The sequence below is a fragment of the Ischnura elegans genome, chromosome 5, assembly GCF_921293095.1.
Source record: "Ischnura elegans chromosome 5, ioIscEleg1.1, whole genome shotgun sequence".
NCBI lineage: Eukaryota > Metazoa > Arthropoda > Insecta > Odonata > Coenagrionidae > Ischnura > Ischnura elegans.
Genome location: NC_060250.1, coordinates 61,041,622 through 61,113,710, shown reverse-complemented (window position 1 = coordinate 61,113,710; position 72,089 = coordinate 61,041,622). Strand labels below are relative to the sequence as shown.

Here is a 72,089-nt window from a genome sequence, read left to right as displayed (position 1 = left end):
TAGATACCATTCTTCGGACAGAGATCTTCTTTTGTTCCTCCCTATCCCGCAGCGCGGGCGAGAGAATGCCGAAGTGAGTCATTGAGGTATGCACCAAGAATGTTTAAGAAGGGATGTACAATGTGGTAGCACTTTTGGGATGAAAATTCCAATTCTCTTGGAAGGAAAGATAGCGGATGTTCCGAGCCTGCGGACCCTGGAAGAGATCGATAGCAAGAAGAACCGATGAGGAGATAAACGGGTAAGAGATACCCACAGAAAATGGGAAGGAAACGGAGTGAGAAAAATGTAACGTCCAATGCCCAAAGAATTTCAATAATTCGTTCACCCTAACCGCATAATCATTGAAAAATATTTTACCCAAACATGCTCAGAAGGCCATAAACTTCCTGCAAGATTGTAAAATAGAGGCAATAGAAGAGATAAGTTTTGGGGAAAGATAAATGCGATGTTATAGGAAAATTCCGGGCAACAATTTGGACGTATCTAGTTTCTGGGCTCGTCCGAAAGTCGGCAGGGGGATTCCTGAAGGTTTATCACCCAAAAAAGAAATAGTTAATGAACCACATAAAATGCGCGAACATAGCTGCAAGCCTTCGATACAAATTTGACTGAACCGAGAATTTGACAGTTTAAAGAAGTTGGTTTTCACTGAAGAATCGGAGATGATTTATATTAGTGCATAATGCATTCCACGGAAAATTCGGACACTACACGCGCTTCGGAGTGAAAGCTGTATGCTAATAATCCGTGTAATACATGCCTACACTTACATACAACGACACTTGGAGAAGAGACAACACTTTCACTCTTGGTTTAGGCAACTTCTTCCCGGCTCTTCCATGGAATTCATGACTGTAGGAAAATCAACGTTTAATCAAGGAACTTTTCCAACGTTCTAAGCTGAGTTCAATAAAAAAAACCAGTTATGACGTCAAAAGTAAAGAAGAATGATAAAGATCAAATGGATGAAGTAATAAGAGGATTAAAACAGAAGAGAAGCCTCACGAGAACCTTATAAAGAAGACGAAACAACTTAATTGGCTATATCTTGAGGCATGATGGCCTGATAAAGACAATCGTCAAGAAAGACAAGAGGTTAGCAAATATGGGAAAAGAACACCTCGAATAAAATGTATGGTAAAAGGTATGTGAAAGAGTATGGTGAATTACGTAGGCATAAAAATATATTGTTGACCGGAGAATTGAGAGGAGAGCTGCAACAAACCAATCTTAGGATTGTTGACCAGTAATTATGATGATGAAGAAAAACTCTATTCTGCCCATGAACCCTAAGTGACAGCCACAAAAACTTCAGGCATCTTATTAATACTACTGGTACAAAAAGGTTTTCCTCTCGTGTATCTTCTTTTTTAACTTATCCTCAATTATAGTTCACCACCTCAAAATTTGTGACACCCTTGACGCAAATTAGCTCGATAGCTGGTTGTTATCAAAGGAACCAGGCTGCCAAAAATGCGTTGAAATATTTGAACACTTAAGGTAAATTGAGGATAAGCATTGATTATTAGCTCCTAATAGACTTAAAATTTGAACACAATGCTGCTCAAGAGAAAATAGCTTCACCAAAACACTCATTTAAATCCCAAATAAAATAAAATAAACGGCACATAACAGGGAATTTATTTAGCCAGAAGTTGAAATTGTGATGTTTCCAAATTTTACCTGGTTTTAAACTCACAAAACGTATTCCACACACTTTGTCATTACCGCAAGAATTTAAAACCGGAAATAAAACCAACTGTAAGAATAAAGGCGAAAAGATTAATTTCATCGCGGTGAATGAAATTTTTATTTTTTCAAATCAAGGCCCGTAATTGGATTACATAAAGTCTAGCGCACCGGTGGCAATTAAAACTGCACTATTAACGCCCACCTTTTTAATTATAAATAAGTCCCTGCGCCATTGTACATATAGTCCACACAAGCTCTTATTGATCACCAAGTCGTGGACGCGGGTTCAAAATCCAATTAAAGTTTGTGAGTATTCCAAAGCTTGGAAGTAATTGGAGTGACGGTCGAGTTCTTGAATTAATTGCTCCCGTAGCTACGATCCGTCACATCTCAAATACTTTCATTTACAGCCGCCGAATTTTTTTTGCCATTCAACATTCAATGTTCAATCAAGCTTGAATATGAAGTCAGATAGAAGGCAAGAGTCTATCCGACATAAAACTTACTTTTTTAAATTGAAGTTCGTTTTCTGGCGACCTATTTCTTTCCTAATCAATTTCAGTGAAACTATGGAACAGAATTGTAGAATACTTTATTTCCTCAAAAATACCTTGCCCATAAATATTCGTATCTCAACTGACTGTAGTGGTCGTATGTTTTGATTAATATTAAGATCTCTTCTATACAAAATAAAAGACAGCCATTTATGGAAAATTAAAGGTTTGCAGGAGTTTTATTCAGTATTTGACACCCAAAATTTCGTCAGATCTTTCGATTCTAAACTATTATAATTAGATATACATGTAATAATCCTTTCGATCAAATTAAGTTTTCCCCATTCTTTTCAATTTTATCTTCCAAAATATATTTACAATTAGTGTGTAACTAAATAGTAAAACACTAATTCTCCCTCTTGCCTGTGTTTTCATTTTCTATTGCTGGAGTTTAAAGGGAAACCAGTAAATAAGATAGCGTAAACGTAATTAGCACTCAAAATGAGGTCCATGTTCATGTGCAAAAATATAAATGGAAATGATGGGATTATGAGCGTTTTCAGTTATTGCACGAGAAAACCCTTTAAAGTTATCAAGTTACCAACTCATTTCCCTCCTTTGAAATTTTAATAGAAGAAAATAATAAACGCCTCTTCCGAAGGTTTTACCCTCTTCTCGTGAAACTCTGAGTGAAAAACACTCCTGCGTGTCACCCGCCTGCGATATCCACTTAGCGCCACATCTTCACGTAAACAACAACAACGAGGCGTCATTTGCCTCGTCTTCTCTTCCCTAGTGTCGTCTCCGAGTAGTTTGGAGCAAGGTCGTTCGATGTCTCGATTCTTTGCCTTTTTAAGACGGAAATCGGCGGAGCACACAACGCCGATATTAATCGATCCCAATTCTGAGTTACCAATGAGAGCTGAAGTAAACATCAACTTCGAGAATATTATGTTCTATCACATGCGCTTTATCGACTTCTCAAAGCATAATTTCTAGATTACATTTCAAGGAAATTGCTGGCAAAATTTCAAACTTTTCCAAAACTTACATTAGCGTGCTTTACAATTTAAAAAAGACACATAAAAAAGGATTAAGACACAACTGCCGTTTGAACAAAAAAAAACTGTTTGAGCAATCGTCACAACATAAATACTAGACTTAAAGAAAATTCGTGCTGATAATGATATGGATGGTGCCAAGTGGTCGTGGCGCTTCTGGTTTTCCCACCCATACGGTCCGCGTTAAAACCTGGGAGGGGTGGGAGGTTCCTTTATGTAAATGGACACACTTTTGATGGCACTTTATCCAGATGGAATGCTTATCTGTGGTCCTTTGATGCCATCCAATAAGAATAGGGTAAAGCTGGCCATTCCTCTCACGCCTTCTTACCTTCCTATCCTCAATGCGCAGAGATACAGAGCCATTTAGAGATGATTAATTATTTTATAACTGAATGGAGTGGACACCAATGATTTTCCTCGTTTCTAGGCTGCTACGTTGCCAAGGAGATGTCGCCTAGCAACGTAACTAAACTCATCAGAGTGGAGATGTTAATTCCAATGAATGGGTTCTGGGAAAGAGAGAAATATCGGAAGGGGACTCATCAAATTTGTGACGGGTTCATAATGAAAAAATGCTCATAATTTTATCATCTCAAAACATTTCCAATTAATATAGCTTACTATGTATTTTAATTAAATTGATAATTATTGATATTAACAAGCACGCTCGCTACAGCATTCACGTACAATTTCCAAGAAATATCGTTCTTGGAACCCGTCACCCAATCTGCAGCATTCAACTAACACCATTTCTATAGCTCGGAAGAAGATACACACACATTTAATTTTTAAGGCACCGCAACTTAGCAAGATTAGAGGATTCAAAAACTCTCAAATCACTGGTATATAAGTCAGTGGTATAAGTTATGTTATCATTAATTGTTCCATTCACCAAAAAGTATCGTGCATATTGCACTATTCTAATGCTTAAAATAAAAATACGAAAACATTATTCCCATTAACATTTAAAATAATAAATACGGAGATTTCAAGTGTTTATATTAATGCCTTATGATCAATAACGAAGTTTACTTGGAGGAAAACTCCAAAAAAACAACATATTTACTCCAGCCAACATTAGAACATTGGTAACTCTTTGATTATGAATGCTTGCTAAATCTGAGTTCTGGGACTCAATGGTCCCCATGGGTGGGCTAAGAGGAAATTTTTGTTTAGTGGTAGCAGAAGCTTTTGTGAAAAGTGATTCAGTTACTGGTATAAGTTATGTTATCATTAAATGTTTCATTCACCATAAAGTATAGCAAACTGTATTATGGCGTTGCATCCACAAACGAGTCTTACAATGCAAATTTTAACCTGACCTTAGGCTACTTATGTAATTAAATGTCATATTACTGACGGCATATCAAAAAAAGTTCACTCCCATGATCCATTTCTAAAACACATACCCAGCTTTATTTATTTTAGCTGAAAAACACCTCTTTATGATTCTCCTCGTTTATTTTTGCCCGCGAAGCAAGGGTAAAATAAATTTCGTTCACCACTAATAATGAATAACAGTGCTCCAGTTCCTTCTCGCTGCATTTCATCTCTGATGGCTAAAACTTCAACAATCAAATCAAATATACAGTAATGGTGCTGGAAAGAGCCACATATCATTCTCAAATATCGAAAATCAATAAGCCAGCGAATGGATTCTCTAGTGTCTGTTTCGTTTGATAGTCGCGCAAAATTTCCTCCACGTTACATCAACGGTTGATTCGTCAGTCAAAATATCGATACAAAAATTACGCAGTAAGCACCTCTCTGAAACCTTGTCACCATAAAGTTTTCGCCAAAGACACAATCAGTATTTACTGCCAAACAGGAACTATTTCTCTCGACTGGAGCGCATTGGTGAAAAAACCCACTCACAACTTGAAATTCGTCCAATTTCACTCCCTCACATTCCATACTACACACGCATTTTACGCTTTCCTTTCATATTTAGTGCAAAACACCGGTTGTTTCAAATTGAATAGCGGGGTTTTAGGACTATATAGAATTTTTCAAACTGAACTGAGCTGTAAATGATACCTCAAACGAAATAGCAACACATACCGTTTTGCTTGTTGGTATCAGTGCGAATGTAAGCACATATATTTAGCGTAAGAAAATTTAAATTAGCGTAAAAAATCCTTTGCTTACGACTCATTTGAAAACATCCGTTACTTATGAACGAAACTCATGAAACATATGAAGTCGTCAAATGAATGCATCCAGACATCTTTGGGGTATGGTGAACAAACACCAGGAAGATATTCCCATATGTAATATTTACTCGTGCAATTTTAATTGTAATCTTCTCAAATGTTATTTCGTGACGGACATATGTTTTCTAAAAGACATAGCAATCGATAAATACACATGGGGAAATATAACTGGAACTCCTAGTAAATGTAACCGACACTTGATTACCAAAGAAATTAAGACGATTGCGTGATGATCATTGTGTATCAATCGAAACAGCCGTTGTAAACTGTTAAAATAAAATTAGTGGCGAGAGCAACATAATTTTTTAATCATTATTATAAGACTTTTAATCTCAAACTTGTACGTATGATCTTGAATACGAGGTAGCAGACATAATCCCAAACGGATTATCAAGAAGTCAACGGGTTTCTCGTGGCAATCGATATTAATTTGAGCCATTTTCAGTGAATGGCCATTAATATTTAACAGAAAATAGATTAAATTGTATGATAAATTCTGATAAATTTTACACAACGGGGTATTCTCATTAATTTCACCATAAATCGATGAAAATTTGAGCAAGCGCACCAACACAATATTGAAATCAATGTATTTATAAGAGTTAATACAAGTAGATTTTTTATAAATTGCATAAAATCCTTTATTACTGATGTTCCTATGAGCATAGTCATCGTAAAAGCTAATTAAAATTACACTTAACAGCAATATTGTGATACTTCTCATAATAGGTCAGACATGGGTAGATCATAGTGAAACCAGAGTCAGTACTTAATAATTTTACTTTTCACAGTTGTCATCTTCAAACAGTTGCAGTTCCACTATTGTATGTGCACAAATTAGGCCCTTGGAAAAATTACTACTATTGTACTATTTTTTATTTTATCATCTGTTCTTAAAATGGAACAATAAAAACACTTGCAGACATTGCCTTTCAATTTGAAAAATTATTTCATTCTTTTAAAGATTAAACGTAGCTTGTATTCCATTTGCCTTCAAAGGTAAAAAGAAAAATATTACTTATTAAGCTAATGAAAAAATCCGAATACGCTATGTTTATAACCATTGATGGACGGACATTATGTTGAAATATAGTATTCGAAAACTGGATAAGCCTATTGTTTCCGCAAATCTAGACCTATTCGAATTCCCATATTTGAATTAAAATTCATTTTGGGTGAGTCTCTACCATATATTTGTACTATATAGGCAGGGGAAATTCTAATATTTGACACGTCCCAACAAAATCCTTTAGAGCCGTGCATCAAAACGAATAGATTCATCAAACGTTCGCGAAGTAATTAACCAAAAACGAAATGCACGGGCGCCCGCGCGAGGCGGTAGATTGCTTCATTCGTCGAGAAAAACGTCTCCTTCAAAGAGAAAAAAAAGAGATCTTTCATCGCAGAATCCGCCCGTGCACCGAGCAATACTGGCTCCAGGAGATGCAGCAGCTAGCTACAGCAGCTATACATCCCACTCAGTTTTTCTTTTGATACATTTCCCTTTAGCATCATCCCTATTGAGAAGGCCAAAACTGGAATATAATTGAAAGGCCAAACATCTATAATTTGCTACATAGGACAAACATCACAATATTTAAAAGACAGTATTTCACAACCAAATTCATCATTAAAAGGTGGTATAACACTGTGTGCCCTTGTTAGCCACAGCATAAACGATGGCCAAGTTTTCGATTTTGACAACGCCGAGATTTTGGATCATGAATTTGAGAAAAAGACTATTCAAAGAAATGGGTCACATATCTAGATCAATTAACAGTTTTAATTTAAAAAATAGTTTAGTAACCTACTATCAAAAAACAATGCAAAAAATTGTTTTCCAACGTTTCGGTTTATTTTAAAACCTTCATCAGGGCTATGAATGAAAAAATGGGAGTACAATAAAATATAATAATATACAATATAGATGCATAAATAAAGGTTACAAAGCAGCTTTTTACAACAATATATTAAAAAATGAGAAGGGAATATGTGCAAAACTAAGGCACGTCAAAATTATTGTATATTTAGTTTTTGCATTGTATGACCTATACTCCAGGAACTTTTGATCATTAAATAAAAGAGGTCAAGACAAAAAAAAATCCAAAACTGGAATGTCCGTTTTCAACGAAATGCCTCAGCCAGTCTAGTTTCTAGCGATAATATTGATTCACATATTACGCACTAAGTACTTCCCCGAAACCTCATCACCGTTAAAATTCCGCCAAAGATACAATTAGTGTTCACTGGCTAGCGGGAACCATTTCTTTCACCAGGAGAAAATTTGTCAAACGCCCTACTACCAACTTGAAATTCGTCCAATTGCCCTCCCTCACATTCCATACCACACACGCATTTTACGCTTTCCTTTCATATTAAAAACAAAAAAAAGGTAGTTTCAAAATTAATTGCGGAGTTTTAACACTAAATAATGATTATTAAACTAAACTTACAGCTTTAAATGATACCACAAATAAAAGAGAAACTCAAAAATATTTGCTTGTTGGTACTAGTGCACATGTGTGCACATAAGTACCAAATATTCTGAAATTCTAATGTTCCGCTACCTGCCATTCATTTGGAAACATCCTTTAGTTAATCAAAACATATGAAGACGTCAAATACAGGCAGGAAAAACGTCCCATTTAAAGAATGAAAGAGATCTTGCATCGCAGAATCCGCCCTTGCTCCGAGCATTACCAGCTCCGTGGGAGGCTGCTGCAGCTATGCATCCCACTCAGTTTTTCTTTTGATACATTTCCCTTTAGCATCATCTCCATTGAGAACCCCAAAACTGGAATGTCCGTTTCCGAGAAAACGCCTCAACTAGTCTAGTTTGCAATTTTTTTTATTTCAACGTTCCACCCTCGCACTTCTAGTCGTGGCAGGAGTGGGAGGAATAAAACTTGGGGGAGATCATAAGATTTACGAGAGGCCGGAGGAGGGGAGATGAGAATACAGGGAGTGGGTAAGACGGGCACTGGTCCAAAACAAGGCTCGTAAGGGAGGGAGACCTGCACTTCCCCTCTTCCCCCTTCTCCACAACCCTGGACCCCTCCCCTCTCCTCCCTCTCGTGGCAAGGTCAATGGCGAAGCGTCGAGGGCGCGGAGGAGGGGGGGCGATAGGGGGGAAGGAGGAGAGGTAGGGGAGGGGAGGTTCGGTTGAGGGCTTTGAGGATGCGCTCGATATTTCGCCCCGGCGTTCTCCACCGAAAGGGAAGAGGGTGCAGGGGAGGCGAGGGGCTGTTTGAGGAATCCAGGGGGTTATAGGAATGGGGGGACAGGGTACGAGTGGGCGGCCCAGGCAGCCCCTTCAGAGGGAGAACTTTGTTCTAATTCTAATATCGCATTTTACCTCAGTTCGCACGTAATAACTAAGCTGAGGACACTGTCTAAAATGCCTATTTATTCATTTCCTAGCGAAACCGACATCAAATTCAAATATCGCATTTTACCTCAGCTTGCACGATATAACAAACCCTAGGACGCTATCTCAATTGCCTATTTATTTATTTCCCAACGAAACCAATAGTTAATTCTATTATCGCATTTTACCTCAGTTTGCACGTAATAATTAAGCTGGGGTCACTATCTAAATTAAATATTCATTCTTTCACTAAGGGAACTGATATCGAGAACCTAAATTCTATTAATAATCGTTAATGGCGAAATTAGGGCAATTTTTATTGTGTCTCAACTCGTTTCAACTCTTGCTAGGCATTATGATGAGGTAAATACCATCAAAGAATGTTGGATGAATAAAAACATAACGCACAAAATACTACACGTATGTGTTCTACTGCAACTAAAACACTTTTATAACTTGACATATAAAGAGGAAAGAGTCAGCCGAGATTCCACTCAAGTGATTTAAAAAAATAAAATAATTTCCGCAAATCGCAATGTCAACCTGCCAGTCATTATATTCATTCTCTAATGGGAAATTGTACATTTTTCCTCAGAATCACGAAAATACGCTATTTCATTCAGGGTGAAGCAATTTCATAATGTTGTTAGCATCTCATCTCAGCAAAATTCCGATAACAGTTTTAGGCATTGATAAACTCGGACGTGACAATTCGGCACAAACTTTATCGTTTGTTTGGAGATATTCAGCGCTATCTTTCCAATCAAACTGTGTACTGTAGGCTCTCAATAACCTTGATAATAGTGTTTTATCACAAGATATTTACTAACGACACACTCAAGAAAATGGGAAATATCATACTTAGGTTTATTTTGCCATTAAAAAATAAAGCCGAGTATATCAATTTCTCTCGAATAGCTTACATTTTCCAACAATTTTTAAGAATTTAATCAGTTGAATTTATCTACAGAGAATCCTTACGTTTTTTGTAAAATTTAATTTTTATGCTTAGCTTTTCTTTCAGATAAAAATTTAGGTACCTAATTCCAAGATAAGAAACCATTTTGTCATAAATTCCTGAAAATCACTTTGGTATGCGCTATAAAAAATATCAACCGGCCAAAGTTTGGCAATTAACTATAAATATACGGGGTGATATTTATTATCAGTATCACTCATTCACTATTAGCCGTTATATCAAATTTAGATATACTTGGTTGACTTTTTGCATGATCTTGTAGTGGTTTAAAATTTTAATACCGAAAATGATATTTAAGTGATACCACCTTTTACACTTAAGGGATGCAGTCGCGAAACTGTGATTGGTGATATAAAATTGATATGCTTTACACTAAAAAATGGCATATTCTTGGGTTGTTTTGAGTAGCATACTGAGGAGGTTATAAAAATAAATCAAAACCGATGGAGTGGAATTTTTCCATATCGAAATAAATACTTGCCATTTTCCACGGTTATAAAATTTGTTTGGACCTAAATTTCAATGTCACTACATAATCTTCAAGGTGATAGAGTAGCCTTGGTACGGCTAGGTTTTAACGCTACTACATCAGCTTTAAGGTAATGGAGTAGCATTGAAACCCAGGTCATCATAAATTTTATAATCTTGGAAAATTGCAAGTATTTATTTCAAGATTATTATAATGATCAGGAACTGCCAATCAAGCCACTTCGACCAGAAATAAGGGGAAGCGGAGGGATGGAACGGGGTTAACAGAGTTGGAGGGTGGAAAGTTGGGGTAGAGGAATGGGCCATTAGGAGAAATTCCACTTGAAGGGTGAGCACCCAAGCCCTCCCGCTACAAGCGAGGGATGCATTCACGAATCGACCGAATATGGAGTGCAACTTTTTAGCCCCTCGCCCCAGATGGCTTCCAATTGGCCGAGAACAAAGCGACGTTGGCTCCGCAGAAGCGTGGGCAGAGGTTGTTAGGCGAATGGCAGAGGATGTTAGGACACCAGCCATTTACACATAAATATGAAATGCTTAAACAAAATTACGACTAGTATTTATTAAAGCTCTTTATTGATCGGGGTACAAACGAATTCCCATACCTATACGTTCGGCTAAATACATTTCTTAATTTATCTTCCATGTCGCACCTGGATAAATAGTGGGGTTCTTACATGATGCTCTCCTTGTCGCTCTTGTAGATAATTATTCGCAATTGCTCAAGCAATCTAAGCCCAGCGAGCAGCCTCCGAGCGTCAAGCGTCTCCCAGCCTAACTTGTTTTACAACTTCGTAAAGCTTTATGTACGCCCGGTTTGAAGGATGGTATAAAATTTGGCAAGCCGCCGCGGAATACTTCCCAAATAATTAATATAATTCAGAATCCCTCGCTTTGAGCCATACTTAAATATGTGTAGGGTGTAAGATATTTTTTAGCCCATTCACTCATCATTTTTATGCAAACAATCGTTATTTTCTCGCAGTAATGGCTCGCGGCAAAAAAAAAAAACAAATCTCAATAAATTGTGAGGAGGATCTATGCTCCGCGTTAAAATAAAGGGTCTAACTCATGCATGTGGAAAAAGCTTACGATGATAAAGGAAAGAAAAAGAAGAATCCTTGCACAACTTAAAGATGCTTCGATGCAAAATAAATTAATATACATTTCAACAAAGGAATATAAGCAATGTTTATTCCAAGTTCTGTCGTCAGTAAAAATAACATTCAAAGCCATTTCGATATGGAGCATGCATTACTGAGATTCTATTAGAATTGATTATTTTCATTCTAGGAATAATTCAGTTACTTGAAAACTTTAATAGATCAAAAGGACCAATATTAAAACATAACTTTTTACCACCTGACCAATTCGATCTCTCTCGTCTCATATATCGGTTGGTTACTATAATCTTTCATAAACCTAGTATAGAGCAACAAAAATTAGTTGTATAGAGACAACAAAAGGAATCAGAGAGACATAATGGTCCCAAAATATTATTACAGATCATGGAAGTGCCGGCATTCTACAAAAACATTACGCAAAAATTCTACATAAGCATTCAACAAAACATGGAATAATTAGCCACCAAGCTATTTTTCCGAAGCAGAATCATCTGTATAATAGAATTTGTAGATTATTCCAAGTTTTTTTGTCACTACAACTTCAAAGCCATTATTACTACTACTATTGCCATTACCTATTCAAAGCCATTTTAATATGGAGCATGCATTTCTAAGATTATAATACACTAGATGATTTTCATTCTAGGAATAATTCCGTTACTTTAAAACATTGTGGCGAATACGTCAAGAGAAAACTTTCAAAATAAATTTGGAAATAAATTAGAGCTTTTATAAATCCACAAGGACATAATTTCCTAAAGTGTCTATATTCACGGGATTACCGTAAAATTCTGGCCAAATGATATGCATTTGTCGTTACGAATTCTATGCGTCGGGATATGCAGTAATAATTACGTTGTATAATCACTTCACACTTGTTAAAAAGTACGTATGAATGTCATTGAGGTATTTTTGAGCTGCGTAAACAAGCTGATCCCTAAGACACTTCGAGGTGCTTCGTTCGACATCATCACACGAGGTCCCATCTCCGCGGTTAATCGCCGGTTGTTTTCGAATGGAAGGCCTGAATCCATTAAAGGAAACGGATGCACGCATTTTAAGTGGCTCATCACTGCATGTTTGCGACTGGGGAGAAGTTAGGCTCCGCTTCTCGTCAAGTCTGCCGAGGGTCGGAAAATAGACTGTGGTATCAAACTGATGACGCCCTACTCTATACTTGGAAATGCAATTAACCGAGAACTGTTCCAGGCAAATCGTCAGTTACGTCATTAATAATAATAAATATTATTATATTAATGGATATTTCTCCCGAAAATTACACATAAATTACTAGAGCGCCAATCTGAAAACAACGGAATATTTGGCAACATATAAGAATATTTTCAGTAAGGTGACCTTCCAATAAATTTCAAAATAAATTATTATGCAGCACCCACGCATATAGCTTTAATAAATCAATCAGATTCAATATCCTTCAAGGAGTATGCAGAGCACTGAATAGAATTTCACCTTTAACGGGAGATGAATAAAGGAAGGCCAAGATTGGTGCTAAACAGTGAATAATTTTCTGCAAGCTTATTGATACAAATTGACGTTTTTTACTTCAACTACAAAATTTTTCATACGGTATTCTCACTAATTTGTTTCACCAATAGCTCATTTATATTTTTACTAAAAATTAACTGGCGCAAAATATCAAAATCATTATTTCATTCAACCAAATAGACCACATGCTACGTGCCATAACGCTCTATGATTCAATGATAAAATTAATTTCTTTTCCGGGGGTACTTTCATCAGGAAGACGCGGCCTTACCTAACACATGCTGGTCATATCTTTCAAAAATTTAAAAGAGAGCAGTTTCATGTGATTTTCGGGTCGATGGATCGTTCCTGCAGGAGGAAAAACTAAGGGGGAAAGGATTAGATAAAAGTTTATAGAATGTTAAGTACCGTAAAGATCCACAAGGAGGTATTTTCGCAATTCCCCATTTGATTGATGTCTAAATTTTATGGTATCTACATTTACATAATACCCTGCGAGGCCCCTCTAGGGTATTTGGCAGGGGGAAATCAATCACTAAAACGCAGCATGCAAGAGGACCACCACATGCACAGTGTGCTGGATAGCACACCGCACGGTCATAAAATATTGCGCAAAATAAGTTGATGTGGTATTTGTAGGAGGCGACCGACAGCTGAGGCCATTTGCGCCATGAGGGAAGGGTAGGTAAGGAAGGGTGGAGAGAAACCCGGAGTCGGCATTAGTCTGCTCTCTAAGAAAGCCGCCAAGGGTACCACGGCTTGGCGTCCCATCCCACGGACGGAGTGTTGCGCTTGAAGTGCCCTCCACAGAACATTCATGCTGCGATCGGGCAGTCTCTGAAAATTCTGTGCCACCGCCGGGATTTGAACCCGACCCACGGGGTGGGAAGACAACACTCTGGACACCACACCAACCCGATCTATTGCGCACAATAACAAAAATACGTTCACATTCATGAAAAGGCAAAACTTGCCAACGGCTAAGATTCCCTTAGCAAACCCATGCAAGATTATAAAAATGGAAAAAATAACGGCATTCAAAGAGTCAACCTAGGGTGTGACTCCATTAATTCTATTAATCGAGACACCGTTGATATCCGTATTAGTACGAGGAAAGAATGGATTTTTAAATCTCTTTTTTTAAGTGTAGTTCAATAGTGTCATAGTGCCAGAACCCACCGGAAAACCGTTCCGGCACTGGTTACTAAAAAGACATAATAGTCAAATAACACTTTAATCAATTTTTTGCCTCAAAATTTCTAATTTAAGCATTCGTAACCAAAATAAAAAATAGTAAGAAAATGTAAATAATGACTTGATATAAAAAAACACACAAGAGTAATATTTCACTTCTAACGTAAGTTAAGGAAAGTGCTTTCTGGCACTGCTAATTTTCCCATGATGTCATTGGTCTATTTCCTTCATTTTCTTCTCGTAATCACGTCAACCACAGACGACGGTTAACGAATTTCGTCTGGGGAGTACTGACAACACAATATGAAGGGGTCGAGTTAAAAGAGTGCCAACTATTATTTCTAGTGTTTTGAAATATTCACATTTTAAAGTATGGTTGGATCCATAAATCTTTGTGATTATTTAACAACCAATTTCAAAACATAAGTATTAACCCTTCACTGCATATTGTATCATATATGATGCACTGCTCTAATGGCTGTTTTTCTGAAGGGCACAATTCTTCCTCTCTAACGCATGGTGTATCAGATATTATTTCACCCCGTCATTATACTATGTGGTTCTTGAAGCAGTAATTAGGTGCCGAAGGCGATCAGCTTCTAATTATGTTGAAGAAAGTCAGCTCCCCACATGAGAAACGAATAAGAGGATTTACCCGAGTGGTATCTATATATGTGATTAGTACACGGGCGGCAATGAAAAGTTTTCAATGAGTACCTGACATGAAAACCTTTTGTAGATAATTTCCAAATCTGTGAAACAGATCCATTTAATGTGAAAGCTGCCCATAACAATAACGTGTTAAATGTGATCCATATTAAAAATTTCCCTTAAAAATTAAAAACATTCAGAAAAAGTCATTAAAATGTAGTCATTGCAGCGTCTCTAGATATTTTGTTATAAAAAAGAATGTTTTTGCCCGTATTTAGATATTCATACAGTGAAAGGGTCAATGAAAGCTCGAGCAATTCTTCATTCAGTCAGTCAGTCAAGTCATGATCTTCGGGATTGTATTTTAACTATTTTACATCTTTGATCTTGACCATACCTTTTCATCACAGCAGTGTCACTGCCGGCCTAGGATAACTTTATCCGTCCGATGATAAAGGCTTTTTTTTCTCTTAGGGCGGTGAAATTGGAAAGGCATGCCCGCATGAGTCTCATCAAGAAAGCATCTCGATCAGATGATCTCTCTTTAAAAAAATTAGTGAAGCCGAATCAAGCGGTGATCCCAAAACTTTAATGTGCGTTAATTTATAATTTTTTTACTACTAATAGTGAGATTTTATTAATGAGGACCTGAAATGAAAGCATTTTGAGGAAAATTTCCAAATCTGTGGTACATATTCATTGAATGTAAAATTTGTCTATAACCATAATGTATCATATGTGATCCATATTAAAAATTTCCTAAAAATTGCAGAAAAGTTATTAAAATGTAGTAATTGATGCGTTTCTGGATATATTTCATAAAGAAAATTTTTTTTCGTATTTAGAAATTAACGCAGTTAAGGGTTTAGTCTATACATTTAAATGTCAAATCACGTATTGAGTTTAATCCTAAAATGCTGATATGGCTCTTGTACTTTTTTACCAATCCAATTTGGCCAAAATTGATGGTTTAAAACTCTTTAAACTCGACCCCTTCGTGTGATATACCGCGGACACCAAAATTATCGGGGGCATGGACTCTCTGCAGTGAACAAATGTCCAGCCTTTGCTACACGGAAAGATTGAAGCTCTCCAAACAACTCTATCAGTGCACAAAGCGAAGGTAGAGAAGGCAACGGGGGAGGAGAAATGGGGGACGCCTTGGGGGGACCAAAAATGGGTGCGAGACCGCGTCAGCGAATACATAAATAGTCGCGGGAGAATTGGAAGATTGCTCCCACACCTGTGAAAGCAAGAAAGATAATTTTTGCACAAGGCGAAAAATAATCGCGGCGAATAAAAGAGAAGGGCACAAGGGCGGAATGGACACTTGCCAAACGGGTTAAAAAAAAAGTTGCTTCCGACTGCGTATAACTCAAATCTATAAGTTCCGAAACGCTTTAATTAAAGCATCTGCGCGATGTGTATACTTTGCCAGAGGCGTGAAATGGGCAAGCAAGTGTGGGAAAGAGTGGAAGGACTAGTAAGTAGCTGAGAGGATAGATGAATTTATAAGATGAGTCACAGGATATAGATATTACGATATTATAAGGTTACGATCAGTAATACTGTTTCGATTACCGCAAAAAAACTTAATTTGAGTAAAAATCAAAGCAGTTTTTTTTATCGTCAAGAGAATTGCTTTTAAGTGAGTATATATAAGATATAAACATGAAGATAAAAAATTGGCATGTTTTCAAAATAAATACCCCCGTTTCATTCTTAATATTAGTAAACTCATTAATCTTCACCATGTCCGATCAGCTCACCATGAATTACTTTATTGCCCGTCTATCAAATAAATTTAAGTTCAGGCTGAAAAGCACAGGTAATACACTCCTTACAGACATGTGGGATTACGGCCCAAGTATCCCAACTACATACACACACTGCCTTCCAAATTACTCACCTATGAGTATTTTCTACGTCTCAACCTACAAATCACAGGTCTATCAAAAATGCTTTTCCTTATCAAATTTTCGAATTCACTGTTGCGATCTTGTTATTAAATTAATAAAAATAATTTTTTTTAAAGTACGACAACCAAAACATGAAAAAATATTAAAATTATAAAAAAAATCAAGTGTTAATACTGAACAAATGTGCAAAAAAGGACAACAACAATAATTTAATAAAAAGAGAGCGAGGAAGATTTTCTTTGATGTCTCTTCTTTTGTACAAATTTCTCGAATATTATTTGGTTTTTAAGTTTCATCTTTACACAAAGAACATTACGGGCGACAACGGAACAAATGCGCACGACACCTTTTGTGCCTCTGTTTTCTGACTGGTTGAGGTAAGATTGACTCACCGGTACAGTTTGAACATTCGCGCTTTCGGCGCTGCCAGTATGTGACTCATTTTATCACAATTAACTTTTTCGGGTCTTACCACGTAGTACAGGCGAACTCCCGACGTTTCGCGGCCACTGATGTTCGCGTCTTCAACGGTGATTGTTGAATCACATTTGAAGAAGCGACCATTAGGGGTCACGAAACGTCGGGAGATTACCTGTACGACGCGGTAAGACGCGAAAAAGTGCATTTTATATTACATGAACCATGAAATACGAAAGCCTTAATGAAGTATAAATATGTCAAGTTTCATCATACATGATGATTAGCAAGTGGCATCATTTTAGTGCCATCGATTATATTTACTGATTTAAATTTTAATATGGCCACGCTATAAAGATATCCGGGAACTTGCCATATATATTGCAGAGTGGTGCTCAACATAACCCGCTGGACTGTACCATGCACATCTCAACCACTACCCGTCAGCCCTATATTTCCTCGGGACATACTTAGTACTCTGAGTGTCTTAAGAGAATGAGTACCTAGAGTTTGGGAAACGCAACGCGACATTTGGCAAGGAACTAAAATTCCATCTCCCTGATACTGAAACAGCACTGCAGACGCTCTTCGTACCACTCGCATGAATTTGAAATGCCTCCACATGGAAGATTGATGACCCCACGAGGCGTGGGAGGAGAGTCGGAAGTGGGTCGACTTGCACGTGAGGAAAGTGGAAGGGAGATGACTGTCACGATCGTTCTAGGAAAAGTGACATTTGCGAAGCATGCTTTGGAATTGACGAAAAGATAAATTGTTCGTGGACAACAGAGTATTCAAATACCTTGGATACGGACAATACGGATGGAAAAAATCGCCCATGCTTTCCTAAGGAGTACTGTGCAGAGAAAGGGCACGCTGTTTACGAAGTAAATCTGGATAACTAGTAAAAAAAATAAGCCCATGAATATTATCACATATATACTTTCGCCCGTATAATCAAGTACTTTAGAAACACTCAGTAACATTCCTAGACAATATGAAAATTAAATATCACTATTTATTTCCAAGCTAACAGTCAAAATTGGAAGAGGTAATGTCGATAAAATACTGAACACAAGAAATAATTACATGCCACCTTAACTTCCACAAGTTCTTAGCCTAACCAAAACCACAATTATATTATTCATAAAAGTTACACACTCTTTACAACATAAACACTCAATAATGCTAAGGAAATAAGGGATGGAGAGCTCTGCTTGAAGTGCCCTCCACAAAGCAGGGATAGGGCAACCTGAACATTCCTCGCCAGTGCCCACGACGAAGTCCGACCAAAGGAATGGGAAGCAAACACTGAAGCCATGACCATAACCAGATTTCCCTTAGTAAATCAGCAATTGACATAGAAGCTGGGGTTGATTTGATCGCAGAGGATTGAATGTCGTTCAGGAATGACCAATTTTTCAAAAAGGTGAGGAAACAACCTTCGAAACTTAAAAAAAATCGAAGTTCTACAATAAGCTCTTTTGTTATCAATAGTTACTTTGTAAAACAGTGATAACAAGAGAGAATTACTTAGTAATTTACCACGCAATTTTGATTCACATAGACAGCTGTCTGATGAATAAGTTGCCACCATTAGAGCAAACTTTACCTCCTAACAGAGCTGGTGACATGCGTTCTTGGCGTAACAAATTCATAAGGATAATTAGAGAGGAGGAGATGTCTTTAATGAGTTACCAATTGTTCCAGGAGTACGAAAAATTTCATCCTACAACAATCAATCATCTGCTAAAAAAATTCTTAATAAATAGTTACCCTCAACGTAAGAGCTACAATAGACAAATACAAAAGAGCAACAATAACGCATGATGCTAACTTTTATTGAATCACAAGACCCTCATGTAAGTCCATAGGTACTAAGTGTTTTTAGCGTGTTCAATTTGTACATACCCCACTCAACACCTACCAACCGAATCCCCATTACTATTTACCATATCGTGTTATTTAAGGAGAGCGTGGTAGCCCAGTGATTAGAGGCTTAGCCTGCTTTTTGAAGGGCCCTAGGTTCATATCCCGGGTTAATCCTGCGAACACCCCCAAATGTAATTCCCGAAGCGCTAGGTAAACAGGGAAAAAACCCGACCGCCCGTCCCCCTCCATTGTGTAAAATTCATACACCGATTCCATAGTATTTTACATCAATATAATACGCCGCAAGTCGCCTCAATAGGCGTTTGGCGGGGGTTGCTATGACACCAGCCGTTTACACATCAAAAGGTATTGCTCTGAATTCCTCCTAACTTTTATTAAAGTCCAGTATTGTTCGGGGAAAAGCGAATTCCCATAGCTATCCATCCAGAAAAATATCTCTCTTAATTAATTGTTCCTTTAGGACCTGGAAAAAATACTACGGTTCTAATATAATTTTCTCGGTGTCACTCTTAAAGATATCTACTCGCAAAAGCTCAAGTAATCTTAACCCAGTGCTCATCCTTCAAGTTTTAGGCGACACTCTGCCTAACTCCTTTACCACCTTTTAACAGTTTCCTTTAACGCTTTCATTAAAGTTCTTTATTCTCGGGGGTAAAACAAATTTCCATACCTATTTGTTTGACAAAATATCTCTCTTAATTTATCGTTTCTGTCGGACTTGGCCTTGCCTTCATCCCCCACCTATCCACAGTGGCGGATCCAGGATAGGGACGAGGGGGGGCTAAGTGGGGTTAAAAATTCCAGCAGTAGTGGGGGTCGGAAAAAATTACCATTCTATCTAGTTTAAATTAGATACCCAAGGGGGATATAGCCCCCTTACATACCGCCATAGATCCGCCACTGCCCATCCAAACCAACATTCGAGTTGAATTACTGAGTGAGTTGGGTGTTTTTGTGGGTATTCCAGTTCTTTCGGTGGAATTATTGCTTATGGGAGGGAGAAATTCCACTAAATTCGCCCTGTTCCCTTTCTGCCCCAAGTAGATGAATCACAGTACAGGAGGCGCCTCTGTCGTGGAGGTATTTCCCGCGTGGGATTGGAGCGCGTTCTCGCATTCTGTGGCATGATTGATTGGACCATGTGGGCGAGAGTGGAGACACCAGCTCATCCCCTTCCCACATTCCCCAATGATCCTCGCGTCTTATCGCCCAAGAATGTACCCGCGTCACAAAGGATGAAAATTCCTACAAATGAACGGAAACGCCTGCCACAAACGCCGCTAATGATCCCGGGATGTTTCTACGAGATGGGATTCAAAATAACACTTAAAGAGAAAAAAAAATTGCCTCGAAATTTTACTTCTGGATAGCTGATGCCAAAGATCAGGACCCAAGGGGGGTCCTCTGAGGGTTACAACACACCGGAGCCGGAACCCAGTAACTTAACAGATACGCCCGCGCTCCCAGGGAGGGGTTTAGAAAGCAAGGAAGAAGGAAAGAGGCGCCGCACAGTGGTCCCAAATCGAAAAAAGCTGGCCAAAAGTCGTTTTTTCGAAAATTTTCAAGGAATTTTTGAACCTTATTTTCGGATTCTACAGGATATGGTCTACAAAATACACTACTAAGTTAGTATTTTTGTTCATCAGAGCGGCTGCAGTGATCCGTCAAACATGGAGCATTCACCGTAAAAATCACAGTTGCGTGAAATCGGTCGATTTTGAGGAAGTTCAGCGTCATGCAGGGCAATCTTTACGCGATATATTTGGCCAAAAACATTTTTAACTACAAATATAAACATTATTACATAGTGGGGCATAAATTTTATTCGGATTTTACTATGTTTACTATTTTATATATATTTTGTAACTTTTAGTATTTTTTACCCGAATTTTCAAATAAAATGTACAATATCGTTTAGAGAGGCACGTGAATGCACGGTGTCTTTTACACCAATACAAAGGGAAAAGTATATGCAACGCAGTAGTGAAGAAAATTTTTGCTACTAGTTGCTACTCCGACCTCAGCATTGATTTAACTATAATGATGCAATGCGCTGACGCGGGCGGCGTCCTGGCTGGCGCGTGGTAGGGCTCGAGGAAATCCAGTATTTATGGGTGTTATTCCACATTGTTGGATATTTTATTTCTACAAAAAATATTTACCCTATGAATAAACATCTCCTGTCATACGTAGAACGTTTTATCATTAATAGTTTCCACTTGACCTTACCTTTTATTTACGCGTGCCCATGCTCTCATAAACATTGCTTAAGGACTCGAGCGGAAGGATATATTTATGGAACGAAAGTTCGCAGCTGTGCTTATAGTAATCCTCAAAAACATGAATGCATTCAAAACAAAAAAGAATCCCTCAAATGCTACTCCACCCTTTCCTTCCGTTAGACGGGTTAGTTTTCGCCCTCACGCGGCACATTGTCCCTCTGTCGCCTCCTTAGCGGCCTCCACAACCACATGCAGGGCAAACGACGGCCGAAAAGGCCTAGGCTATTGATTGCGCCCATCGGGAAAACAGAACCACCGCTCTCTGTACACTTGTTATGAATTGCACTTTGGCCACCGGGGATGAACGGAGTAAGCCTTTTCACCTTTCAAATGTGATATTTCCTAGAAAATGGAGATAATAGCATCGCGAACCTCACACTGTGGAACCCCCAAATTACTTCTAGACATCGCTTGCCCGAAATTTTATCGCCAAAACTCAGTTTTACTCAGATTTTGCTAAACGAAAGACGTGAAAGTTAGTTTCCTCAAGCGTGAAGATCGAGTCTTGAAAATGTCGAGTATCCTCGAACTTTTTAAAGAAGACTTGTGGGGTTGAAGAAGAGTGCCCATAGTGTTTTAGTTCGATAATTCTGAAAATTTTCATGCGTCTTGAGATGCATGAAAAATTTCTTGAAAGTGGAAAAGGGTCCGTATCGTTTAAAAACCAATACTTATTGGATTGCTGGAGCAACAAGTTAGAGTTAGATGAGGACGTTAATTCAAAAGTTATCCTAAAAAAATTGCGGAGAAGTGTTTTTTCTCTCAAATTATCTTCGCCGGTGGAAGGAAAGAAAAAGAAATGACAGGATTTTTAGAAGAAAGTTCGCTGACTGCCTAAATGAGAAGTTGAAATTTCCTCCGCCTTTATTTAAACAATTTGAGAAGTCCAGTGAAAGGGCCTAGAGATGGAAAACGGAGGATCTTAGAGCTAGCACATCGCCAGTAGAGCATCCATGAGTTATCGAAGCAAAGGTGATGAGTTCGTGGCGAAAATAATAAATGAGGTGACAACAACCACTCTCTCAAGAGCGCGGCGAGTGTTATCAAAATGGAGAGCCAAGGATGTGAGGCAAAGTAAAATCTCCCACGAAGAAGCCCTTTCCATGATCGTTTCTGGTAATTTCACGAAACATCTGTACTTGCTCCTCCGACGGACATCTAAAGAAGCTGCCCTTCCTATTGTCCACTTGTCCGAGGAGGCAATGGGGGCGAGGAATAAGGACATAAGAAGATTCAGGGAGCACCATGCAAGGAAAATTTCCTTGATAGCAACGAATGAAGACCTGTTTAAAAGATTACTCCTAACTTCAGATGCAATGATATCAAGTATTTCTAAGGCTCAAAGAAGGAAATTACTTCAATTACCAGTCGAGGTAAAGAGTTTATTAATCCTGGATGAATTGAGTGGATAACGACTGTGATGAGGATTTGTCGAATAGTGATTATGAATGTATTTAAATTTTTTTCGTAACAATGACTGAGAAAGATAAGGAGATATGTTAACTTATTTTTTTGATAATTAAAGAAGCCCAAATTAATGGAAAATCTCATTTAATTTTTCGTACCAAATCATGTGCTCGTTAACACTAGAACTACCGATGGAGTCATTTTGACTCCTCGCCATTTTTATTTCTCTGCCCTGTCTAAAATTTTCCGAATTCCGGCCTGAAATTCCGTGACTTTTATTCATTTTCGACACAAAATAAGGCTTTGCGATTAAAATAATTCTAGAAAATAAAATAGTGCACGTTTTTCCAAATTTACCTTTAACTACCAAAGGGAGTCATTTTGACTCCCTAATGTATTTTGCTTGTCTTTTCACCAAATAGTAATATTTATACAAGTTTTTATCTCTTCTTATGTCAATAATAATTAATATAAATCAATCAAAGGCTTAAATATACAATTATTTTCCTTTTGGCTGATATTTGCGAGACTTTGAAAGCATTTCTTATTTTACGGGTCTGTGTTTGGATCTACAAACTATGTGAATGTCCTGATATTATTTTACCTTGCGATAAAGTGGTGAATATGCAATTAATAGCATTTTCAACTTCATGTGTTTAGAATCCGTTGTTTCTGTCCCTCCTCCGTTACCCCTTCCTTCTCGCCGCCCACCTTTGCCGCCGCCTGCTAATACTGTGCATTGCGCTGCAGCACTTTTATTTCAGCCTTGACTGCGTGGAAGTTGATTTTCTCATATAAGAAACAGTACCTCTGATATACCGATTCCCCAGAAAAATTGATATACTGATGAACCAGGAAAATAAATCAGTAGAATGAAATAAAGTTACTGTCCTAGCACGTTCGGCTCTGACAGCGCTGGCTGCCGGGTGCCGCACAGGAAAACCGTGCGCTGTCCTTTGCATTAGTGAATCCAGTGAACTCCTGAGTGGACTGCAAAACTCATATGAAGCAAGGATTTCATTTTTCCTGACTGGGAGTATGGCTAGAAGAAGTAGGCGAAAGCGTGAAGAAGTCCTATCTATGTTGCATTCTATACCGGAAGGTGAATCGGAACGCGAAACAAAAGATCATTTCGGCTGTGACGAAGTCGAGGATTTTATTCCTCAAAACGTTTCCAGTGAGTCTGAAGATTCAGACAAAACGCGTGCGAAATATAAGCAGTAATTTACATTTACTTTCCCTTTCATGGGTAGTTACAAAAAAAGGTATTATATACGATTATTTATCGATTCGTTTATACTGACTCACATAAAGCAATGTACAATTGTGGAACCACGCAGGCAAAATTACTAAGATTTTACACTTTCCGATGTGGAGCTAGTTGCATGTATAGCCATATTTTATGCCCGAGGAATACCAGGTACAAATGATTACTCTATTGAGAGTATTTGGTCAAACGACTGGGGAATACCATTTTCTACAACTAACGACTAGGTTTGTTAACATTTTGCAATGTCTAAGAGTTGATGAGAAATCTAATTGATTCCAGCGGCTCAAAACTGTCAAGTTTGCCCTCTTTTCAATAGTGTACGATAGATTCATAGAGAATTACATTGCTTGTTACAAACCTGGTCCGTACATTATAGTTGATGAACAACTTTTTCCCAGTGTAATTAGGTATATTTCACTCTGTACATTCCTTCTAATCCGGACAAATACGGCCATGAATATTGGCTACCTGTTGACAAGGAGAGCAAATATCTTGCAAATGCCTTCCCTTATGTTGGAAAAGGTAATTCACTTCATGCAGATTGCCGTTTAGCAGTACTGATACCAATGCAACCATTTCTGAAAAAGGGGGAAATGTTACTGTATATAATTACTTTACCTCAGTCAAACTCGCTGAACAGCAAAATAATCCAGGGTACTAGCATTGTGGGAAAGGTAAATAAAAGAGAATAGAAGAACCAAAAGAGATGAAATCACAAATATACCACAAGAACGTCTACTCAGTGATAGCCTATCTACTCGTTGGAAAATACTCCCGACTTAGCAGGTGTTCATGGATAGTGTACAATGAGACTACCTAAAACATTTCGCGCAAGACGTTTTAGAAAAAGCTCGTTACAGAGTTGGCTGATCCTCATGTTAGATGTAGATAAAAGCGTTGCGTGTCCAATGCCGCAGATTCTTCTGACGGGTTTCTGCAAAAAATTTATTTCCAGGCAAAACCAAAGTGCAAAAATAATCTATCAGTTGGGAATTGTAAGACCTGCCAAAAGTCTTTGTGTGGGCAATGAAAATGAACGACAATGCTTGAACTCTAAAGCACCTTAGACAAATGCGTGGCGTATCAACTGCATTTTTTTGCTTTAGTTAATTATCTTCCCAACTACCATGTAGCCTAAGTAATATTTTTGATTATTCAAACAATATGATAAAATGTGTTGAAAAGTCGACGTTAGCTGTTTTATCCAATTCCTCCATTATAATTCTATTAAAACAACATAACATGTAAGAAAAAAGAATTTCAAAGCAACGCTGTCGAATTTCGCATTTAAAAAAATATATTTTTTTTTGTTAAAACGACGTCTGAAATATTGCAATTATTAACAAAAATGATAAACTAATGCAATCTATCAATAAAAATAGACATAAACAGCAAAAATAAACAATAATAAGGTAGGAGTCAAAATGACTCCATTCGGTAGTTCTAGGGGGAGGTGTCAAGTCCGGTATTCCTAGTGTTAAATTGATGCCTCACTTCGTGAAGAGCTTATTGCAAGCGTATCAATAAATTTGGCGTTTAACTTGAGTTATAGGAGTTATGAAATATTGTTTATAACATTTCAATGATTGTAATAATGCCTCCGTTGAAACTTGTGAAATACGGAACCCCGTTTAAAATTGCTTCCAAATCCATTGGCACGTTACAAGGAACTATAAAATTGTCTACTTAACTAGAATTAGATATTATAATTTTTAAACTATTAATGCAGTACAATAATATTAATAATATACTTATAATATAAATTTCCAATTAATATTAACTTATTTTTCGTATCAAATACGATCAAACATATGAGAAAGTAGAAAATGTTCTCTTGGTTCATTCAAAATAAGTTGTTCAAAATTTGTCCAAAAATAAACAATGCAGTCATTTTATATGCATTCATGTATGTTTTAAATAACTAATTCAGTTTTATGATATGTATAATTTTAATTTACTATCACCAGTATAATCTCAAATTCCAATGTTAAAAAAATTAATTGTTTAAACAAAATGTGAAATAGCAATAAAATTATTGCAAATACATAAAAAATAGTTATAAATTCAGAATAAGCGGGTCAAAAACAATAAGAATAGACCTTTAGGTCAAATATATACATAATAACAACGGCGTAATTAATTTTGGCCAGCTTTTTTCGATTTGGGACCACTGTGCGCCGCCGCGATAGGAGCCCGATGACACCTCTGGGATAGGGATAGGAAAGGAATGGCGAGACGGGAGTACCCTCGCCGCTACAGAAGCGACCAGGGCCCACTACTAGCGAAACCTAGCTCAGCCATTAATGTGCGAACGACTTTGGAAAATGTTCCTATAAATAAGAAAAATCCCTCGACCAAACCGTTGGATTGCTAATTCCTGTTGAAGCCAAAATTAATGATGATATTTCAATCAAAAACGCAACATTTTTTAGCCAGAGAAACTTTGAGCCAAGGGCTCCGATTGGCTGCGAGTTTTCCCGGTTGGTGGACCCCTTGGATGCATCGCAACCTCTAGCAGGCAAAGCATTCGAAGTCATGAGTTCCGCATATTCTGACACTGAACGTTTACTTCAACATTATTATCTTCTTTTTCGTTCGATGTTCTGCGGTACTCCTGAATTGCACATTTTTAAAACAAATAACGGAATCGTGAAAATTTAATTCTTAAATTATTTTTAAAATTATTTATCGATTCAATTGTCTTTAAAAGATAAAATTTTCCTATGGATAGACGCAACGAGCGCCTGAAGATGCATTTACGCCATTACTTAACCAACAGATACAATCAATCCTTCGTGTGAATGGTTTCATGATATCCAATTCGCAGCGAACATATGGGATCCGTCGCAAAAAGGCTTAATCCGTGACCTTTATAAAATACAAGGAAGCCTGCGCGATTCGCCATAAACTGCTACAGGCGTACAAAAAATATTACTCAGATGATGAAGGAATTAGGCTGGGAGCCGCTAGAGACTCGGAGTCTGCGCGCTGGGCTTAGATTGCTTGAACAATTGAGAGTATATATCTTAAGGAGCGATACGGAGAACATAATATTACAGCCTCACTATATTTCCAGGTCCGACATAATCAATAAATTAGGAGAGATATTATGCCGAAGTGATAAATATCGTTATTCGTTTTTCACCCGACCCATTACGGACTCTAATAAATGCTAATTGTAATTTCGCATTTCCTTTTTGTGTGTAAACGGCTGGTATCCTTAAACCCCATACCACATGCCTTTTGGGAGGCTTGCGGGGGTAGTATGTTGATGTAGATGTAGATGAAGAAGTCATAAATAAGTGAAAGAGCCCACACCCCTCCCACAATTAATTTGCATCCTCAACTCGTCGATACGACTTTTTCTCTTCATACTCTTTACTTGCAACTCCAACGCCTTCAACTTATTCCCGCCTTCTTCCATCGTTTACACATCTACAGCTAAAAATTCCTCATAACTAATCGCACTCTTCGCTACGCTATCGTTACATGTCACACTCTCACAAAACATTCCAGGGGCCGGGTGGTCTGGGATGATTAGGGGCCTTTTTTCCCGGGGAACACGGGGGGAAAATTTTAGGAAATTGCATCTTCGGAAATGGATTTTGACATATTCTGGCTCTTAAAAACTACATAAAAATTAATAAAATAAGCGATGTCGTATGAAAAATACCATGAAAATTGAGAATTTCATAGCTAATTAAATTCAAAAAACGTATTATGGTTCAATTATCTATTTGTTTCTTGAAACTGCGCTGAACTCTAATAAAAACCTCTAAATTAACCTCTTCGAATTATCCTTTCATAGAAGCATCATGTTCCCTTTTACCTTCTGACACCTTTATAATGATTAGTTTTTATATAATATTTTTACACTGCGTTCGTTGTATACAAAGCAACTAATGACAACGTAAAACTTTATAATTGCAAAAAAATTGTTCCAGGTAGTCTGAGTCTTTTTTAAATTCAATTTTCATGTGCACTCCACAATGGACGCGAGCATTGTGGGGGGCCCCCTATTCTCAGGGCCCTCGGCGATTGCCGACCAGCCGACCTAGCTACACCGTCCCTGCAGTATTCCTTTCATCGGATCCCTTTACAATTTCTTCCCTATTTGCTGATTTCACAATCAGTATCCAGTGGCACGACTTTAAAATCAATATACACAAGAATACACTCCAATCACGGAAATTTTCCATCACTAGCTGTGTGCTGTACTACTATGAGAGTAAAAACTCTCTTGAATGGTCAATATTTGTTAATTCAGGCACCACAGTGAGCTTAAGGAGATAAAGATTAGCTTTTTGAGGTTGTCATTAGTATAGTTGAAGGTTATCATTAATCAAATGTTGCGTGATGGCTTGTCATGAGATATCTCAAATGCTTTTTTAAAGCATCAAAAACTGTAAAAGATAAGGATTGCAAAAGTCATTTCTATAAAGTAAACTGAGAAATGCTAACACTGAAATTATCTAAGACAAATTTTAAAGCACAGGTATATCTTTTGATTACTTATATTTCAACCCCTTATCCAGGGGCGGATCCAGGATTTCTTTCTGGGAGGGGCACAAGCAAGGCCGTATCCAGGATTTTGTTCAGGTGGGGACACAAGGATACCTTGTTATACAAAACGAACGAAATGATAATGGGACCGTATAAAAATCTAGCATATTTTTAAGGGTCTCGGGGGGGCACGTTCCCCCGTGCCCCCCCCCCCTCCCCCTAGATCCGCCTATGCCCTTATCAATTCAGAATAGGTCAAATTCATCGAACTAACTTTAAATGCTTCTTTCTCGTAAGTAATTCATTAATGGTATAAACCAAGGGCGGATCTAGTATTTTTTCTTGGGGGGCACAAGGGTCTGACAGGCAAACAATCTTCCCATACTTGAGATTAAAAACAAGATTAAGCATCGAATTATTCTCTATATTTTAACACGGAAGTTATTAATATAAAACTAAAATGATTGAGGCTCCATAATACACAAAACAAAACGAAGGTAATTATAGCCGTATAAAATATTTTGTCCATTTTTTAAGTACCTCCGCCTGTAGTATGTACGTATTTAAGCTCTAAAGAGACTGCAGGCATTAAATTTAAATTAATAATCAATATAAGAAACTTGGATCAGAGATGGAAACTTAGATCAGAAATCTCCTCATTCGGGTAAATATCAAATGAAATTTAGACCTGGTTGAGTCAAAGGAGGAAATATATGAAAACAATAACCAAACTGTAATGTGGTCGCATTAAAATTATGCTTCTGAGGCTGATACAGCTCTCCCGAAGAAATCGATCGTACCTAATTCAAAATTGGAATCACAGCTACAGGTGTGAGGTCGGATACTACTACAACTCAAAGTATCCATGAAAAAAATTACAGATGGACATAAGGAGCTAAAATCCGTACGGAATGCTGGCAGAACATTACTTAAAGAGTAATTTCACGTGGAACTCCATTAGATTAAAATAAACTGTAACTCCATCATTACTTTTCATTGAAATTTAAAAACTCTCTTGGATATCTTTTGTATTTATCTTAATTTTATACTTTTTACAAAATTTAATCAAGGATCAAGCCGAGCCAATTTGGAATCTCAATTAAGTCACATGCAAAAGAAAGTAATATAAAAAGTTTGGGCTAATTTAAATGGTTACAAATCACTATCTGTATGCTAAAAAAAAGCAATAACGATCGATTGCATGCGGTTCGAGAATGTGATGAGTCTGCAGAGAAAGGGTCATATTTGCGAAATGCTACACGTCTCTACCGAACTGATGATTTTGGAATTGAAAGTTCCATCCACCAGACACAGCGGCTGACATCGAGAAAGGAGACCCCATTTCGGAGACTGAATTCTAATCAATGGGGACCGATTGAAAAACCGAGGGTAAGGAATGACTTCAATTCGCAGGGGTATCATTAAATCAAAATTTGATATTTTGTGCGTGAAAATAATTAGGTATTTTACTTGATTAAAATGAATGTAAATGTTATAAAATAAACGTCACTTCCATTAAATTCATTTACGCTGATATCAAGTAAAATTCATATGGGTTCGTGCTGACACGGTATGTATATTTTATTTATTACACTGAAATTAATACCAGAATTTCTGATCAAACATTAAATAGCACAGCCCTTAAAAGCACTTGTTTTGGTAACGCTAATAAAAACTGTATTTTTCCGGACAGACCCATGATTATAATGTGAACGATAAAAAGGGGGCAGATTTTATAGCTGTAGAAAATACCAAAATAATGCAATACAAAATTGACCCAAAAAATTTATGTTTGGCAAAAACTTCCAAAAACACTGTATATTAAATGAAAGAAAATACTATATCATCCGAGTAATCTAAAACGATCACCTTTATTGCGTCACCGAGAACAAATGCTTAATATGTTAGAGGACATTAAATAATAAGATGATACCCTCGATGGAACTGAACCATTGATGACCATTGATACTGTTATTTTATATTAGATTTACCACTTATGTGCTTCCATTGATGTCTTAAAAGTATCAAAATTAACTTCTTTTAGCTTCTATCGTGACCTAAGTCTTTGAAAACACGCCAGGAGATAATATCTCTTCCAAACACCACACCTACGAAGTACTTCCATCGCACGAAAATATTTCGGCTCCAAATATCCAGTCTGGGATATTTTCGCAAGCAGGCGTCTTATGTAGTGGCTCGCATGTGATAAGGCACCAAGAATTTCATAGTCGAGAGGGTATTTACTTCGCCTTTTGAAAGCGAAAGAGGAACCGATACGATCTCTTCGATACGGTCCCATCATGTTATTAATACGAGCCAATCGCGATAGGCCACTGAACTCCGCCAAAGAAAAAATAACCTTCCACAAGAATACCTATTCTACAGGCATAACAAGAGTGAAGTAAAAAGGAGATGATCTATTTTTGGCAAAGTTATCAGCTCGTTATTCCCTCTATCTCCTCTGCTTGGAGCTAAAAGCCTCTCAATGATGTTAAGGCAAACACATAAAGGGAATCTTTAAGTGCTGCTCGCTAAAATAAATTATTTTCTGCTGGCCAATATTAAAATGGCTACATTTTTCTAACAGAGGAGAAAATGAATACTAAATTTGAGGCCTAGAAGAATATATGATCAAGGAAAATTTTCGAATACATTTTTCGTTATATTAATATTATAATTTGCTCATAAAGGTAAAGACTCTGGATTTTTACTTATCTCTATCACAGTTATAATCAATTTTTAAATTATTTTGTGCAATCATATGCTTCAGAGCAATGCTATTCATATTCTTTATTGTGGGAAAGTTGATTTGACCTCTCACTTGCACAAATTCCGTTATGCTAGCAGAGGACTCACTTAGAGAATTTGAAAAGCTCTGATGGTAATAAACGAACATATTTCTATTAATCAAATCATCGAGGATTAAATTTCAATTTCATCAATTTGTTTGGCTTTTCCAAAAATACCTACTGTTTATAAACAACAAGAAGAATCAAATACACCAAAACCGATTCCTTAATCCAAAATTCTGAATAGGAAGGAGAGAAGGGAATATATTAAAGTTCACAGAATTAGATACTTGAAACTATTCTTATCAGAACGTACATTGACAACTTTTCCCGTCCTCGATTACTACTCAAGGATAGCAATTACGTCGTCGTTCCAGAAACATATTGAAAAGGTTGTGAACAAAAATTTTGGGCGAGGATATAAACTCCAGCTTCCTCCGCCAGCTATATGGGGTAGATTAGGTATAAGATAGATCCATGACTTCGAAATCACTCCTTCAGGCAACCACGATGGTATATCAGAGCCATAAACGATATCAGGAGCCATAAAACTAACGTTGGTAACACGTCGCATTTTGAGTACTTACCGCTGCTTTGAAAAGGCTTTTCTTTCCAGCTCAGCTTTCCTTCCTGATTTTCCTGTGCCTTGTAGAACTCTTAGGCACATAACAAAAGCGCGATGCACGGACCATCTTCAAATTTAATAGCTTTTAGCAACATTAGACATCTCCCAAGTGACGACCTACACTAGTTCACCGTTGAAATGAACGAAACAGCACCGCGATCATGACCGCGATAGTGGACGCGCGACATGCTCCCAGGGCCACCGTTAAGAACTAAAAAAATTGAATAACGTGGGAGGATTTTGGGGTCAACCAACCAGCGGCGTAGCAGCCGAGTTGGAGGGGGCTGATCAGAGCTTTTTTTATGAGTAATTAATCTGTGGAAGCAGATAGGTGATAAATCTTGAATGAAATAACAGCATCGGTGGTTCAGTGGTAGAATGCTCGCCTGCCACGCGGGCGGCCCGGGTTCGATTCCCGGCCGATGCAACAGTTTTGGACAGTTATGTGAATATTTTTTCCTCAACAATTGTGTTTCAAAGACACTGCAGTCTACTACGTCCACTAGAGATCATAATAATATATACTTTCTCTCCTTTCTTTAATGTATAACACCAGTAGTCTTTAGAAAAACAGAACTTATACAAATTTACCAGTCAATGCAGTGGTGGAATGCTGAACTCATTTCACCAGTCAAACCCACATTAATCTATACTCACATTTTCATTCTTCATCTCGGAACAAGATGTATTTTCAGTCATTATTCCATTAAGCCATTTATCTTTCTTCCCATTCCTGCGAACATCGTTCCCTCAATCACTATTTCTCGCACTCCCCATACCATATGTAGTCGCACCAACCCTTCTGCGTAATCTCAACAGAGATAGTATGGATAGTGAGGAATCTCCTCACCGTCCATATCTTTCACTTCCTCTTTTTCTCAGTCGACTTCAACTTCTATTTTCTTCTCCACACCCACACCTTGAAGCCGGCCAGTCGATTCTCATTCAATTCTCTCAGCGTAATTATAAATAATGGGCAGCGTCCATATTTCTGCATACGAAAGCGCAGCACGACATTTAAGACTCTTTGCTAACTAAGTATTTTCTCAGATCTTTGTATTCCTGCGTCAATAACAATCAAATATGTAAATGCCGAATGTCTTCTTCTACTCCTCAATTCAACTTTTAAAAAAACTCCAAGAGCTCCTACGGCATCGCTTGGAAAAACATTTTCATTGGGTCTTTTACTAAAGGCACAGCGGAAACGGTGAGTAGGTTTTGCAGTTTACCCACTGTGCACCAATACACGAAGATTATCTCAGGAGCATATTTGAAGAAAAGAGAAAGTTAATCCATTAATTATGAGATGAAAACTGGGCACAAAATTGTATAACTACCTATTGTTGATATCAGTTTAACAAAAGTATGTTCTTTGCGTCTTACTATAGTCTAAAAAAGCAAATTTGAGGAAAAATTCAAAGAAGAGATATTCACCTATCAAGAAAAAAAATGTGAAACGATCTCATAACGTTTTCCGGGAATTGCCACTATTCCAGGAATAAATATTAAAAGTGCAAAACGAGGCACTTATAATTCAAACAAATTTAGTTATAACCCACAGCAGGCATTGTCCCTTGAACAGGCAAAGTCTCCATGCAGAACAAGTGAGAAGAAAATGAAATATTCCCATGGCCATTTGAAGAGGCGGGGGCGGGGAGGCGGGGCGGGCGGTTCATCTTGGAATCGGTTCGAAATAAATAATACGATAAATATAGCTGAGTATGTGGGGAACCAGAGTATGTAATTATTAAGAGGCGTGTGCTTTGAAAAGAAGGGGAAACACTAAGATAGCGTAGGTGGGTGAATATTTTCCATAATATTAGGTATTTAAGTCAACCGTGGATAATATTTGCTAATGAAAAACGTTTCGAGTGGAAGAACATAAACTTAATGTTTGACCCCTTCGTGAGGATTTTTAATGCGACCAGAGAAATGCTTACTCCATCTTTTTTATTCAAATCTTACCTTATTACCGATGTAACCCAACGCCATACTAAAATATTGCCCTCATCGGGAAAAGCATCCATGGCAAAAGCACGGAATCATAAAGATGACATATTACAAAAGTTACATATTAGGTCGGTACGGTGAAAATCTATTTTGATAAAATCATTTATATTTTAATATCACCCTTATTATTATATTATCTATTATTCATATTAGTATCAAATTATTATCTTAAATATAAAGATGACCTTGCCTCATGCAGGAAAATATTCTATCTCAAAGAAAATAACGAAGAACATTTTATAAGTTCGTGATTCAGACAAATTGTTTCAAGATTGAAAAACTGAAAGACAAGTTTAAAATTTCGCGAAACAGCACGTTTTCCACGAGAGGAAAAAGGACTAGTGAGCGGCAACATTGCGCCCTCTTAAGGAATGATCACAAAGTTTAGGGAAATACCATTGAGAAAGGTGGAATATTTTGAATAAAAGGCATATACTCACTTGATATAATAAAAAATTATCAATATATGAAAATTTTTATCATCAAAATCATTCCCCCGAACTGTGTTAAGAGGCAGAAGTATAATCACGTATAAAAATACGGATTTTATTGCACACTTGATTAAACTTAAGGAGATAGAGCGTGAATATAAGATGAAAAGAAATTTTTGCATAGTATCCTCAAAGTTTACTTCTTAATGGACAAACGGTTCGGTTAATATTAGATTAATTTGATTGAATACTTGCGAATCATCTAGCGTCATACAGTACCCATATCACACGCAACGCAATCCTGTTACACAAGATATTGAGCTTGGTAATATCGAAAGACATAATACGGGTAGGTAAAATAGTTCCTTAAAACTAGACCATCCAAGATACGTACCGTAAAATGAGAAAATTATTTCATACGTCAAATTATTGTTTAAACCCCGAAAAAAAACTTTTGTCGTGAAAACATTTACCTTCAAACCGTTTAAATAGGCCTTCTTTTAGTACTTTGCTTAAGCTATCCCAAAACTATTTACATTCATATTTTTAATCGAAAAATTTAATTGAATTAGGGCAGAGATACCAATAAAATAACCTAAGATAATCGTGTACTCACGTAAAGTTGATCGGTTAAATTAAAGGAAGAGACATCTGCCATCCGATTTTTTTTCAACAGCAAGGCGAGGGGTTACGTTGTGAGATCCCAATGTCCCGACGAGATTCCTCCCAAATAAGGTAAACAGAGGACTCGAGGCTTCCATTTAATTCTGCAAGTGTTTCCGAGAAGAGTTTTCAATTTTCGTGTACCAGGAAAAGGGCGAGGGCCTAAGCCCGCGTTGCCATTTCAGTCGGATTTGTGGACTGGAAAAGGTCTGGGCCGGACACGGAATGGATTAAGCGGCAACGATAAACCTGGATCACAATGCATGTATGGCTTGGAACCGACCCCGAGAACAAGAAAAGATAATCCTCAAGAATAATCATCGGGATAGTGCAAAACAAGGATATTGAAACGTGCAAAACTTGCTGCGTTCAATACTCACAGTCACTCCACGCATAATAAGTCTGCGTGGAAAAGAATACTAATGAAACTAAACGAAGTTAATCTGCCTTTTAACGCACGGCATTCTTAGCAATATAGTGCACACTGCACGTTCAATTTAAATTTAAAATGGGTAAATTTTAGCAGCATCATTTATTTAATAGCTTGAAAACTAAACATTACTCTAGACTTACGGGAGAACTTCATCATGATTTGCCTATGGATTTTTTTTATCCATTTGCCATATTTCTCCTGAATTTTGATCTCTCAACCTCGTTTTTCACTAAGCTGCCACGTGATTTCGGTAATGTTTCAGATTTTTTTACCAGACAAATTAATGAGTGAAGAGCTGTTTAACGTACTGCATAGAGCCAAAAATTTATTTAAGTTTATTTTGGGATTGATAAAAATATAAGGCTACAAACTTACTGCCAGAGTAACGACTTCTTGTATTTTATAACTTTAACTTCGTAATTACCTCATATTTTATTTTTATCGGTAAATTTGGTTATGTGGCGCGAAATCTCCTTTTTGAGCCTCAATCTGATAGCTTTTACTATTAGACAGATTTTTTCTAACTTGCCAAGGGAAATTTTTAGGCGTTTGCCTAACTAACTTCCATTAAATACCAGTTAATCAGTAAAATGAAATAGATTTCCATCATCATCATCATCACTTGTTAACGATCCTAAGGTTGGTTTGACGCAGCTCTCCACTTAATTCTCCTATCAGCTAATCTTTTCACACCTAGGTACTTAATACTCCAAATGTAGGTTCTTACAAATCGTTTCCTTACTTCCATGTTTAAGTTTCCCGCAGTACTAATAGTGCATAAAATAAAAGAGCTTAGATTATCTATCGGCGACTAGCCTTTAAAGTTCATTGCTAAAAGTCGTTATCGTTATCAAAATAATTATCGTCGATGAGTTTGAGGCTAGGACGCTGAGGGGATAACCTAAATTTCATGTTGAATTACTAATGAATTCGCATACATTTTTCATTTTACCCTCAAGATGATATTATATTACAAGACTGCAGTTTTCTTATGAGAACTCATTTGGTCACTGGACCCCTCCAAAAAAATTCCTTTAATCTCCGTCTGAAATCTATCCTCTCTCCAACGAAATCTCGTCACGGGTGGAAAGTCAAATGCACAACAATATCTAGTCGATATCGTTTGTTTTCTTTACCCAATTCTGTACCTAACTCTGTTTATAATAAGAAATCACTTGTGCCACTTGGCTTCAATCCACCTCATATATATATATGCATGAAAACTTTTTCAAGTTACACAAATATATCTCATTGACAATTTTTTGTACATATTGACTAATGTGCTTCACAAAAGAGAGGTCTTCATCTTTCATATTTTTCATACGGCACTTGTAACGACATTTAGTAAAAATACCCACTTAAATTCAAAAATTAAATATTTTAAAAATAATAGTGTTCCATTTTTATCACTTGCTGTTAATAGAATGTATACTCTTAGACAGCTTGGCAGAAGTATAAGAAAAAATAGAAATATTCATTTTTCCCCCTTAATTGAGGCAAATTGATCGACCTTTGCGTCCGTCCATGCGTGTCCATCGAGGAGGGAATTCCCTTTTTGGTCCCTAAAAAGACTGATTTTACCACGAAACCTACGTAAATTCCAGTGATTTAACTCGAGAAAACGACCGAAAGGGAGCAGGGAACCGCAGAAATTTTCCAATATCTCTCATTTCACTCGATTAACATGGACATATTCTAAATCAATTCTACTCGCTGCTCAACCTGAAGAAATCCCTTTCCCCACAAAGGCTGTTCTTCATACATAATTCATTCCTCATGTTCCTCGTATTTTTGGTTTGAGGTACCTCAGCAACTTAAGATTAAAAATAGCTGTGTCCAAAATGTCACGCTCATAATAATGAAAATATTGAAATCGTATCCAACATGCCTGGAAAGAGACATTTTGGGAATAAGTGAAGTAAAGAATCCGAAACAAACATTTCCTATTACAAGCTACATATAAATTTACAAATAAATATTTCATTGTATGCGGAAAATCATCATACTTCGAATACAAATTCAATCAGAAGAGAGAATAATGTTGTGCTATGACGCGACCACCGAGGGTTGAGCATCCAATAGTGATGGAAATACTCAAAATAAGAACCAACTTGACATTGCAGTGGGTAGAAATATTAATGCAACGATAGGATTTTAACCCAAAAACCCACACTATAGCGAACTGACCGAGGAGCTAGGTAGGGACACCTTAGCTTCCTTTAATTCATCCCCCCTTGCCAGAAATTCAACCCTCTCCAGACGAACCCACCTTAATATCCTGAAAGCTATCCCGGTAGCCCTGACTCCTTCACAAAGCTAAGATGAATTCTTGTGGGAAATGTCTAAAACCTTATTCAATTTACATAGCATAAAAAGAAAGAGTGATAACATTTGTTCCAATATATATTTGCTTTCTTATAGCCACTAAAACTATGTAGATATTGCTTCACATGTTCAATTGAGATACTCAGTATAGGCATTCAAAATGACCGTGGCTTTATTATGGTGGAAGGGAATAAACCTCCCATCCAGATTTCTAATATTCCATGTTATATGGCAAAATTTCAAGAATTATCATCCAGTAAGGTCTAATCAATTTTATCCAGCCTTCCCCGCCCAAAAAATCCAAATTTTAGTTATGCCACTAACTGACAACCCAATCGAACTTATCCCTCAGTAAAATTTTTGTTTTGTAGAAGAACACCTATGAAATGACTTCAACCGGGGTCAACGGAGGAAATCATGTTGGTTTCTCGGAGTAAAATACTGACATTCTCTTTTCCTCTGCCAAAGAGTTCCTGTATTCACGATCATTTAAACGTCTGAGAGGAAATAGGAATATATAGCTCCGGTCCCGTCCACTGTCGTGTCAAGGCGTCGATTTTCTTTTTAAGCAGCTAGACGGAAGGGTTGGCGTCGAGAATAGACTCAAGGGTGAAGGCAGGGAGACGAGCAAGGCAGTGCATTGACCGCGACCGATCCCTATTCGAGCTACTGTGCACGAGGAAACTACACCGATATAATGGGAAATTAAGAGTAAGACAGTGGAGAGGGGATTGCGATACGTGATCGTGTCACACATACACGCTAAGTGGTGCATATTGCAAGGGCATCTGCTTCGCTTTGGCTCATCGTCAATTTGGGCCCGTTTGCACCATAGAGACTCAAGTTTTACATGCTAGGCAGGTGGGGTAAGTGGTTAATATACCCTCTGTCTCAGCTTCCCCCAAAGGTTATGTGTTAAATTATTCGATGCCAAAAATTTTTAAGTTGAACTGAACATTATCCATTAAAAGGTAGGCTTCCGCGGTTAACAAATGAAAAGACGACTTCGTTGACTTCCACTGATTTATTTTCTCGATACGACACGTTTCGATCATTTTCAAGTATTTTTCTAGAACTTGAGAATGGTCTCTATGGATCGAAACATGTCGTACCAAGAAAATAAATCAGTGGAAGTCAACGAAGTCGTCTTTTCATTTGCGAACATCAAATTCCACATAGTTTATAATGATACCTTTGAACGTATTCCGTGGTTAAAATTACTGCACTATATCGGTCTTCGGGTTGAAGCCGCGTCGAGTTGTCACTGTTCACATACCTGGCCGACGTTTCCGAGGCGATGCAGCACTCCATCTTTTAGCTACAAAAGCGATCAACTCGAACAGTGACAACTCGACGACGCTTCACCCCGAAGACCGAGATAGTGAAGTGATTACCCTTTAGAGTAAGCACCTACTTAATTTTGTCTTTATACATTACAGCATAACAGAACTTCATGCCTTGACTATACGTCCTCCTAAGGAACTTCGACTCTTTTTTTAACTAACGATTCCAATAATCCAGTTATGAATGTTTCTTTTTAGCTCTTGTTTATGAACAATACTTCTAACAAAATATTTTTAACAATGCCATATAAATGAAGTGAAAAGAAGACACGACCATCGGTGTTTGAAGTCTTTGTAATCCAGTTTGAATTCCCACCAATTCAATTCGTTCTTCTTTTATTTACAAAGTCAAATTTGTGTTGAATAAGTAAGTCAAATTGTGTAATTGCCCCCACGTGTTCCGGTGCCGTGGGCAGGCAGTCAGCTTTTGGTCGCCATGTAGAACGGTTGAACGGGAGAGTTCTCCTTTTTTTGTAATATATCATCAAACCGAAGTATTGCAATGTCAATTACCATAAACCGCCTGTTCCTTCGAATCATTTATCTTTGTACCCATCGCGTACACACGGTAAAATATACGCACTAAAATACCAATGACGATGGTAAATTCTCAAAACTAGAGCATTACCAAAATATTAAATAGCAACTTAGGTATATTTGTGAATCATTATCTTAATAAAAATTATAAAAATGCAATATACATATCCTAACTGTCTTAATATTTCTATGACGCATGTGTGCACCATGGAAGGACAAATGAATAGTATAAACGAAAAAATTCTTGCTAAAGACAGCGAATAATTAACTGAAGATTACAGGAAAAAGGCAAAATATGCCAGATAAAATTGACGAAATCAGGTGAATTGATTGGAGATATGCGTCAACCCAATCATTGGATTGTTAACCGCTTATGGTGCGATACCTTCATCGTAATCTTTGATTGATTATAGCTTGTAAAAATGTTTTATGGTGTTCAAATTTTTATTCGGACACGTCGATATCAGTAAATTTACAATGGAACAACACTCAGATAATATTTTACTTCTATGGAAAATAGCTTTTTTATTGTTTAAAGGTATTTCATATGGCTACTAGAGAAAAACCGATAAATTTACTATCACCGCCATATTTTAATAGGATTTTTTAAGGATTAAACCATGTTAAAAGCTTAGTATCCACCTCCCATTGTCTGTCCGCGAGAAAAGCGCACAAATTGCGCAGGTCAAACTAATAATACCAGCATTATAAGACACGCAATATCCTCGCTTCTTTCCTCAATTAAGAGATCTTGAAAACAAGGATTTAAGACAACAGCAAGGGGTGATGGAAAGGTGGGGACGAAAGAGCTTGCTAGCGGAATTAAGTGGTTAATCGCGACGAGTCCTGTCACTAGTCAGCAGTTTCTATTTTCTCTTGCTTATTTATGGCCACCAGCGCTAGCGACGAACTTCCAGAGGGAGACGGAAAGAAGATAGGACTCCGAAATGCACTATAGTTGAGTTCAATTTTCCGCATGAATTGACCTTTGCTATTGTTAGTAAAGTTAATTTAATTAATTAGCATGAATATTGAACTAATTTACTAATGTTTTCACTGCATACATTGAGATAATATCGTTTTTCAGTACATGAGCTAATTTTCTTAGCATATCCAGAGCATATTTTTCTGTTTTTACCTATAATTTGGTTGAATCCGTGGATTTCAAGGAGAAAAAGGTGAGGGTTTCATCTTTTTACTACTGATCTTAATAAAAGACCAAGAGGTGTTAGGTCATTAATTCACGGATATAATAATATCATAGTTTAATGGCTAATTACAAGACAAAGTATTCGATGAAATGAACTTGCAATGAGCGAAACATATATCAGGAAGCCTCTTGCACTGCTACTGTACTAGCAAACATGATTGCGAGGGACATGGAGGATTGAGTGACCAGTATCCACTATCTCTAGCTATTAGAAAAGGCGGAATCACACAATTTTGGATGGGGTTTCGTTCTACAAAGAGGCAAATGAGGAGCGCGGTCATTCAAGTTTGTGCACACGCAGAAATATTTTGATAGGATATAGGATAGGATGATTTTCGGATAGGGCTAGACATAAGATGCATCTATGACTAGGAAGCGCTCCACCAGGGAACCACGATGAGAGATTAAGGGCCTTACGGACTAACTTAATCTATGAAATCAGGTAAGGCACTATTAAGTTGTGAAAACACAAACACCTTCACAGCATCGGTGGTTCAGTGGTAGAATGCTCGCCTGCCACGCGGGCGGCCCGGGTTCGATACCCGGCCGATGCAACTGTTTTGGCCACTTTTGTAAATAGTTTTTCACAATGAATGTTTTTTGGGACATTGAAGTCTACGTCTAGATATCATAAAAATTCATAAATTAATTCCTTTCCATAATTTATTGCACCATATCATTATAGAATTGTTAGAAATTTGTCTTTATCAATTGAGAAGGAATAAATTTACACCTCAACGAGGTAGTGCAATAATAAACTGATTACACCGAGATGGCGCAGGTGGGTGAATTTTAAGGTCCCCTTTCATAATATTAGATATATCTGTCAACCGTGGACAAGATTTTCTAGTTAAAAACGGTTCAAGAGAAAGAACTTGGTTTCACTAGTCTACCCTACCGTAATATACTACCTCATTTAAAATATTATTTCATCTCTCGGCACAGGACATATTCTGAATCATTCTATTCACGGAGCATTTCTCTTTCTTCCCATTCCTCCGAATAACGTTCCCTCAATCACAATTTCCCTTTTACCCCTAAATTGTCGCACTAAGAGGATATTTAGGACAAAGTAAAAGGCCATCTATTTATTATATAAGATGAATAATCAGCATAAAAAGGCATACCTATTGACGTTTTGATTAAAATTTCAATTATGATTGCTATCTTATTTCTTTATTTCTAAGTATTTATTTTGTCCAAAAAAAGGCAAAATGTAAGCAAAAATTCAGATTTAAGTATATAAAAGATCGCAGCACTTTTCCACAAGAATTTTTAATGCGTACAACGCCTTTTGGCTCACTGAGCCATCATCTGGTACAAGATGATGGCTCAGTGAGCCGAAACGCGTTGTACGCATTAAAAATTCTTGTGGAAAAGTGCTACGATCTTTTATTTACTTAAATATGTCTAACTTCCACCTATTGAAGCCTAAAATCTGTTGAACTTATTCAAAAATTCAGAGTTATTAACCTATTTTTGAAAATTTTCTAACTATCTCATAACCTTTCCGGGAATCACCACTGCTCCGGTATACATATTAGGCGTACAAAATGAAACAACACCTTTTTCAAACCCTTTTAATAATGAGTCACAGCTCCCTTTGGCGGGTAGCTTCCTCTGAACTGGGATAATGAACATGCAAAAGAAGTAAGAAGACAATGAAGCGTTCTCAGGGCTATCTGAAGAGACCTGGTGTTCAATTTGGAATCAGTTCAAAATCAAGAAGAAGATGAGGATTGTTAAGAAGGTAGGAACCACTAAACGTAAGGATTAAGAGGTATGTGTTTTGAAAAGAAGGGAAAAAACATCGAGAAGGCGCAGGTGGGTGAATTTAAGGTCCCCTTTCATAAGGTTAGATATATATTTCAACCGTGGACAAGATTTGCTAGTGAAAAATGGTTCAAGTGAAATAGCTTAAACATAATCTTTGACCACTTCGTGAGGATATTTTCAAATCAACCAGAGAAATATTCCATCATTCCACATATATTATTGCATCTCGCTTGCTCAAATCTTGTCCGGTTAACATATTTAGTTGGCAAATTTTTATTTTGCATGATAGTGGAAGTAGAATTTTTCGGTATGCTTTTTATTTTTATGTCCGTGGGGTTGTCATTTGGGATCCCTCTTGCATTCTGCATGATGGTGATTGATCACCCCCTGCCAAACACTCTAGAGTTGGATCCCAGGGTATTATTTAGATGTAGATGAACCAAATGTAATATTGAAAAAGCGCCCTCCTCGAGATAAGCATCCTCTGTGGCAAATACATGAGCCACCCGCACGGTTTGGATAATTGACTTCGACATAACTCGAAAGTTATACATTAGATCAACACGGTGATAATAGTTTTGGGTAACGTCATGAATATTTGAATATCATGTTCAAATATTTCTTGGAGTGTAGGTCAACGTATGTTATGCAAAAAAAGTTATAGCTAACGTTTCTGTCTATTTTAAACCATCATCAGGGCTTAACTTTGTACATATTTATGGATAAATATAAATATCAATAAATATGTACATAGTTAAGCTGTGATGATGGTTTAAAATATACAGAAACATTGGCTTTTGCATTGGTTTGGGTTAACTTTTTTGCACGACATGCGTTGAACTACACTCCAAGAAATATTTTTAAATGAATTAAACGAGGTCAAGATAAGGAAAAAAAATAAGTATTTGAATATTAATCTTATTGAACCAGATTTAAAAGGCGAATTTTGCTCTCCACCTATCGTTCGTATGCATTATGTTTTTGTTACACAAGTAATGCTCGTATGAAACTAAAGCTATCATCCTGAAATTTTTATGGTATGTGGAGAAAACGTTTTTCTACGCTCAACTGTTTCTCAAACAGGAAAATATACCATCTCAGAGGAAAAAACGAGGAGCATTTTATAAGTTCGAGATACAGGAAAGTGTTAACGCCGCCTGCTTTGGATATTTAACCTGAAATTTTCAGGATTTCAGCACATGTTTTACGCATAAAAGACGCCAAAGAAAAATGACTCACTAGCGGTAGCATTGCGCCCTCTTCAATGATGATCACAAAATTTAGGAAAACACCGTCGAGAATGGTGGTATTTGAAAATTCGATTTTTTTTTCAATGAAATTCATCACACTCATATTCCACCGCGATCCAAAACCAGAACTTAAACCTGGTAATGTTCGCTTCATTCTTTCCAGCTGGTCCCGATATCCTTCAGAGTGACCTTTCTATGAGAGGAAAACGGATTAGCAGCACTAAATGCGCGAACGCAGAGAATTGGAGGGGATACGTCAGATGAGGGGGAGAAGAGAGAAAAATAGCCGCGGGAAGGAGTATTTTTTGGATGCTATTAGCGGCGGGGAGGATAAACATGTTGACCACCAATTCGTATCTGCTTCACATTCTTCCGTCGGAGTGAAATTGATAGAGTGGGTGATATGCAAACTGTCAAGTCAGAAGATTCGACTCGCAGTTTAAAATCGTATTTGCAGGAGGTGACCGACAGCTTAGGTCATTTGCGCCATGAGGGAACGGAATGGAAGGAAGGGTGGAGAGAAACCCAGCGCGGGCAATAGCCCTCTCCTAGCGAAAAGCGGCCAGAAAACCTCGACCTAACGTCTCATTCTACGGAAGAAGGGCCCTACTCAAAGCACGCAATGAGTGATCGGTCATCCTCTGGAAAAACTCTGCCACTGCCGGGATTCAAACCCGGGCCAAATGGGCCAGCACTATACCTGACATACCAACCCAATCCCTGCAGTACGTGGTGGTGCTTAAGAAAGCTTGAATATGTTTGCATAAAGATCACATACGAGGATAGCAGTCCAGCCATCCGAATAATTACAAACGTGGCTACGATGTTCTCGACAATTTCAGTCAAAATCACATTAAATGATAATATGTTGCTGCAGATGACCACTTTTATTTACCTTTGCAACTCGTTTGAACGCTGTTTCATCATATTTAACGCCATTTGCATCTTTCATAAAACGCTCAATATGTTCCCCAGTCTCTCGCCGCAGAGCGTTTGACTGAAGTCAACATTTTAACCATGTGACCTCTCGATAATGCTGATATCATTATGAAAAAGTCAAAATTAATGTATTAGTGCTTCAAAAGCAGATTCAGAAGCATGTTTAAAGCACGTAATACAATGTTTTCTTCATTAAAGCATATAATATTATTTTCGCCATTCTTATATACATTTTATGGGAATAAGCTTTTCTTGCGAAATATACAGTATCTCTTCTTCATCATCAAAAATGCATTAGACGTATTAGGCCATTCAGCGGCCATGCAGGAAGTATGAAGAGACAACGTGAGTTAGGGAATACCTTTTGTTTTAATTTTGGATAATATTCTCAGGAGTAAAAAGAATTTTCTCTTTCCTACTTCACCACAGAATTCTTCGATGTCAGCGAAGAGGGGTAAAAGTCCTCGCCAGCTTATCTAGACATTGCCGCTTCGAATTCCATCCGGTAGGAGTAACTTAACTTCCAGGATATTTAGTTTCCAAACGATTTGATTTCATGGAATGACTAAATAATACTAATAAATTGAATACTTTCTACCGCGGCTTTGTGAAACTTCACGTCTGATTTAAAAACTTAACTATTTAAATGATTTTCATCATAATTTGTATTTAATGGACGACTGGTTTCATCCAACATCCGGTCTTGATAATGTCCACCATTGGATTAAACCAGCCGTCCGTCAAATACAAATTTGAATGAGAAACGTGTAAAAAGTTAAGTTTTTAGTCCGGATCCCCGCTGTTAGTCACATTTGGTCGTCTTTTTAAGAGAAAATTTGGAATAAATCCTTAACAAATTTAGTTTTTTAATAGTTTTACATTAGCTTCTTTAAAAAATCACCATTACTATGTTTTCTGAGACACGGACTGATACACTTATGACGACAATTTTATTTATAAAACCCAATTTAAAGGCCTTAGTGCTGTTTTTTGTGTTATACAAAATAAATATACAATTAAAAGTGTATGTCTTTTTCTCTGTCCGCTATGCGTTTCCATACGGCTGCACGAACTGCGATAAAAGTTAATACATAGTTGCATCTCATGCTCCCGGTCCTCATTACCGTTTGTTACGACACAGCATACAACTTCTGCGATTGGACATCCTAACGGGAGGGTACACATTTTGACAGGCTGAAAGAGAAGACATAAAATTTCTATGTTACCATGAATGCCAAGATCCAAGTTTCCCACTCTTCTGGGTACTATCCTTCCCGAGCAACGCCGGGTGGCCTGCTAGTCTATCTATATGCGAGTATGATCTCTGCATTCTCTTCGGGTTTTCACCGCGTCCGTTGGCTTTTGGCGACAACAGTTTCGCTGACATTGCAGTCAGCGTCTTCAGGTCGAAGGCACATACACGAGTATGTTGTAATATAAAAGAGGATGTCAGTCTGTCCGCCATATGTTTAGGTACGGCTGAACGGACTGCGGTCAAAGTTAGTACATAGGAGCACCTTATACTCCTAAACCTCGTAGTACTACTTTTGGTTGCGTCCGATGCGTCCTTCGCATCGTTTTCTCATTGCCATTTGTTACATCACGTCATACAACTTCTGTGGCTCGGACATCCTACCGGGTAGTCACATCTCTTCACTCCTTCAAAGGGAAAGCATAAAAAATACTACTCTTATATATTATAGTTAATTACTAATTGTTTGCTTGGGCCTAAAAATCCTGCTATGTGACCATGAGTCTTGACTGCTAATCGCCGGATGAACCGGAGATGAACTGAAATCTGAATTATTGTTTAAAGCCAGACATTTTACCGGCCTGCGAGCCACCCCTTTGTCATGACATGAAACTCTGTACAGAGAGCCCTGGGTTGGGGGAAGATGGGGTCATCTGTCCTCACCCAACCCAGGTTAAATTAACTTAAGTAAAGTAAAGCAAGTTATGAATTCCAAGTTCCAAGTTTCCCATTTGTCTGAGTACTATCCCTCCCGAGCAACGCCTGGTGGCCTGCTAGTAAATAATATATTTTTATGACCAGAGCAATGAAATACTATGCTTAAAATAATGCGCTCCATCCCACGCTTCGAATTTCCATTGAATTTGCCCCGGAATATCACAAAGGCGTAGCGCGGAAAACGTACAACAACACCGAACGGATCCGATTCGAAAATAATATTAGAGAGAGAAAGAGGCGGAAGCAAGAAATGAGTGTCATTCGCAGATCCGAAGCCTAAAATATCTCTCGGCACCGTAATCTGGTCACCTGAGAACTTCCCCCGTCGTGTTTTTCCAGAATGATGATAAAAAATATGTATAAATGGAATCCGCCCAGCGTTCTCTCCATCGTAAATTATGCGCAGCCCTTCCTTTACTCTCTTGGAAGGACTTAACCCTTCTCCGGTCCGACGTCGAGGCTGGATCGACAGACATAGTGCTACCTACCAATGAACTACCTACTAAAACGATAATTCTTCTAAAAATATGGTAAAATAATGACTTTTCCCTTAAAGAGAGCTAATTCCAAGATATGGGTACAAAATTACTAATATAAGAAATATATTATTATACTAGCCTTTTAGTAATCATTTTTTTCTAAATTAGATTTCCTCAACAAAATTGGAAATTGATAAACGTTCAACATCGAGTTGAGCTCGACATCACAAGGCACTCAGATTATAATTTCAAAATATAAACTCATTGAACATGCATAATACTGCAACCAGTGGGTTTTTACTTTGAACAATTAAATAAGAACATTTAAAAGGTCAATAATCAAACCTGGATTTTTTTCATTTTTCCTAAAAATAAATTTGGAACAAACTATGGACTTGATTTTTTTTTAATTGGACCGCATAAGGTTAAATTTAAATATTTTCTACCGAATGGTAGCCCTACTCCGGGGTGCAACTTCGTAAAATTCTATCAGTCTTCATCCGCAGATGGCGCGCTTAAAAGCGTCATCCGGTGCCCTACTTGAATTACAATCGACCCGAAGTCTCAGCACGAAGGTCAAGGTACAAGGGCGACGGGAGTCAAAGCCCACTTTAAGATTGGACAGCGCCCAGAATTAACTTAATTCGGCTGTTTGAAATCATAGAGTGAATACGGTCTCATCACTGGAATAATAATACCTCTTTCATGTTTTTCAAACTTCCGGAACACTTCCTTCGATTTTTCAGAGTAGAAAAATGAAGAAGGGAAAAATCATTAGCACTTCAGTTACTTCAGTCGGATTAGCAAGCCAACAAATTTATTTTTCAGCCAGACCACTATTTCATTCACATCTTCATTTCTATGTCAATTCCAAAACACGGAATATAATTGGCGGCCTGCAGGGTAAAGTTGTCGCCTACAAACAAGGGGTCGCGAGTTCAAGAACCACGTGGGTAGGTTGTCCCTATCTAGGGCATAGTTGTTCGTGCACGTATTATTGTTAAATTGCTGAAAACCCCCGATTTTAAGGCTAACATGTGCTATTTTCGGTGGTGTGGAAATAAAAAAATAAATAAATAACATTCTGGATGTATGTACATGATGGCGATCAATTCATCGACGGGATCATAAGCATTAATAATAAAGAATAATTGCAGTGGTGAGGAGTAAGATTCTCAATTATATCCGAGCCCATATATTTTCCATATACGATCACTGACAGAAACTTCACAAAGAAATGCTTATGCGTTGCTTTTTCTTAATGTGTTCATCCTTACCCCAAGAAGAAAATGATTCATAAAATTCCCTATACAGGGTGGTAAAATAGAGGAAAGAGATTGTCACTACAAGGACTGACAAGCCACCTTCAGCTTCATAAAAATAGCAATCACACGCTTTACCGTTATTGTTCATTTAAAATGAACTACCTATCAAAACGATAATTTTTCCAAACATAAGGTTAATTTAACAACATCTGCCTTAAGCAGTGCTAATTCATATATATGGGTACAAACGAGCTAACAGAAGAAATTTATTATTATACTAGCCTTCATGGAAGCATTATTTTTCAAAATTTTGGTTTCCTCAACAAAATTTGGATTTAAAAAAGGTAGGCACCACTACTTATGGCCAGAATCGCGCGAAATATTAAACGAGAAACCCCTCCAAGTGACAGATATTCACGCGGGCCATCTACTTTATTCTACGTGCCCCCATTTATCATTTCTCACCGAGGACAATAACAAGGGATTACTCCATGCCGATAAATCCTAGAAATTTCAAAATCCAACGAACATGATGCACGAATGCAATGATGGAATTTTCCTGTCTGAATTCAACGGGTTCAAGTTCAGAATCTCGCTGAAACTGAACGCGCTAAAGCTATATAAAAAGATAAAAACTGTAAAAGTAAATATGAATATGAACATAAGGCATCCCTAATTTTTTTGAGATAAACTTTATGTACTCAGTAAGCAAAAAGATTGGAGGATACTTGAACTATGTATTTTTACCTAGAGCAGATTGGGAGAAAGAGATTAGCAGGGAACACTGAAGCACAAAACCATTTCTGACAGCTCGATCCAATTTCAGTGAGAAAGCCGAATATGCTACGAATTTGAATCACAAAAACAAGGGAATTTTATGATAATTTGTCACGGTTAGGAGAGTTTAATACTTTCTTTGGAGAAAAGAGTGATGGTAAAGTTTATCTTGAAGTTTTAAAGGCATGGAAAAAATTTAAAGCGTGCTGTATATAGCGGATCAAAGTCGGTAGAACATTATATTTCTAAGCCCTTTAAAGGTAGAAAGGTCTACAATAAAAAATAATAACAATAGGAAAAGCTAATGAGATTCTTCTTGCTTGAATGAAGTGTCAAACTTTTGCTATAATTTTCATTGGCCTTGAAATATTTATTGAAATAGTAACTGGTCGCGGTTTCGTCTGATTCCACTAATTGTTACAGATAGTTTTGCCTAAGCACCAATAGCGATGTGCTTCAAAGACCACTGTTTTTGAAGAAGGTCAAGTCCCAGAGACCACTGACCCTGAAGTTTCTATACTACTTGATTCGTCAGTTTTCTTAGATCATCCTTTTCCAAGGATCATGACAAAAAAAATAATAATTGAAAGCAGGGTAAAAGTGCATGGTGATGACAGAGGACTGTGAAATATAGAGTAGGAAATACGCGTACCCTGATGGTTCATGGGGACTTAACGAGGAAAACGATGCATCAATTTCGGTTATCTTCCACGTCTACCTCCATTCTCGCATTCCAATTGTATCTTCAACTCGTGGTAGTGCCTGTATTGCTCTTCATTCAATCCATGAATTCTGTTCTCTTCCTCTTCATTCATCGTCATCTTAAGCACCTACACGCTACGTCCAATTCTCCTCATCCACCATGACTTCGTCCATCTTCTTCCCCTACATGTATCTCATAGCCTTCTCTGTATCTACGTATTATGCAGACAATTTTAAATAAATTGAAACGGATTCACCCATTTGAGAAAATTGAAAACAAAATCATCCTTATGAAACGGCTTTCGATAAATAATTTCTTCGGAGTACAAAATAATATCTGAACGATCGCAAAAATATCGTTAATAATTATTTTATACATGGAAATGAGAAAAGAGGATCCAAATGAAGGAATTCATTTGTATATAAATGGGCTGATTTTAAATGACGCATAAGCATATCTTTGCATATTTTCCTCCCTCACGATGCTCATTCCGCCCCGTATTTATAGCCAAGTTAACCTACCACTACGATCTACGTAACCACGATTCATTTCAGATTCTGTGCCAGTCTTTTATTTGTACTCTCACGCAACGATCATCTCGTCAGCACTATGCACTTCTCCAGTGCTAATTTCCACTAAAAAAATTCTTACTGCTATGTCCATTGCCTCCATCCGTCGTGTCGTAACATTGCTCTATCTGCCAAATTTTGACATCGTTTTCCGTTATACTACGCCTCAAATTCTCTTCTATAAAAAACTTTTATAAATTCTAAGAATAGGCTTTTTCAACATTCTTTCGATTAAGTCGAGTCGAGTTCGATTTCGAGGCAAAAACTGTTGAGTTCAACAGGTAAACGAACGTAAAGATTAATAAGCTAATCTCTGACCAACACTCGAAGCATCGGTGGTTCAGTGGTAGAATGCTCGCCTGCCACGCGGGCGGCCCGGGTCCGATTCCCGGCCGATGCATCTTTTTGCCGGCCTCGTTGGCGGCGGTCAGGTCGCCTGCCAAACCGATGGTCGCGGGTTCGAGTCCTGACGGTGTAGGTTGCTCCTATCCAGGAATGTTTTTCATGATTTTTGTGTACGATTACTTGATACATGTTGTTTTTAAAAAAAACCAAGTAGAGGCCAACTGTTGCTGTTTTCGATGGCATGGGAGTACATAAAATAAATACAAAATAAAAAGTTTAAAAACTCCACATTACACCAGTGTTTTTCAAGCATAACAAAATCCAAACGTTTTTAAGCATTCGTCATTGAGATTTTTAGATTCGTCATCGAGTTCCGGCAAATTCCCCTCAGTCTGCTCTCATACAATTGAAAATGTGCCTCTATCGTTTTAATTTCACTGTTTCAACCCGAAGGCTCACTGGGACAGGTTATGAAAGCGCCCACCCCGGACTAAGTCATGGGCACTAGAATGTCGCAATGTCACATTGTCGCATTTCTTAGATTAGAACATTTAAATAGGCTTAAGGATAATTAATTTGCTTGAGAAACTGTTTTCGATAAGTTATCTTCAGACTTCTTTTCAAATTTTCTAGTTGGCGGTTGCTTTCGGGAAATGCTGCGTAGGTATTATTATCTGCTCGACGATTCACTCCTCCTACTGGGAGCCTTTTCAAGAGAAACCATTCTCGTCCCGATTTATATAGGTTTTATTTAACCCAGTGTTGACCCGATTTTGAATTTTCACGGAAGGCACTAGCCGTTGGTCATTAGATTGGGCCAGGAAACCTCTCCATATGCGGCTGAGGTTATATCCATCCTCCATGTTGAAGTTGTTTGGCCTTTTCGCTATCTCAACGGATTCACGTATAAGACGCGGATGATATTCTTCCGTCTTCCCCAATACCGTGTAGCGTTAAACATTATTTTATGCCCAGGGCTGGAGGCGTAATGTTCAGCGACCGCTGATGCGTCCCACTGATGTAGTTCAAACGCTGTTTCATGCTCTTTAAGCCTTTGGGAGATAGAACGCTTGCTCTGTCCCACGTAGCTTCTGCCGCAGCAGCAGGGAACCTCATACACCCCCATGGATTGAAGGGGAGGATGGCTATCCTTCGGTGAAGGTAGGACATTTTTAGTTTTCTTCACCGTGCAGAAGCGAGTCTTGATGTTGCCTTTTTGAAGGATACTTGTGATTCTATCGGTGTCTCCGGAGATGCATGGAAGCTTAGCGTATGCGTGCGTTATGCGTATAGTTAATAGCATTTTCTCCGAAAGGAATGAGAAAATCAACATCAATTGGACTTAGCGTTGATCCTATAAAAGGACTTTTCCTCCAGGTAGACCAAGTCTGACATGTAAAACTATCATAATACACTTAAAGTCCCAACACGCAACAGTGATTTGGATACAAGGGTAATAAGTAGACTCAAATGTTTGCCATATCAGTGCCTTAGAGGTAATCATACTTAATAATTTGACTCGTCTTCAGTTGAAATACACTGTAGTTAACGACATTCACTTTATGATAATCAAAATTAATATACATAATAGAAAATTTTGATTGCATGATGAAAAATTAATCATTTAGCATGTCATTTAAATCCACTCCCATTAATTAGAAAAAATGTCGCAGCCCCCAATTTTGCGAGCTTTCCAAAATTTCCAATTCTTCTGGGTGTGTATTTCACAGGACTTTGTATGAGTTAAAAATTTACCAGTTAGGCTATGTCAAAACTTCTCTAATTCCAGAAATCTAGTAACAATCACGTTACCGAAACACTCCCCATACTCAGCAAATATCCAATATTAGAACTTCTCCAAAACCAGAGCCAAAAAGTTTTTATATCATCTAGCAACGCGATTCGAGGAAAAAATGGAGACTGCGACCCTTATAGGGGTGTACACGGAGAAAGAGAAAAAGATACCTAAGTACAAAATATTTACCCTGAGCTCGGAATGAACAGAATATTGATCACTGAAACTATTAAATTGCACTCCAAGCGAAAACTGTCGGGTGAGAAGTACTTCTTGATGGCGTAATCAGCAAGGCATTATGTAATCAGCAAGTATAAGGGGGGATCGTTTTCGAGCCCTATTCAATTTTTATCGTTTATTCCTCTGAGTTTCTTCGCGCATTAAGTTACCGATGTAAGCTACACCAAATCTGAAGAATAACAATGGGAGGTCGGATTATTTTAACCCAGTCATTTGAAAAAGTCTCAAAACATCTTGCGCGATGAGGGCCTCCCGCACAGGAATAAGTAACCATGGAGACGCTTGTGTCCATTTTAATCCGCTGTCGGGATCGCAGAAGAGATGAAAGGGCAGGTGAGTAAGACGGAGTGCCAAAATGTCACTCTCTCCCAAACGAATAGACTAAATTTGTGTTTTTTAGAAATCGCAATATATCTTATTTCTGTCTTGTGATCCGGACGCAGGTCAACACCACGAAATTCAGTAGTGCGTCGCAGCGTGCCTTAAAAGTCAAGGTATAACTAGTCGATTTTAAAAGAGATTAAAATAGATATCTAAAAGGTACATTACATTTGACAATAGAAAGCGAGGAATAATTTTAGTATATAATTGATAATTTTAGGGTTATCTGTGTGTAACCTTTCCATTATGGAAAATGAGAGAATAAACTTTGCTAGGTTCACTAATGTATTTGATTAAGCACGAACGGGTTTTATTACATTGTTACCTGATGATGGATTTTGAAAATTAGGTGAGATATTACGTCGGTTGCACGAGAACCCGGTGAGTGGAGGATCTATCCCTACTTTAAACTTGATAATTTTCATTACTTTTCAGTTGGCCAGGACCTACCACAGTGTGCAATATCCCCTATTAAAGATTCTCATGTAAATCTCAGTGATATACGAGCAGAGACGGATTAAGGCCCATTTGGTGGATAAAATTACACTGGCTAGCTACTTGGCGGGACTGCCTTGATGTATGCAGCATACCATAATAAATTATAGCTTCTGGAGACCTTAAAAAATGAACTAAACATGACAAGCAATGTATGATGAACATACAAAATTAAAAGTTGCAATGAAATATCACTTAATATGTCAACATTTTTCAGCTCCCCCATGAATTACAGAGGAATAAGATTTTTCAAGGACAATATTGGGGGACAAATAATAGACATTTTAGCCGCATATTCGTTAAGGATAATTGCGTAGCTTGATAAAAATTTAACACAATTTTATTTTAGCCCGGCTTATTATCATACTCTCCGATTATAAAATAATTTTCCTGATCGAACTCCTTCCTTTGCATTTTTCAAAACTTTTCTTATTCTAGAAATATAGTTACAACCACGTTACCGAAAACTTCGTAAACATCCGTAAAGTGTGGTGCACACGACACCTCATAATACGTCATTAAATAGTTATGCATCATGTTTCTTGCTTGCGCAAGTACAGGTAAACTCGTTCAATGGTGCTTACACCAGAAGTCTGTAATAGATGAAGATATTATAACCCCGTATTAAGCTTCAGGCATTTGTGAATTTAAAGCTTTCGGGATAAGGGGATTGCTCCATTTCCTGAACAAGTTTCCACCCCGAGGAATTTTGCTGGGGAACATCGAGAGACGCAATCGGAGTTGAACTCAAAGCTTCACTATCATTCACCAAACACTTTACTCACTAATCTACCATACCTTTGCGTTAAAACTAGAGGCATAAAAATAAAGTTTTCCATTCGAATTAAGAGTAAATGGGGCATTATATTTCCGCATTGCTTAAACGGAGCTTTAACCCAAAAAAAGATTGCATTCGTTTGTTAAGGGCATTGCATTGCATTTAAGATATGCATGAAATGTATATATTAACTGTATAGGGGCAGTTCCTTTCTCTAAGCCACCTCGTACTTCGAGTATTTGCGTTAGGGGCCTTCATCCGTATTGAACCTGGGGCCCTCGATCAGCGGTCTAACACTGCACTGCCTAGGCTCACTAGCTAAGCTCACAATGGCATATTGACAGCAAAGTTCAACAATATTATGTCAAAACGCATTGATCATATTTAAGAAATTTTCCTTTTCAACCAACTCTCATTTACGTCACTATTTTGGTCGGTCAGGGCGTGGAACAAAATCTCTCTCACCTCCATTCTGTCCGAAAGAGGAAGCGGGGGTGTGCTCTGTTGGACGACCGCCATTTTGGACTCTTCCCGAAATGCCTCGCGGCATTTCAACCGGACGTGTCCCATCCCTCACCGATACCCGTCAAATGCTCCCTCTGTCTCTCTCCCATCTATACAGCAGGGCTGAGATGCAAAGCGGTTGGAAACAGCTGAGCCTAAGTCTCAATTTTTTTAAGACAACGTATGCGTCAAAGCAGACATGGGATGTCATTTACGATTGCAGCTATAGAATACGTAAGACAATGCCCAATGATTTTATCCATTACTTACTATACTACATTAATTATATGACGAAAAACAAGCAACCAATGTTTTAAAAAACAACTAATCACATTATTCAATATGATCATCTTAATATATTATAGGCAGATCCTGGGTTACAGGTATAGATGGTGTAAGAACCTTCCATCAGCACGGTACCCATTTTTAATGAGTTTTACGTCACAAGTGAAAGCAGCAGTTTTGGTGTTGCATATTTTTGCTTTGATAATTTAAAACAGTATACCTTATAGAGAATAATTTTCTGGGACTTTAAAGTGGGAAGGATGGCACAACAGCTTAAAAATAAAAAATACTTAGCTGGTAACGGAAGCATTTCGAAATCTGAGTAGCCATCTAAAAACTGGTGTTGGATTGCCAAATTCGTGGCGTAATTATATTTTATTTAACATTAATTCTTCGGCATACCACAAGGTGGCCTTTTGGTTCCATCAAAACGTTACAAGGTTATTACATTCTGACGGAATTCCGTCATTGGATTTTTCTCTCCACTAGAAAACTATTCAGTGCGAAATAGAAATCTTCGAGTTCTACTCGGCGAATACCTATTTACTGCACTTTGAGAACCTGTCCACATGATTGACATCCCATTTCATTGCATCAGCTTACCGTTCACGTCACGAATGAACGATGTTCACCCTGGAACAATGAGGAAGAGATCGAATCCACAGAGTAAATGAATGGAATCTTTTAAGCAATATCATAGACAACTTCCTGGTATTCCATGAACAGAAAAAATTATACTTTCTTGCGGGCGAACAAGTGACTTTGAGACTTCATCATCAAAGTTTAAATCATAAGAAATAGTTTCCTCACTCAAATCGGTGGAAGAAATATCATCCATATTTTTACTGATGTATCCACTGCGCGAACAAGGAAGTCAGGAGAAACATTAAATTGCTTCATGATTTCTCTTTTTCCTCAGGTAAATTTCCTCGCTATCGCCGACAGCTACATCACGAAATAACTCTAAATATGTTTTCCAAAATTAGAATGCACGCAATAAGTACATAACCTTGCCGGATGACACATGCAATGAAATTATAGAAATAGTGCAATAAGAGATTCCAGTTTGAAATGATTTCCCTTGCGGAAAACGTGAAAACTAAAATGCACAAAATCACGAGACCCTTATTTATTTTAAAAAAAATAGTAACTGAACGTGTAAACTCATATGTACATCAATCCCATCAGACACTTCGCTATTCCCAGATTTCAATAAGAAGTAATAATATCATATATTTTCTCAGTATTAAAAGAGTGAATTGTTGAAAACATGCATAGTGTTAGGCAACAAGGAAATCGATATTTTCCAACCTAAAAATAAAAAAGAGGAAATTCACATGTATTCGTACTATAAAATAAGCTGATTTCAATTTTCCCATAAAAACTCAGATTCAAGTCAAAGAAATGATCCATGAAATTTTCAAGAGCCAATAACAAGTAGCAGTAATACTAACGAATAGATCTTATTTGATTCGAGGTGAATTTGATTACGGTCCATGTTATCCGAAGAAATCAAGACACATGATCACTAAATATTAATAGCAATAAACAAAAAAATTGCCTATAACGATTGGTGATTGAAAGCTAGAGTATTTAAAGACCTTACTTAGCTAACTATGCAATAATCTAGGTATGCATTAAGTACCTCCAATACTAGCCGCCGCAAATATGTAGGCTATTATTCGAATAATGTATTTCGCAGTCGATAAATCCCACATTTTCCCCACTTGGTACTCGCTCTAATTCACATGCTTATCCCGTTCCAATCAATATTGATTTTCGGTATTCCCTGTGCCCATTATAGCATTAATCGCGAAGACATAAAACTGACTGACACCAGGTACTTGCAACGGAAAAAGGATGAGGTAAATCAAAGAAAGAACGGAACCTAAACAAAAGGAAAAATACCTTTGAAGCTAGATTTTCTGAAGAAGAAGGAAAATCAGAGAGGTTCGATAAATCTAAGAGGAGGCATTCGATATAATTCCACGAGGTAATCTCGCACATTGTTCAATGGATGAAACTTTAATTTGGAATTACGAATCCTTCACGAGAGCCAGATAGTCTCCCGGGTACATAATGACGACACCGAAATCCTTCACTCAGGATTAAACCGTCTTTCGTAACGCAATAACATCAAGTTCTGGTTTGGCCTTCGTGGCAACAGCTTTAGCAATTCACAATGCCTGCATTTAGTACTTATCCAGATAGCTGGCACGGTAGGTGGCCAGTGGCGATTAATCCGTGAATCTGCATCCTATTGATCCATCAAAAGAGAAAAAACTCACAATGCATGCACCAGTGGTCTTCGCAAACACCAAACAATCAAAGAGTTTGCCCTTGACAACGCCCGTCCAGGCTTTAGCGAGAGAATACCGGCACGGCAAGTCACTAGAGGTCGGGATAAGGTGAGGCGGTTGTTTAGAGATGGACGATAAGCATGAGTAGTGTGATGCGAACAGCTGTGTCTCTAACGCCTGGCAAAGAGAAAGGTTGGTTCACCAATTATCTCCAGCAGACCAAAGGGGCTAGCTAAAAGCGTACATGATGGATACCCTGGCTGCTCTACATGTGATACATAGCTGTATGTGATCAAACTTTTCCCAAGCAGATGGGTCAAGTTAAAAGCTAATATCGTCTTATTAACCAGTAGCCATTAGTAGTGGGGCTACTACATTAAATTTCCAAATGTTTTTAACGAAATTAGTGGTTGCCTTTTATTAGCAAATTATAAAGGATTATTCATAAAATGCGTTTTCCAAAGTATTTATAGATGGAAGAGTTAATAATTGATTTTTTAAATTACGGTCTTATTTCCCAACGAAAAAGGGATAAGTTGTACAACTTTGTTTTTTTTTCTGTAATACAAAATGATTTAATGACAGAAAATATTAAACAGCTCCACCCCATTATTTTTTCTATTTTAATATATACTACATAATTCTTTATCACAATTGCAAATTCTCTCAATTTAATTCATTCTTTAGTGTGTTTTATGTCAAAATTAACCAGTATTTGTTAACTCTGCAACCATATCGCAGATTTATATCACCCATTAGCTGATAAAGTTCACTTGATGGAGTAACTGCCTTCCTAAGTGCTAAAAAAATATATTGGTCATTAAAAAGTCAATTCAACAAACGTCTGCCCCTTCAGATCTCAGATTTTGATGAAAATTTCTGCATGGGTATATTATTCGCCTCAAACAAAATACTCCGGACAGTTTTTCTAAAAACAATATTTTATTCCCTTTATTAAATTTTAATTACATTTTAAACAGATAACGTGCCTTGAAACGTATATTTCCTTATAATCTTGCGAATTAGAATTTATCTTCAAAGCCCCCGAAAACAGCCCATTTCAAAACAAAAAACCAAGATGGACAATTTTTTTCAGCTTCAATTTTAATTAAAAGAATATCGAAATATAAAAACCAAAAACAGATATTGCGCCGGTTTTAACTTCTTAAATTAACCAGAAACACGTATTGAAAGTAAAATAATTCTTGAAAGTTGAAAAACGTCTTCTTGGGGGGACATAGGAACACACACTAGGTTTACTGGCTGAGCTAGCTAAAACCATGCACAAAACTCCGATTAAAAAATCTGTTTTATAAGACAGTGAGAAATCAGTGGCGTACCCAGGAATTTCGTTCGGGGGGGTCCAAAATCAGGGGGGCGGAAATTTTTGAAAAATAGGAAACTAAGTAATGGGTTCTTAACTAATTTTAACACGTTTCATAATCGGAAAACTTCATTTGTTAAAAAAGTTTTTTGTAAATTCATGATTTTTCAATATTTTGTTTTTTTTATGGAGAAAAATGATTGTTTTTATATTTCGGGGGTTTCCGGACCCCCCGGACCTCTCCCCTGGCCACACCACTGGTGAGAATAAGTTTGAAAGCACTAATGCCAATTTTGGAGAAGAACTCTGGTAGGAGCCCGAGGATGAGTGTGATAGTCTCCAGCGACCTCTAAAAAAAACACACATCCAATTGGTTGACAACTAAAAAAATAGGAGAAGACTAGGCTTAATGGGATAGGGCAGATGTGGGCAAGGTTGTGGAACGAAGACTTGTGAAGGAAGAGGAAGCAAAGGCAGAGAGAGAGAGAGAGAATGGCATGGGAGAGGTGTGGAAACCTGGCTCCAGGCCCATCCTACGCCTTTCCTTGTTGCGTCACTTATAAAAGAGGAGAAGGAATAGCTGGAGGAGGTCCTCGCTGCGCTGCGCTCGCGGAAGCCGACTAAAAATACCGCGCATATCTCCTTAAAAGACATAGGGTGCCTCAAGTGGAGGCAAAGGGGCCATTATGCAATCTGCGAAAACACTGCTTTTCCTTCCGCCGCACCTGCATGCAGCTAGTGACGAAGACAACATGTGCTGAGTATGAAACTATCCCCAACTCCACAGCAAAGAGAGATTTTTTCAATATATCGATTTAAGTATACCGGCACTAGCCACGGGGATAACTTTACTGAGTCACCACCCGCAATGCACAAATTGCGCGAAAATATGAAAAAGAAAAAAACAACATTCGTTTTGACCGGGTTTCGAAGTCGGATCCCCTGATTTCCGGTCGAGCGCTGTATCCAGCAAAGCTTACGCCACGGTAGCGTAACTAAAGCACTCGCCCGGAAATCGAGAGATCCGGGTTCGAATCCCGGCCAATGATTTTTTTCTCTGTGGAATTTTGGCTCAATTTATGCATCGATGTTTCGGCCGAGAAAAATCAAGTTTGTCATCAATAAACAGACTGAACTTTATTTTTCTATTTCGACTAGAAACGATATTACTATAAGCATGATAGTTTATAGACAGTGTCAAATCTTCTCGGAGGGAAAGTGGTGGCCTAGTGGGTGGAGAACTTGGCTATTGGTCGAAGAGTCACGGATACAGCTTTCGGGGACCTGCAAGCAAAACCCTCAATGAGCGAGAAACCTATCATCTCCGTGAGAAAATCTGCACGCCCGAGGTTTAGTTTGGGATTATTTCTATCCTCATCAGCTCAAACCAACCTTCTGGTGAACGATGTATTGCCAACTACCGATCTCTTACTTAACACAGACCATAATTTTCGCGTCGTCAAAGTCAATTTCGATCATCAAGGTCTTCGTTGATGGAAATTGCTGAAACCATAGCAAATGGATTTGTAAGATGCCTGCATAATTGGTAGGAAATTCCCTCGAGGTAGTGCCATCGCGTCAGTTGGCCAGGAACAAATGATGCTAATAATCGAATGAGATCCAAAATACTTTTAAAAAATACAAATAATTAGCCCACAAGAGGCCACAACGGAAGCCTGAAATCATCAATCACTCTAAGAATTGCAAAACTTCAAAGAAGAATACCCGGCTCTATCCTTCTTTTTGAGTGTGTTTCTTTGTTAATAAGAAATAATGTCGAGGATTATACACCAGGTTTTCGACTCTATGTATTCAAAAATGGTGGTGATCTAGTACATTTATAGATCAAGATAGCTATTGTCAGCTTAGGGACATTCCAGATGATAGGTGCCTACTATAGATTGTACAAAAGTATCAGCGGTCTTAAGATATGCGCACAAAGAAGTATACTTCTCACTAATAATCTGATCTAATACAACTTTTCCACAAATTGAACACAATAGATACCAGAATGGTGAACGCGGTTTAGAGTAAAAACTTGCCAAGTTTAAAGGCATTCTTCATTGTAAATGTTCCATGTTAAGAGCCAATCTTGTGGTAAGGAAAAAGGTGACCTTTCGTACCCCGCCCATCTACATACCATACTCGAAAGCTAATAAGTATGAGAAAATCAAAGAATCATTTATACTCCCTTGGCATAACCACCGATTGTTTTGCGTCGTTCGGATCGGATTAGACTGGTCAACACAGTTATGATAACACTCATAATAAACATGGCAATAAAAACTTCTTTCGATTTATTCTAGATTCGAAATCATCGGCAAACCTTCCGTGTTGGGAAATTATAATACTGTTTTTTGAAAAGAAAAAAGAAGATTAGATACCGAAAGAAAAGAAATCATTAACTAAATGAGATTACTTTTGAAATAATACTTGTTTTCTTCGCAAAGAAAATGGTGTCTTTGTATGAGTGTTATGGATTTTAATTTGTAAATAAATAAAAAAAATTCACTTTATCATTCAATTGCACTTCGCCCTCTCCATTTTTATCATATATATCGGTAAAAATAACATTTGGTCGACACCTGTAGAACAATCTAAGTATTCGACCTTTGAAAATGAAGCACCAATGTGCCTGGATGGCAGTGTTAACGGCCGAAAGAGGAGTACAACGTATAGATGGACGCATGCTGAGGTCACCAACATAGTTTAGATACCTCTCCTATGCCATTGTTATGAATGGCCCTTTAATTCGCTTTAGTCGAATATGTGAATGAAGTGAAATGAATTTTTTCAAATGCATCTTAAATAGTCGTTCACGGTGTTATATATTGCCCAAAATGTTTAGGTTTAAGACCCATGATTTTTATTGAAATCCATACCAAAAAAATAGGATGATGATTATAGACTTCCGTAAACCTTCCGTACCCATTCATTATTTTTAATCTTGCAATATCTACAAATTAATATTTTTATTTTATCTAAATCTTTGCTTAGAGCCTTTCTGTGGTAGATTCTATTACACAAAATTCAACTTTTTGGTAGCTAGAAATCATCAGTAAGGAAAGGGTAAAGTTAGAGGGTAGAGCATAGCACCCAGGTTCTTGGAAAAGTCGGAGGATTAGGAACAAATATTGAGTTAAATCGAAATTAGCATATATTTTTGTTGAAGCATAAACTACTGTAAATTATTAACAAAATACTATACGGTTAGTTGTTTGAAAACATAATTTAGTAACAACTACGCGTCTGGTCCACCTTGAAACCACCGGAAAATATTGCCCCGTAGCTATAAATGCTACAAATAAACTGAAAGTTGTTGCAAACCTCCACAGTTTAAAAAATCTTAAATTCTGAATTATTCTGATTTATTTGCTAATATTTCATGTTACAACAGGTCCACCACGACTAAGTATCGAGCACGACTTAAGTCACAAGTAATGGTATATCACCACCCAGCATTTATTGGTTACCTCTAAATTATGAATATGCATTTTAACTCCAGCAGCAGGTTCCATTTTCTCAATAGCGTTTTAATTGAGTGATATAATGTAAATGAATTAGTGCCGATAAAAGTCTATGTAGGTGTTAAGAAACCATCTGTTTTTTTTTTTTCAAAAAAAGGAAATGCTTTAACGAAATTACTCCCAGTATTTATTAAAGTCCTTTATCGTGCGGGGGAAAAATGAATCCCTAAACCTATACCTTCGGCAATATATCTCTCTATCGTTTCGATCGGAACTGGAAACGTAGTTGTATACGGTTTCCTTACTTATGTATTTGACCTTAATTATGCAGGAGTCGTAACCATGGTCGGTAATAAACATACAGAGAGGAACGTACACACAAAGAGATTTTTTATTTTTCTACATAGATGTCAATTATTTATTTCGAAACCACCTATTCCAACCTCAATGAATTTTAACGCATGATCGGCCACCATGCAAGAGTGATATGAAAAGGCTAGTCAACTGTCCAATCTGTAGAGTAGCGCTTTACGGCGAGGAAAAGTGAACGCTGAGGATAAAGGTTCGTAAAATACTGGAGGCGTTGGATATGATGGTAAGTAGGAGAATGAGATAGAAAGAGGAATGACGAAGTGCTAGACATGATGGGCGAGGAGAGGAAACTTATAGTTGAGATAAGGAAACAGTAAGAATCATTGGCGTAGCCACGGGGGGTTGGGGGGTTTCCGGGTTACAACCACCCCCTTTTGGGCCCGGGTTAAAACACCTCTTTGACCTGGGGTTTTTTCATAGCTTCCGGAAGGGCCCCGAAATCTTCGGTACCCCCCCCCCCCCCCCCTCCCATTTCAAAATCCTGGCTACACCACTGGTAGGTATGGTTATAGCGAGTACTATGCGGGGAGGTTATATTGAAAATAGCTTTGGAGGCAAGAATATTAGGTAAGCGTGGGAATGGAAGGAAGGAAGAGAATTGGATTTATACATAGAATGACAAGGAAAAGGTCTTATTAAGAATTGAAGAGGGAATTGCAATTCGTGGGTGGAAAAATTTGAAGTGATTCGCTGAATGCTCTATATATAACCCTGCCTTAACCGATGAAATACCTGCAATAAAAAATTTAGCCACCACACTACACTTCCCTACCCATTATATTCGACCACTTTAGCGTAATTTTCGTTCATTCTTATTTGCTTAATGAAGGCTTTCTCCATTATTGGCATTCATGAATATTAAAACAGCATTCTTGTCCAGCTGAGAAAACTGGGCAACCACTTTCAAAGAGACAATTTCCCCGTAATGACGGCCGTAATTTCACAATTCTCGGCGTTCCGGACATAATGATGATGGTTGATAACTTGTGTCACGAAGATTCTAATATTGGAGGCGTTGAAATTACTCGTAAGAGGTCGCCAGCGCATAAATCAATCGGGAACGCTGATTGGAGGTAATCCGTCTTAGCTATTCGTCGACAAGGTGGAAAGGGGATGGATATATCGATCCAACGTGCATTCCGCCGGTAGGATGTGTACGTTAAGAGGGCTGTGTTGACGTCACTCTTGAGGACTCGTGTGTTGGTAAGGAGCAGTCTCCCGCCCTCTGTGTAAAAAAGGGCGCGGCCCTGCGATAATTCTATTTCCGCGCCTCAAACGTGACCTGCCACATGCCCATGTGCGTGACGGAATCAACTCCCTTCGTGCCCGGCACATCCGACAGCACGGGACGCAGCTAGGAGTCAGGGGGGACAAAGATCGGTTTTCCCGACCTCCTAACTCCTTTTTATGCATACATTAATCCATTCACATTATCGCACTAATTTAAAATGCGAATGAGAAAGTGTGACCAGCTGCTGGAGTTAAAATGCATATTCATTATTTAGAGGTGACCAATAAATCCTCGGTGGTTATATACATTTACTTGGGAATTGAGTCATTCTCGATGCATCGTCGTGTGAGGACCTGATGTAGCATGAAATAATCTCGAAAAAAATCGGATGAATCTCATTTTAAAGTAATTTACATTATGTTGCAATGCACTGGTGCTTAAAAAATTTTCAGTTACTTATTTGTAATATACATTGCCACATGGAAATATTTCCGGTGGTTTCAAAGTGGATCAGACGCGTAGTTGTAGCTAAATTATGATTTACAACTATCTAACCAAAAAAGTATTTTGTTGGCATCTTTAGGTAGTTGATACTTCATCAAACATCTATGACAAGTTTGATTTTGTCAGAAGAGCAAAGATCAGTTTCCCGCCCCCCCTCCCCTGATCCCCCCTCGCTACCTCCCTCCCCAACCATTAAAATATAATACAATATTAAGCTTTTTTTGAGATGCGGTAGTTGAAGTTATACACCGTATGTTTGCTAATAAGAAGTTTTAATGATATTATTGTTTAATAATATATAAAATAATATTGAAATAAATAATTCCAAATAATACAAGGCCTAAAACAACAATAATAAAAAATAGCAAATTAATATTAGTACAATAAAACTCGCTTATAACGAAATTCCGGGGACAATCGTTCCATTTTGTTATAAACGGGATTTCGTAGCATTCACAATTACGGATTTTGCTATTGTAGTATTTCCGGCTAATATTCCGCAAAATCGTATTTATTCAAGCAGCTGGTCAGTAACAATTACTCAAGGCACCAAAGAATAATTCGTAATAACGAGGATTTCGTATCATCCGTACTCGTTACATGCGGGGAAATTAACATTGTGTATCATGGGAAGTCCAAGGGACCGGCAACTCACCTCGTTATAGGTGGGATTTCGTTACATTCATGATCTTTGAGCGAGTTTTACTGAAGTTGCAATTACACACCGTATGTTTTCAACAAAGAAATTTTATTAATGATATTGTTTAATAATTTATAAATTAATATTGAAATAAATACTTACAAATAATACAACAAATTCTACTCCATCACGCTTGAATCTTCGGATTTTAATATATATAAATAAAATCTGTTAAATGATTAAATAATAAAAATTTAAAAACTTTCAAAATTTTGCCGCCCCCTGAAATCTGCCACCCGGAGCACGTGCCCCATCTACCCCGTCCTACTTGTTCCGTGCCTTATCTGACAACACGGGGCGGACACAATTTTTAGCGGCTTAACATAGATAACTAGAGGGTTTTGGCAGCATCGGAAGAAACTTTACGTATTATGAAAATATTCGCCTTCGCAGAAAATAAATAATTCGTTAACTCCGAGACAAAAGAAGTGAGTGATATTTAAATAATAAGGTGCAATTTTTAACAACAATAAATTGCCTCGCATGATTTAACTCTTTTGCGGCGAATAGAATGGATAAACTTTTTTCAGGTTTCCGCGCGGGTGAGAAATCTAGGAGCGCTATTTTTTTTAAACTGCAATTTCACCCAAGTTTTGATTTTAAACATATTCTTCACGTTTAAAGCGCGTTGAAACCTGCGACGAATGAAAATGTATTTTTGCGAAAAATTCCACCTTATTTTCATATGGACAAATTCCAGTCATCTCGCTAGTACACACAAAATTTATAAGATATGAGTGACTTTAGAGCATACATTGATAATAAAACTATATTTTTCTATTTTTTCTTGTGCCTTTTCCAAATGTCACATACACTAAAAGTCATTTTACTATAACAAATGAATTGTGAAATCTGCCAAATGGCCACCTCTTATCAGCAGTCACTTTACTCTGCAACGGAGCGTTATTTCTTATAAACTCAATGTATTTTTAACTCCTTTCTGTGGACAACTCCTTCAATAACCAGCAACCACGTTTTCCGCCCAACGGCTAACCCTATTGAGACAACCTTTGAAAACAACTTGGTCGCTCATTTATCGCTTGAAAATTTCCTTTCATGTTCTAGAAACTTGTCCCTTCCAAAGAGTATCGAGTTATGGAAAATATTTCATTCCTGATCACTCTGCTTCCTTTATAGCTCAAATTTGAAATGAAAATGCCCTTTTGAGCATGATCTGCGATTAGAATTTCTTCATTAATACTCCAAGCAATGGCATTTATCCCTTAAATTGCAATTTTAAATTTATCGCCAGGTAATCAATCAAAGTTTAGTTCTAAAACGGATTAATGACTCACTTTATGATTAATCATTATGAGCGGTTACCCTTATTCGAATCTGCCTATATTGAAGAAATTGCAGGAGAAAACTATAATGTTTATATGGTACATTGGAATTATCCACACCCCGCAGACCCCTTTTTTCTATAATCCCAGCCCCGAACCATGTGACTTTACGATTGCTACTGTTCCTCGTTGCGTTGGAAGGCCGCCTACGACGCGGTATCCTTAGTCACTTGTGACTGGTAGAGTGGCCCGAGGCTGAGAATATTTCTTCCTCCCTTAAAGATGACATCGGAATTGCGCGGAAGCACTGCTTGCGACCCATGTAGATGAATATTCCCCATCGATACCAAAATAATATTAATTCACGATGGTAAGCCAATAAGGCCGCAAACACTGGTTGGGAAAGCCTAGGAAATTGTATGAACCTTCTAATTTGAACGCTTAGAAACATCCATCAAACATTACCAATCCTTGGTGATTTCTATATTTTTGGGTAAACAAATAATATATATACGTTTACCGATTTTGTAAGAAGCAATTGTAAGCATAGGATCAGTAACATAAATACAATAGGTCACTGAATATCAATCAGCAATAGTTAGATATATAATATAGTTAATATATTTCAAAATAGAGTGGCTCACCAAAATTTCAAAAACACTAACGCGGGTTTTATCTAGCAAGTATAATCACTCAAAAAATTATTCAACCCGAAGGTTGGGTGTTATAGCTCCCTCAGGCTAAGTTAAAGTGCTTATGAAAACAGTCGGAGTTGGGCGTTCATCTCTTTTCCGTGGGGAACTAAACATTTTGAGGCCCTTAATTTGGGTTGCCTGAAAGATATGGAACAGGTTCCCGTCCATCAGCAGCCAAGCTATCAACTCAATAGATCTCCAATCTCTCATTCATAATAGAACTCATTATTGAGATATGTCATATCATCATCAAGTAACTCTGAATGTTTTGAAGATATTTGTACAGCAGTCCACCAGATTGGGGCAATAAGGGCAGTTTCTCGAGATCCATGGTTACACGGACTCCCGAAGGCGTCCTTTACGTCTCGCTCACTGTCCTTAGTGTTGGAGAAGATCGGTACAAAAACATTTCCACAGGCGACCAAATGTACATATCTAGGCGGGCCTAGCCACAGCAGTAACCACAAGACTTCGCGGTCTTTAACCAAGAACTTCTTTAAATATTTAATGTGACCGAATGTATGTACAGCTTGAGTACTTAGAAGGAAATAATATTTTAAGACGGCAATTAAATGTGGTGCTGCGTGGTTAAAAAAAAACTGTTTGCTATTGTTTTCTCGAAAAGGCAATACTAAAACTACGGTCTACGATAGGTCTTACTCAATTACACCTTATAAATGTTTCCCCATTGGTACTCTTCCATAACAAAATTTCAGCATTGACCTTCACATTTCCATAAATAATGATGGACCTATCACACCAAAAATCTGATAACTTTTGTTGGCCAGCCTACCACCTGTGATAATTTCAAATTCTCTAAAACACATTTATAATCAACACGTCACAATGCCATTTGATACGTGATGTTATTTATAAGATACTCCGGCCTCAGTCTTGAAATTCCTTAAAATGTCACTAACCGATATGAAACTTACTAGATAAACTAGAAGGACACTTCTGAGAAAGGATTCAGGTACGATATTATCATCTTATGTTACTGATCGATAAGCGATAGTATACGATTATCAACAAACATCTTAGGTGTTTGTTTGATAACTTCAGGGCCGCATGTTTGACGACTACAGATGAACTCTTAATTATATCTAAAATCGAGATAAGATAAAAAAGAGTTGCAAGTCCAAAATAACTCCACTGCTCGCGGTATGAGAGTTATAAATATTCTTATATATTTCAGCGCCTCTATATTTTTTCGATTTAAAGCACTGAATTCACCATCACCCCTGGGGTGATCTTTGCATATTCAAGAAGAACTTTGCAAAATGATTCTTTTTTTATGACAGTGCACGCACTTTCTATACCTTAGTATCTCGTATTTCCTTATTCATCATCGCCGTAATTAAATGGAATATCGTCACTTGACAGCTTTGCTTTTAAAATAAAGTAATTCGTCCACGATTTTGTGCAACATTTCTGAAACATGACAAATAAAAGTCAAAAGATGACGGATCTCATCTCTTTCATCATCATTATTATTAGTCAACAATCCTAAGATTGGTTTGACGCAGCTCTCAATTTCTCTCTCCTCTCCGCTAACATTATCATAGCGACGTATTTTTTCTCTTTTACATCTGCATCTGATGAATTATTTCCTTACTTCTATGCTTCTAATATCTTTATAAAAAGGAAAAATGCTATTACATTATTCACTCTATAAAAATCGATATATTCTGTGGCATTATTGCAAACTCGATTAGAAAGGGATAATAAAATTTCATTTCCGTATCCATTCCCTAATCATTTACACTAACACTATGGCTTTCACTACCATTAGGTCAATCCCTATTTATAATTTGTATTATTTACTCTTTTACTTTTCTTATGTCCACTCTTCCCATTTTCACAATATTATTGAGTAGGTCTTATTTTTAGTGAGGGTTCAGAACAAACAAATTGCACTGCTGTGGTTGAATCACATTCAAAGGTAACTTTTTCAGTCCCTTGTAGTTCTGAACGCCTTTCGAAGACATGAATGACAAAATTTATTAAACTAGAATGAAATGAAATAAGCAGCTACGCAATTACTATATCCTTGGAAAATGTATACGAATAATTACTACTTAAGAAAAAGAGGCAGCTACCAAGAGAAGTTATCACAGGCAGCTAGTCAAAATAAATATTCCCCAACGTCAATGCTCCTGGCTGGATGGAAATAAGTCTTCTCGACTTTCGCTTAAAGCTGAGCCTTGTAGAAAAATAAAATTATGCCAACCCATATTTTGATCGTCACCCTGTTATTAAAATAATATACTCATTTAGGTGATTAGTGTATCTGCTCATCCGTTAAATTCTGCCAAAAACTAATTTTCGGTATTTGTATGTGAAATTATGTCAAATTTATACTAGTTTTACTTAGTATCAAATAAATTATGTTCACTAATTATAAGAAACTAATATCATTCTTGTTTTCTATGAAGTCATCTTAACATCACGAACGATGTTAACTTTCATGGGGTGGTATTATCTAGCAGATCTTTGTAATAATTTTGATTTATTTTAAACTCACTGAAAAAAATACAGCTATAACTTGCCAATACAAGAATGTTCATATTTCCAGCCTTTTAAATTAAATCGCTAACTGCAGAATGGCATCATGTCCAATTTGGACGATTTATCTTTTTTTATCAAAGTGGTTGCTAGGCGCAAGACTAAACGTTTCCTACTAAAAGGAAACATGTCTCGCTAATGACACCGAGCATATTTCCATAGCACGTTTCCTTTTAGCACGAAACGTTGATTAAACAACAACTCCTAGCAACAACTTAAAGAAGAAAAAATAAAAATCGTCCAACTGGAACATGATGCCTTTCTACCGATAGCGATTCAATCATGAAAAATTAAAAAAATTACGTTTTCACTGAAATGCATTTAAAACCCAAAATCAATTAATTTAATGTAGATGTGATTATTTAAGTTCATAGTAGTTAGAATGAAAATATTTATAATACACCAAAACTTTCTTCGCTCGTGATGCATTTAAAATAAGTCTCGACTATAGGAACAATTCCTTACGAATACTGCATCTAACAACCTAATTTATAGATCAATTATATAGCCTTACGAAATGATAAGGATAGCCAATGTTGCCTCACGACTCCATTCAAGTATATTTGAGGTTGGAGGCAAAATTTTCTCGGGATTTCCACCGGGTTAATTCTTTTATAACGGCCAACGTTTCAAACTCCGTCTCGGCGCTCATCAACAGGACTGAACATGATTGGAGAAACCCACTTCATCTCACTGTAATTCCGGAATTTATACATTTATTTTGGACCATACATACATATTGGACCATCAAAAAAATTCCTATCCACCTCGTGTAATTGCGATGGCTAAAAACATTTTTATTGAAGAGGAAATTTTATATTTTACGCTAAAATAGCATGAAATACGGCAAAGTGTGCCTGGGAGGTCGTTTTTCGTTTCTAATGTCGTACCCTCTCTTAAAATGTCATTTTGTTTTGATGGAATTGCCATGTGATACTTTATTCAACCCTAATGAAAGAATTAATACGGTGGGAATCCCGAGAAATATTTACCCACATATTTAGCCGGGAAAGCATCAAATCGTATATTTGAGGTTCTTGATGGGATTGAGATTAATGCAGTGGACACTTGAAGCAAATGAAAATGTGTCTCCTTCATTCAACATGCATAAATCAATTTTGCTTGCATGTAACGATGGCCGAGATGAGGTATTTAGTGAGGTGACAAGTTCTGAAGATTGATCGCCCTTCCAACGGCAAAATGGTCATAGCTCTGAGACGCTCTTGAAAAGTATTGAGAGCCACTTCCTCAACTCACCCTCTCGCTAGGAGAGCATCTATAATAAAACTAGCAATGCGGGAACTCTTCCCACTCCCGTATTTTTAGGATCTTTTCCACGCGCGAGTTTTATTATCCGAGGACCTTGGTGGAGATGCTTAACCTAGAGGAGTGGATCCGCATGAGATTCACCCTTGGCGACGAAATCACCCAAAAACAGGCAGCTCCGTCTATAAATTACGACTTGGGAAGAGAGGATAGGCTACTAGGAATATATTCTTACCACTTGGGAATAATTTTCGCGATAAAAGCTACAGAATTTCTCGTTACTATACTTAGTTTAATTTACTTAAGGCGATAGATTCGATTTGTGATTTTTTTAAATATACTTAAAAATTATTTCCAATTCATAGTGTAGAAAGATAAAAACATTGTCACCAGATGTATAAAATAGTTTCTGGCTTAATTTTGTGGAATAATGCTATATCCATGATTAAAGCACAAATGGTAATTTCCCACTATTTTATTTATCACTTAACCGACCATGGCTTCGACACTTGGTGTCATTTTCAAGGGGACCTTGATGTCGAAAGTGTCGAAACCATGGTCGGTTAAGTGATAAATAAAGTAGTGTGGATATTACCGTTTGTGCTTTAATCATGGTTGTCACCAGATGTTCGACAATATCAATGTGTCCAAATTTCAAAAGCCTTGCCTTTATTGAAACCAGACATGAATGTTAAGTATCACATGGCAATTCCATCAAAATGAAATGACATTTTAAAAGAGGGTAGGACATTAGGAACGAAAAACGACCTTCCAGGTACACTTCGTAGTATTTCATGCTATTTTAACGTAAAATATAAAATTTGCTTTTTATAAAAAATGCTTTCAGCCATCAACAATTTCACGAGGAAGATAGGAATTTTTGATGGTACAATGACTATAAATACACAAATTCTGGAATTACAGTGAGATGAAGTGGGTTTCGTCCAACTTGGAATAATGAAGAACGATTTGACTCGGTTTTCAACGTGTCTACATCAT

The 72,089-nt window shown here is 37.5% G+C and overlaps 3 non-coding genes across 3 annotated transcripts; all 3 read left to right on the top strand.

The window, feature by feature from the left end:
* Positions 1-32,237: 32,237 nt before the first annotated feature.
* Trnag-gcc lies at positions 32,238-32,308 on the top strand. The gene has a single exon. It is a non-coding gene; the product is annotated as a tRNA-Gly (tRNA).
* Positions 32,309-41,316: 9,008 nt separating this feature from the next.
* On the top strand, positions 41,317-41,387 carry Trnag-gcc. The gene has a single exon. It is a non-coding gene; the product is annotated as a tRNA-Gly (tRNA).
* Positions 41,388-50,889: 9,502 nt separating this feature from the next.
* On the top strand, positions 50,890-50,960 carry Trnag-gcc. The gene has a single exon. It is a non-coding gene; the product is annotated as a tRNA-Gly (tRNA).
* The last annotated feature ends 21,129 nt before the right edge of the window (positions 50,961-72,089 follow it).